Source organism: Setaria viridis, chromosome 7 (genome assembly GCF_005286985.2).
Source record: "Setaria viridis chromosome 7, Setaria_viridis_v4.0, whole genome shotgun sequence".
Classification (NCBI taxonomy): domain Eukaryota; kingdom Viridiplantae; phylum Streptophyta; class Magnoliopsida; order Poales; family Poaceae; genus Setaria; species Setaria viridis.
Genome location: NC_048269.2, coordinates 7,848,544 through 7,920,632, shown reverse-complemented (window position 1 = coordinate 7,920,632; position 72,089 = coordinate 7,848,544). Strand labels below are relative to the sequence as shown.

The following is a 72,089-nucleotide window of genomic DNA, read 5'->3' as shown; positions in this document are numbered from 1 at the left end:
GGTCCTCGAGGTGTTCCGGCACCGGTAGTGGTCTGGGAGGGCAATGGGCAGCTCGGGGACATGCACGGTGGGGCGGCGGAGCGATCGGCGGTGTCGACGAGGTGCGGGGCTGCATGGAGGTGGGGGCTCCACGGGAGACCCGAGCGGCGGCGCAAGGAAAATAGGGCAGCGGCAGTGCTAGAGGTGGCGGAGGGCGGTGTAGGCGGCGCCATAAGTCCTTTTATAGGGCTAGGGGGAGCGGAGGGTCGACACAGGGCTCTAGGCATGGGCGGATAAGATTAGAGGGGCGCTGTGGGCTGCGGGCTGGAGCTCCGGTGGTGGCGGCGCCATTGGTCGGGGTGCGGAGGTCGCGGGATAGGATCCCTCGATCATTGGCCTGGGGGGATTCGGAGCGTGCAAGCGTGGCTTTCCCGCGGCCGTGGGTTGGCGGAGCGAGGTGCTCGTGCGGTCACTGTCTAGGTGTCGATAGGCGAGCGGAGCTTGGCCGGTCCGAGGCGGCGGCGTGGCATCCTCCGATGGTTGGAGCTAGCTCGGAATGGGGCGAAGGGGATGCACGGCGTCAGGGAGCGGGATAAGCGCGCTCGCCTATTGGGCAGCCGGGCACGTGAGTTGTCATGTCGCAGCCGCCGGTTGGGCGACGGCAAGCTCGTCGGTGGTCGGCACCCACGCGGCGGGCAGCATGCGGGAATGCGCGTCGTGGCGCACTCCGGCCGAGGGCGTCGCGAGGCAGGTGAATGGATGGTAATCAGGGCCAGGTTTGGGCACGTTTAACTTCGTATTTTTGAAGTGCACTTCAAAATTTACCTTTATAAAACTTGTAGTCCTATTGCCCAAGTTCAAAACTTACAAAAGGTCTTTACTCAAAATCGAAGCAAATTTGAAAATACGAAGCTCCAAAAACTGGCAGAACGCCGGCCTCCTGGGACTTAGACAGATTTTGGTTTTGCCATTTTTCAGCATTTTGGCCAACTTTGGCTCAGATTTTGAGTAGCTTCCCATTTGAATCATGCCAAGATGTAATTGAAGGAATTGTTCTTCGATCTTAGGACTCCAACTCCTAGTAAGGACTTTACTTAGGTTCAGTTCAATTTTTAGGAAAATGGGCTTGCCGAGATGCGCGCTCTAGGTGTCCTTCCAGACTTAACGCAGAAAAGCATTTGTGCTGGTTTGACTATTTTGAGCGACTTTGACCAAGATTTTGAACAGGTTTGGTTGTGAATTAGACTTGGGTCAGTATAACAAAGTTGTAACACACTCATAGCACTACAACTTCTATTTGCGGTCTGATTCAAGTTTAGATATAGAATTGTGAGATAATAGGTTGCAAATTTGAGGAAAAACATGAATTCCAGGACTTAGGTAATTTGTAGGAATTTGATGTACTCCTGATTTGGTTCTTGTTTTTGACCTTCTCCCACTCCGAATTAGTCAAAGTCCTATTAATAAAAGTTGTTTTAAATTAAAAGTTTTACAACTCTTATTTGGTCAAAAATTCAAGTTTGTAGATAAAATCTCAAGTTTCCTATTCAACTCCAAAAAGAGCTTTTTAGGGGCATTTTGGACCTTTCACTACCTCTACTTAGTGACTAATGACTTTCTTAAGTTTAACTACACATAATTAAGGTAGAATTGTTACACTCGTTCACTATCTGAAGTACTCAAGGACATGCCAGGGAAATTCATCAACATTCAGAAGATGGCGAAGTTTGTCTCTAAGCAATTGTTGAGTTTCGTCAAGTCTTTCTATCCTCAAGCCGATCTGGCTCCTGTTGTGGAAGGTATAGCGGAGGACCCCAAGGAGTACATGCAGGAAATGGACCCCGTTGTAGAAGAATTAGCCAATCATCTAGTCCTTGAGGAGTTATGTATTGCTCGTACGGTAGATATAAGTGTCTGACCACAAGGCTTCTTTGATGAGCCTCATCAGGCGCTAGTTGTGAGTACTCTTGTTATGTGTTCCTTTGTTGCGGTGCACAAATACTCAATCTTCCTGGGCTGTAGACTTCTTTCAATAGAGGTCTCTTCAGGGTCTTATGTACAGAGCCTGTCTCCACATCCTCACTGGGCATGCTTTGATATTCTCTCAAAGATTCCTAGAATTCTACAAACTTGTTTTTACAAGCTGCGACTGGACAGATTTGTCCGATGAGTTAACTAACTCATGAAGTTTACTGCTGACTTGCTTTGCAAGCTACAATTGGACGATTTTGTCCAGTGAGTTGAATAACTCATTAGAATTTTGCAGACTTGGGCAATTTTGCCCTAGGAGCTGAATAGCTCATTCTAGTTGTGCAGACTTAATATTACAAGCTGTGATAAGGCAGAAATAAGTGGTCAAATTATAATGAAAATATGACTACTTTATTGAATTGTAAATCTACAGCTAGGTCCGATGGTTCATTTACATGAATATGCAAATCTAAATTAGGGATAAAATCAATAGAGTTGCTTGATGTTCCACGAGTTGTCGACGTCTTCACCTAAGGGGTGTTGTAATCAATATGATCTAGGTCCAGTGACCTTGGAGATGGTAAAAGGCCTCTTCCATGGTGAGTTCAGCTTGTGCAACCCTTCGGTGTCCTAGATACAGTGAAGGACCATGTCGCCTATGTTGAACGATCATTTTTTGACGTTTTAATCATGGTAGCGGTGAAGGCCTTCGAGGTATCTTGCGGACTGGATGAGTGCTGCACAGCGAGCTTCTTCGAGGCTGTCAATGTCTAGATGTCTTGTTTCCTCTGCTATGCCTTCCTCGTACTACTCAACTATTGGAGATTTCCACATGACGTCGGCAGGTAGAACAACTTTGGATCCGTAGACTAGGAAGTAGGGAAATTGCCCTGTAGGCTTGCTTGGCTAGGTATGGAGCCCCTAGAGGACATTGGGTAGTTCTTTGAGCCACTTGCCTCCTTTCATGTTTCTAATATCGTGCAGCCTTTTCTTGAGAGCTTCCAATACCATCTCATTGGCGCGCTCAACCTGGCCATTGGCCCGTGGATGAGCGACGGAGACATACCGGACATCGATCCCACTGTTCTTGCAGTATTCCCAGAACCCATGGTTGTTGAAGTTTGAACCCAAGTCTATGATTATGTGATTAGAGAAGCCGTAGCTATGAATAAGCTCATCGAGGAAGTCGAGTACTCTATCTGCTTTGGGGTAGGTAACTGGCTTCACCTCAATCCACTTGGTAAACTTGTCAATGGCCACCAGAACTCGGTTGAATCCTCCAGGCGCGGTGGGCAGTAGGCCAATCATGTCTAGCCCCCAGCACGCGATGGGCCAAGAGGGTGGTATGGTGATCAGCTTGTAGGCAGGGACATGCTGTTGCTTGGCAAAGAATTAGCACCATTTTCCTCAACATCAGTGAGAGTTGTAGGCCAATAGAACCCTGATCTAAAAGATTTACCCATGATTGTGCATGATCTGGTGTGGTAGGACCTCAATTAGTGGTTGTTGATGGTGCCAGCTCCGTTATGGATGGCTTGTGTAGCTCATGGACGAAAACCCCTGCTGGAACTTGAGCACGGGTAGATCCAAGCTTGGATAGGATGTCCGTGGCAACGTTGTTGTCATGAAGTACATGGTGGAACTCCATACCAGAGAATTTATTCTCTAGCTTGCGTACTTCTAGGCAATACGCATCCATGTTCTCCTTATGGCGGTCTCACTCGTTGTTGACTTGATTGATCACCACCAGTGATTTGCCGTAGACTAGCAATCACTTTATTCCTAGCGAGACTGCCAAGCAGAGCCCATGTAGAAGCGCCTCGTATTCAACTTTGTTGTTGGACACTTCCAAGAAGATTTGTGGGATGCACTTGAGTTGTTAGTCCTTGGGAGATATCAAGAGTACTCCTGCACTAGTGCCCTTGATCTTGAGTGATCCATCAAAATACATGACCTAGTGCTTTGGACGCTCTGCTGGTATTGGTCGTTGATTCTCCCACCACTCTGCCATCAAATCGACTAGGGCCTAGGATTTGATTGCAGTCCTTGATTTGAATTCCAGTGATAATGCTCTGAGTTCTACCGCCCACTTAGATATTCTTCTTGTTGCATCCCGATTGTGAAGAATTTCTCCTAGGGGGAAGTCAGTGATAACAGAGATCTTGTGCTCCTAGAAGTAATGTCGCAACTTGCATGAGGTGAGCAGTATCACGTATAGCAGCTTCTGGACCGGTGGATATTTGGTCTTAGAGTCTGACAGAACCTCACTTACAAAGTAGATGGCCTTTGTACTTTGAATACATGGCCTGGTTCCGGTCTATCAACCACAATCGACGTGCTTACAACGTGAGTAGTTGCGGCAATGTAGAGCAGCAAGTCTTCGTTGGGGTTTGGCGCCGTGAGGACCGGTGGCTTTGATAGGAAGTTCTTTAATTGCTGTAGGGCTTGATCTACCTCCTCGGTCCACTAAAACTTATCTTGCCACTTGAGTAGTTTGAAGAAGGGTAGGCCCCATTCTCCAAGCCTTGAGATGAATCTGTTGAGGGCCACCATGCATCGAGTCAGCTTCTGAACATCCTTGATGCCTGATGGGGTATGCATGTTGGTGATGGTGGAGATCTTCTTGGGGTTACCTTCAATGCTTCAGTGACTAATGTTGAACCCAAGTAGTTTCCCGGAGGGCATGCCGAAGATGCACTTTGTCAGATTGAGCTTCCACTGGAACACTCGCAAACTTGCAAAAGTTTCTCCTAGATTCGCAATCAGGTCGTCGGGATTTCTAGTCTTTACAACCACGTCATCCACGTACGCCTCCACGTTGCGGTGTAGCTGCTTCTTGAAGCACTCCTGGATTGCACGTTGATAAGTAGCTCCTTCGTTCTTCAACCCGAAAGATATTGTTGTAGCAGAAAGCTCCGTATGGGGTGATGAACACAGTCTTGATCTGGTCTTCCTCCTTGAGAGCTATCTAGTGATACCCCGAGTAGCAATCAAGGAAACAGAGGAGGGCGCATCCAGCAGTGGAGTCGATGACTTGATCGATCCTAAGGAACCCGAATGGATCCTTTGGATAGTGCTTGTTGAGGTCTGTGTAGTTCACACACATCCTCCACTCATTGTTATTTTTTCTTTCACACCATGATGCGATTGGCAAGCCACTCTGGATGATAGACTTCTTTTATGAAGCCCGCCGCAAGTAGTTTGGCCATCTCTTTCTTATTAGCTTCCCTTCTATCTTGGGCGAATAGTCGTAGGTGTTGCCTTTTTGGTGTAGGTTTTGGATTCACATTGAATGAGTGCTCGATCAACTCCCTAGGTACCCCCAGCATGTCCACTAGTTTCCACGCGATGATGTCTCAGTTGGCCTGGAAGAAACTGATGAGCGCGCTTTCCTATTTAGGATACAATCATCTTCCAATCAGGTCTATTTTGGAGCTATCACTAGTCTCAAGGTCAATGGCTTTGATGTCTACTTCACTTGCCGGCTTGACCTTGGTTCCCCCCAACTTCTTTTCTGGAATCTCGAGCTCTAACGGGGACAGCTTCTTGGGTGCGTCGGAGACTTGCATCATCGAGTTTGGTACTTGGGTAGTTGTTGCTAGCTCCACAGCTTTTATGTCGTAGTCATATGACCTCTTCAAGTCTCCACGTTGGGAGAGTACTCCCTTGGGTCCCAGCATCTTGAGTACTAAGTACACGTAGTGCGGGATGGCCATAAATCTGGCCAATGCTAGTCTTCCGAGGATGGTGTGGTACGATGTTTTGAAGTCCGCTACCTCGAACTACATGTATTCTATCTGGTAGTGTTCTTTGGTACCAAAGGTAACTGGCAAAACCACTTGTCTGAGGGGTCCAACCGCGTTGCCCGGGACGATTCGATAGAACGGAGAGTTCATTGGGGTGAGCATATCGGTGATGTCGAGGCCCATCTTCTTCAGTGTCTTGGCGAACAAGATGTTGAGATTGCTACCATTATCGATGAGTACTTTAGTAAGTCTAGAGCCAGCGACAACCGGGTTCAGGACAAGAGGATACCATCCTGGGTCTGAGAAACTAGTCCATTGGTCCTTTCTGGAGAAGGTAATTAGCACCATGGACCATTTGAGGAACATTTGTGATGCAGGTTCAATGGACATTATCTCTCGAAGAATGAGCTTTTGGGACCGCTTAGTAGCAGTACCCGGGGTTCCGCTGAAGATGACGTTGACAGTGTTGGATGGGTTCTGGAAGTTGCCACTGTCACCATCGTCTTCATCTTCCTTGGCCTTGCCCTTGTCTTGGGTGCCAAATAGCTCTGGTAGGTCCTTCATGATACTACGTAGACTGCAACAATCTATTGCAGAGTGCTTGTGGTTTGGGTGCCATGGGTACTATTTCTTCAAAAGCTCGTTGAATGACGGCATGTCTTGATTCTTGCTGAAACCTTTCTTGGACAACTGCAAAATTGCCGCTACAGTATTTTCTGACTTGCGCTTGCAGTTGTGAGCTCCCAAGTAGTTATTTCGGTTGTCATTGTTGGGGCGATCGTTGCGGTTCTTGTCATTGCATTGGCCATTGTTCTGATTGTTGTTTCTCTAGCCCTTGTTGCGATTCGACTCGAACCTTTCGATCTCCCTATCTTCTTCATCTGCCCATGTCTGTACAATCATCTTGCAAGATTTGACATCAGCGGGGCGTCTTTTGCCTAAGTTCCGGAAGCAGTTAATAACATCACGCTCTGTGACATCCATGATTATGGCCTTGTTGTCGAAGAAGCGATGTAAGTAGCTCCGTAGGGTCTCACCTTCTTGTTGTTTAACTTGAGACAAGTCGATCCTATTGCCAGTACACTTCATTGCCCTTGTGTAGTTGTTAGTGAATACTACCTTGAGGCCTTCCACGAGTTGATAGAGTTCTTATCCAACGATATGAGCCATGTGAGTGGCGCCGCCTCCATGCAAATGGGGAAGTAGATTACTTTGGTGTCATCATTTCCCCCAACTGCTTGTACTGATACTGAGTAGCACCGGAGCCATTGAATTGGGTCCAGCTTGCCATCGTACTTGGTGATATGTGGGGGTTTGAGCTTTTCGGGTAGAGTTATCCTCCTCACACGTCTTGAGAAGGCGGGGAACCTGTCAGTATCATCTCCTGGGTGTTTGAGTTCTTGATCGTGCTCGCACCGCCGTCCGTCGATGATGGTACGGGCATCGCGGCTGGCATTGATCTTGTTGCAGGGGTGTTCTACGGCCTCTCGAGGGTCCTACCCGACTATCTTCAGCTCTAGCTTGGCTTGGTGTGGCGCCTCCGTGTTGACTTGGTCTGGATGTAGGGCCTCTATGGCTGCTGCCATGTTGACTTTGCTGGGATGGGGAGCATTGGACTGACTGTATCCAATTCTGTTGCAAGTTGTTCGTACGCGAGTTTCGCCAGTTCAGCCAATTGTCTTGTGTACTTGTTCTGAGGCATCGCATGGGTGATGAGATCAATAGACACGACGGTAGCTAGGGGAGTACGATGGTGACGCGCTTGAACTACTTCAAAGTCATTATCCAGGTTGTGGATTGGTAGGTCCGCTGCAAGGCGTCGGTGGCGGTGCTCTGCTCTTGTGGTGTTTCTTGCTCATCGTCGAGTTCTTTGAGCTTCGGTCTCTTCTCCGACAACGTTGGCGGTGAGTTCATCCCATAAGACATCATCTAGGTGATGCTCATATCATGAGTTTCTGCCATGTTGCTCTTCTTCTTGTTGTTGATCACGTGGAACCCGCTCTTGACTAGTTTGTAGTTGAGACAAGAAGTTTTAGGTAGTCGCTGTTGTGTCGCCGAGCATTCTGGTGAGGCCAGCGTAGTCATGCATGCTGAAGTCCCACGAGCATTTCTTGAGTACGTGTAGCGAAGAGGAACAGATCTCCTGGTGGCCTTCCTAGTACGTGTATTGAAACTCCAAAAAGTAGCCTTGCACAAAGAGTACTCGAGCTGATAGTTTCCTCGATCCGTGCAGAAACAGTAGATGGAATATTGATTGGCCTTCATTTCTTTAGGCAACTGGAGGCAATTAGCTTAACATGCATCATCAGTGACTTCGACTCAGAGATGGAAAAATAATTATGCCGGTATTTTTCCTTCTCACATGCGTGGAGCAGTAACAGATCATCAGCCTTGAGCGACGCACGGAGCCACGGAGGATGATCAGCTATAGCAGTGCAACCAGTGCTGCAGCTTTTGGCATGCAGACAAGCTGACAACCGATTGATCTCCTGCAAGCTTTTCGTATCCACTTCGAATTGGAACTCGACGACTTCTTCTCGTCGAGTAGGTTGATTTTAAAGATGAGGTCCTTCAAGCTCGCCCAATGATCTCGATGATCACTCCTACCTAGCGCACCATACGTTGGTGCTTTATACTCGACAATTTACCGAGGGGTATCTTGAGGTAGTAGATTGGTTGGTGGGGAATCATCGGACCTGGAACTCGAAGGTAAATGCGATGACACAAGATATAGATTTATACAGGTTCGGGCCACCAGAGTATCGTAATACCCTACGTCTTGTTTGGCATGTTATATATTGTGCCCTACGCTTGGGTTTTATTTGGTATTGAAGATTTGGTCCTCTGTTGTGGTTCTATGAGGTTTTCGCCTACCGATGTAGAGACTCCTGCCCTCCTTTATATACTCCAAGGGGCAAGATTACTAGTCGGTTACAAGGTACGAGTCCAGCCAGATTACATGGTGTGAGTCCTAGTAGGATTACAGAGGAATCCTAATAGGAGACCGCCTTCTTCCTTCCTTGCGAGTACTGGGGATCTATCCCCGACAATGATGACCTCCGTGGTGCCGCCTTCCTCGTAGATGGGTGACAGAGGAGCTCCCTCCTGGTACGGGTGAGTGTCGAGATAGACGATAAGATGTGAATCGTCATCTTTGGCAAGAGCGGGTGGCTTCATGTTGGGCTAGTACACAAATCTGCCCTGGGGAGTTGATGTGATTACCAGGCCCTGCTGCGGACATGATAAAGGAGTCTCCTCGTTCAGATCTGTGTAGTAGTTGATGTTCTCGATCGTATCTATATCAGATTATGATCTAGACAGGGCAGCCTGATAAATAGTGGCTGCGTTGTGGAGTCCAAACGAGAATCAACTTAGGTGGTAGTCCGACTTGCATGATGGCTTATGTGTCGGCTTGTGAAACTCAATTCGATTGGCGGGAGAAGTCGAGTTGAACTCGGACTCGTAACCCAAGCCTCTGACTAGGTCATAAATTGAAAATTTGCCAAAATTATTGATGAGATCCTCCAGAGCTTGGCGCTGTAGCTTCGTGGTTTTCTGCTTCTTCTCTGGGGTCAATGCAATGTGGCGGTGGAAATTTCCAGCGCCGTCCGCGATGCAAACCCAGGAGCCAAAGACAAACATTGCGCTTGCTTCAAATGCGACGATTGGTTTGATGATGACTTGTGCCATCGAGTTCACCAGTGGATTCTCGGCGAGTGCTCCTACCTGACGTGCTAGCTGTCGGTGTTTAAACGCGGCAACCTACCGATAGGGGTTCCCGAGGTAGTGTTTTTGTTAGTGGGGCTTGTCAAAATCAGGAACTCGAAGGTAAATGTAGACACACAATTTAGATAGGTTCGGGCCACTAGATTGCATAATACCCTACGTCCTTTGTGTTGGTTGGATTGAATTGCTTTGGAGGGGTCCCTGCCTCGCCTTATATTATCGGGAGTAGGATTACAGGTCAGTTGGTTACAAGAATAGTAGTCGTATATGACTAGAGGAGTTCTACTCTTATTACAACGAGTACTTTCCTAATCCTCGACTAGTTCCTGTCTTTCCATGTAGACTACATCATCCTGCGCTATGGTCTTCATGTCAGATGTGTCTCAGTATTCGGCCCCATATTTAGGACTGTCCAAACCTTCTGGTGGGTCCATAGATGTATGTACGACCCCCCCCCCAAATTGTGTTATAGTCTGCGGAATCATAGTGACGCCTTCTTGTCCAGTTCTTGCAAAGAAGAGGAGTATTAGGGGTTCATGAGCATCTACTTCACCCCTTATTTACTTCAATTGGAATAGGTCCTAGGACATGTTTGGTTTGTGCCTCTGGTTGGCTAACCAAAAATTTGGCATGCTCGGATTTTTCAGTCCCTATTTGGTTGGAGATCAAAATTTGCCATGTGCGGATACAAGGAAGCCAGGGCAGCATGCGGGTGAGTGATTTGCTAGCCAGACTTTGGCTTGGCCGATTGCATTGGAGAAGGCATGCATGGTGGTGCTAGGTTACTAGTTGCACGCAATCTAATATTTTCTAGTTAACCAACTTCAAACAATGATATCTCTTAACCATGGCAATAAAGGTGGTAAAGCGAGTCGTGGCAACTCACTACCACCGTACCACTTGCATTGGGCGAGTGAAGTGTGAGGTGAGGTGATGAGATACCATGTAAGCAAATGCAAAATAGCAACATAGGAAGAGAAGGGAAAAGGAAAAGGAAAATGAGGAAGGAAGGAGTAAGAAGTGGGCTAGCCCAGCCCACCAGCTAGGCAGCCCATATGCCCCTCCCTTGCAAATACATTATGAAGACATGAATTAGATCAAGCCACCCAACTCCGCTAATGCTACCTCTCATGTATCTTCGTTGTCGAGCACCACCATCCCACCGCCTCTCCACCTCACGCCTCCCTCCTCGCTCCCTCTCTCTCCTTCACTAGATGCTACTTCCCTTCTCTAAACTCGCTGATCGAACCCACCCTAGTTTCAAATCGAGTGATTGACAAGCAGGAGATGGCAGAAAATCAAGTGTGCAGCAGTGGAGTCGAGCATGAGATGGTGGAATTGACCGAAATAGCAGCAGAATCGAGCAGGAGATGGTGGAATCGACCAGGCTGGCTGTGGAATCGGGCTCGGAGATGGTAGAATCAAGTGGGCAGCAACATGTGCGTAGGATGGCGAGGGGACATCTTGCCACTGTGGCGACTGTCGACCGCTCCGACACTTAAGTGATGCCTAAATAACCATGGTCTTAACTATGTATCCGAATTGCAAATAGTTTGCACCATGATATTCCTAAGATTTTGTCAACAAAGCAAGATTCAACAATCCAAACGTAATTTTTCTCTTTCTAGATATTGGCACTACCCATAGATTATTGGCATGGCCACAATCGGAACACCCCACTTTTCCTTTTCTTTTCTTTTTGCTTTGTGTTGGCTTTGCGCCCTTACCTAGATTTGTTGCTGCCAAATTTTCATTTGGCTCACTTGTGTCGCAGAAACCAAACCTGCCCTCCATAGAAACGGCAAGGAAGCAGATAATGCATGAGAATTGAAGACTTTTTCTGTGGTTGACTGGCTGAGGTAGGATTCCTATTTAATTTTTGTGCGCGATGATTTCATTGATTAGAATTTTGAATTACAAAACAGAAAATATTGTATTGTTGTTGTGTGACGTGTACGTTTGTCTCTCACGCTCGCTCACTCCCTTGAGTAGTATTGTTCAACCCAAAACGGGAAGGACAAAATAGCCTAACTCAGTTAGCTTAAAACAGGCCCAATCCCTTTAGTCAAAACAGGCTCAATCACAAATTGCACTTGATTCGAGTTTAAAAAGAGCATCCCACGAACAACACAAACGCGTGAATGACAAAGGAAAAAAATTGAAGTCACGTGAACAGCTCAAAACAGGCACAACTCATGTTTGGAAAATAGACAATTATACTATTCTTTTATACGTTTGTTTATTATAACTCACCGGCCTTCAGTAAGCAAACACGATACACGTTACTTCAAATTCCCAATGCGAAACAAATGGGAACACGATACATTGTGTAGTAATTATTAGGAGCCACAGGATCAAATCGCTTGGCACGACGAAAAGGGCACCATCCAGCAAATGGAGCTCTATCCTTTTGCTGCACGAAGAGGAGGGATGCTCTGCTCGTTCCGGAAGAAATCATCAGGATCCACCCTGCTCTTCACGCCCGCCAACCTCTCAAAATTACCCTTAAAATACTTCTCACCCCAAACTTTAGCATTGTCGTAGCTGGTCACGTTACCCTCCAATTCATTCGTCCCCAGGTCCAAGTCCCTGTAGTTCACGTACACAGCTCTTGGGTTCTTGGACACGTACGGCTCCAGCTCCTTATGCACTCCCCTGACCCAGCTGATCCGCTTCTCCAGTGCATCTGTCCCATTCTCGAACCAGAACGAGTAGATCTGCAGCTGGTAGAGGTAATCCCGGTGCGGGAACGGTGTCGCCGACGGCGAGATGCTTCCCATACGGCCGCCGTAGGGATCAAGCATGATCGGCGGCGTCCCGGGCTCATCGAGCCACTTCTCCCATAAGCTCTCCCACGCGTGCCTCGGGATTGGTTCTTGCACGTGGTCCGACTTGACCTTGAGGTAGTAGTCCGGCTTGTTGCTCCTGTCCAGGAGCACCTCCAGTGGCTTGTCGGTCGTGAAGAACTCGATGAAGATGGTGGACTGGACCCAGCTTATCTCCTGGCAGTCCGCCTGTGTCATCCCAAGCTCCGGGAAGCGACGTCGCATGATGTCGAAGAGGCGACCGCAACGGCCGAGGAACAGGGCAACGAAGTCCGCCTGCGGGTTCTGCACGAGGACGCGGAGGTACAGGTCCCTGGGCAGGAATGGCGCGATGTCCTGCCATTTGGTGACGAGGTCGATGGCGGATTGGTTCCTGAATCGCCGGATGCCGAACACGGTCACGGTCTCCGGCACGCGCACCAGCCGCACCTTCCAGGACACGACGACGCCGAAGCTCTCGCCGCCGCCGCCCCGGATGGCCCAGAAGAAGTCCTCCCCCATTGTGCTTCTGTTCAGCAGCCTCCCCTGCGCGTCCACGACGACGGCGTCGAGAACGTTGTCGGCGGAGAGGCCGTATTTGCGCGCCAGCGAGCCGAACCCGCCGCCGCTCAGGTGGCCACCGAAGCAGACGGTGGGGCAGGAGCCCGCCGGGAACGCCAGCGTGCGGTTCGCAGCGGCGACGGCGTAGTAGAGCTCGCCGAGGGAGGCGCCCGACCCGACCCAGGCCTCGGCTCTCGCGGCGTCGATGTGGATCGCGCGGAGCTCGGCGAGGTCGAGCACGGCGAACCGCTGGTGGGGGTCGAGGGAGGCGTAGGAGAGGCCCTCGTAGTCGTGGCCGCCGCTGCGCGTGCGGATGCGGACGCTGTGGCGGCGGCCACAGAGAACAGTGGTCTGGACATGGCCGGGCTCGGTGACGGCAACGATCACGAGCGGCCTCACGGTGCCCGGCAACACGTAGCGGAGGTTCCGGACGGAGGACAGCAGGAGCGCGGAGTAGTTGTTGGTTGATGGGGTGTGGACGAGGCGAGGTGGAATGTCCGCGTAGAGGCAGCCGAGGAATGCATCGACGTCGCTGGAAGCTGAAGACGACGTTCTTTTGCCGGAGAGGATGAAAAGGGTCAGGAGAAGGTGTAAGATTCTTGCTGTCGTTGCCATTATCATCGATCCGTGGCAACTATGCTGTAACACCGGATATGTATATATACAACATGCACACTTGTCTTGTAGTACCTAAGCTTCATTTGCTGCTCCGTCCATTTCAAAATGCAAAACACGATTTTACTCGCTATTGCCTATAATATTACACTTCGATTGCTAATTGTTGCTAAGTTGCATAGCTCGTCTTTGCATTTATTGTACTATCTCTGTTTTCAAAATTAAATGTAGGTTAGTTTAGTTTTTTCTAAGTAAAAATTCTCTAACTTTAATCAAATTTATAAAAAAATATATCAATATATACAATACCAAATAAATGCACTATAAAGATAGATTTAGTGGAACAAGTTACATCAGATAAGTACACTGGTACTTTTTCCAAGACATGTTTCAAGTGCTGACAGATACACATTTAGATTAGTCTATAAAAACACAACCTTATCCCCATGAATGTACTACTCATTCCTGATAGACATATCTCGCATACCTCTCAAAAATAATTAGCCATAAGTGCAAACACGATTCGAATCGAACCTAGATCAATTTTACAATCAATTAAAATACCGTCTACTGCAACAAATGCCCATGGGCATTTGCTAAGCTTAAAAGGATCATGGTGTGCAAGCCAACTTTATATATATGCAGCAGTTCACATCTGTTGCGCAAATTAGCTAGACTTTGAATCGGGTAATATTTAAACTTCTGATACCGACCACTAGCGACGGACAAGTCTATGTGTGTGTTTAGCATCTTTCACGGTACCCAAAGTGCAATGGTAGTTATCCAAACACCTTGAAAGTGCATTTGGCCTTAGAGTTTTGCGTAATTAAAGTACTAATAATTTTATCAAGAATTGACAGGTTCAAATCAATAGAAATGCAAATGTGTAAGAAAGGACCTCTAAGTAATTGTAGAAAGGTGTTCAACATAAAGGAAAATTGATTTATTATTTTCTATTTTTGAATTTGAATATAGGAACACCGTACTATAAATAGGGACGTGGCTAGTTGGCTTCAAGATGTCAAAGTGCTTACTTGAGATGCTAACTACCTATGAGACATACCTTAATCACACACTTGCACATTTTATTTCTCACAATTTTCTGTGAGTGTTCGAAGTTCCGACACCTGTTAGATATTTCAAAAACTTCCGACAAGGAGTGCTCAACAGATTTCATTTAATTGTGTCGGAAGTTCCGTCCCTGTGTCAGAAGTTCCGACAGATACATTAACAGCACAACAACGGCTAGTTTTGGGGCTCGGGTATTTATACCCCCTCAGCACCCTCTTCATTTGCCGCTGACCTAACCCGAGACAAATACCTCCAAGAACATTCAATACTCCTCCCCACTCCCTCCTTGAGTTAAATCTTTGAGAGTTTTCAGCTAGGGCTTGGGTGAGAGAAGGATTTGAGGTGTGTGACTCTAGCTTTGAGTGTGAGGTCAACCAAGTTCATCTCAAGAGCACTTCAAGTGTCTTCGATATTTGATTCGCGTTTGTTACTCTTGAAGCTTGCTTTTAGACGGTTAGACGTCGCCCATTTGAGCGCTCTCTTTGTGTGGTGCGCCCAGGAATGTCTGTATTACCTCATCCTTAGTGGATTCATAGTAAGTATTTCAATCCTCCTTTGTGGTTGATTGGAAGAGGTAAAGGGTTAGTGAGGACCCGGCTCTTTATGAGCTCCTCAACGGAGATGTAGCTTCCTTAGTGTGAGTGAACTTGGGTAAACAAATTCTTGGTCTCGTGTGCTTATTGTTTTCATATTTCTAGTTGTCCTAGAGCTTATTTTGTGTTGATCTATTATCTCATGAAGTTCCTTCTATAAAGTTCACATGCAGTAGTCTCTAGACATCTTTCCCAAACTTTTGATTCAAATAGATTCTGCAGAAACCTATTTAAATTTGAATTTCATAGAGTACTTTTTACTCTGTTGGAAGTTCCAACCCTGTCGGAAGTTCCGATCCTGTGTCGGAAGTTTCTCTGCGAAGAATGTTCAAGTGTTCAGATCGAGCCTATTCACCCCCCTCTAGGCATCGCACAATCCTTTCACACCTAGGAGCAGTTATCAGCGGTAAGTCAGTATCATTGATACTTTGTTTTTCTCAGCTAGTTCCACACTAAGGCAGCGGATAAGAAGCAAAAATATAAGAATTCTTCTCAGTAAATCAAACAGTACTACTTCCTAGAACTATCAGATCGATTTTGACTCTTAAGATAACAGAACAAATTTAATGAACCAACAAGGTGCACAGAAGTGATATTGGCGGCAAATAACAACGTAGCTTTCCAAAAAAAAATCAATGAGCTAGTGATAGTTGAGATCGACCAGCAACCTGAAAGAGCACACATGCCCTGGAAAAAGGCGATCGGAAATTAGTGGAGTATATTATCAAGCGGAAAACACTAACCACTCCCTCCGTTCCAAATTGTAGGTCGTTTTGACTTTTCTAGGTTCATAGATATTATTATGCATCTAGACATAACTAGATTCGTAATAATATCTATGAACCTAGAAAAGTCAAAACGACCTATCACTAGTAGAGAAACGACTTTCCATCCGCCCCCTTTTGTCCCGGTTTAAAGTTGGCCCGGGACAAAAGGTTCACCAACCGGGACTAAAACTCGGTCACTGGTGGGGAGCTCACCAACCGGGACCTTTTATCCCGGTTGCAAAGGCTAGTGGGAAAAAAAGACTCTGAGAGGCATTTTATCCCGGTTTGAAACACCAACCGGGATAAAAGACCCCCCCTTTTATCCCGGTTGGTAACACCAACCGAGATAAAAGGGTCAAGAGCCTTTTATCCCGGTTGGAAACACCAACCGGGATAAAAGACCCCCTTTTATCCCGGTTGGTGTTTCAAACCGGGATAAAAGGGTCCCCCAACGAGCTCACTGGAAGGTGGCTGGGAGGGGATTAAATCCTCGGACCCTTTTATCCCGGTTGGAAACACCAACCGGGATAAAAGGGGGTCTTTTATCCCGGTTGGTGTTTCCAACCGGGATAAAAGGGTCCCCACGAGTTAATACAAAAGGATAGTATCCCCTACATAGTCAGATGTGGTGTGTAGGTGGGATGGCAAGGAAGCTACGCGCGAGGCTGGAGGTTGTGGGTTCGAATCCCACGAACCGCGCACGCGCATATTTCGCGTGAAAAATCGCGTGACTTGTGACTTGTGACGTCTTTTGTCCCGGTTGAGTGACCCGGGACTAAAGACCCCCCCCCCTTTTGTCCCGGTTGGTTTATCCCGGATGGATATCCGAGAGATATGCACCCTACCAACCGGGACTAAAGGTCAATTCTCTACCAGTGTATAATTTGGAATGGAGGGAGTACTACAGAATGGGTCATCTGCTATGATTTGAAACGTCACAATTTTGTAGTCATGAGAGAATTTCTATCATTAACCTATTTTTCTACCATAGATAATCAAACAGACATGACATAAAATCAATATCAACCACACAGCTCAAAACTCAAACCATGCATGAGTGACAAAAGTTTTCAAAAGTCAGCATCTGGAGTTCTGAACACCTATACTTTCATTGACTCAAACTTTATTTGGGCATCCAAATAACTTTCAAATTAAAAGGTTGTCAGACCACAAAGCTCTAGGCCATGCCTGGCGATTCTGAGGCGATTTAGCAACCATATGAATGTGCCAAAGCGAAATCGCTCCACCCGCTCTGGCAATTATGAGACGATTTAGCCTTGGAACTGGAGAACTACCACCGCCCCTGCCGTCTGACGGCGACACCCACGCACATCCGCCTCTGATCACCGGATCACTTTGTCCATCGCCTACTGCCGTGTGTCCCCTCGACATCGGCGTCCCCTAAACCCTCTACCCCCTAGGGTCTGATCTAGCGACGCTTTCAGACCCTAGCCGTAGGAGCACTATTTTTGTGGGTGATCTTTGCGTCGCTCCACATCTGGTAGTTCCTGCACTCGTGCTGCTACAATAGGGCGACGTCTGTAGGCTGTTCTTCTTGGCGGCGATCGGTACCACCGACGGGAATGACTGGGTGTTAGACATGGAGAAGCTCCACTTGACGACTGAGGAACCAGCGGTGGCAGCATTCAGTGATGATGAGGATGAACAAGGAGGCCCACCATCAGAGTGGGCAGTTATCGGTAAGGTGTTCTCGCCCTCGATCCTTCATATTTCGATCATCATGGGGGGCAATGAAACTAGCATGGGGAAATCCAATTAGTTTGAAGGCACGATCAGTTAGTGAGAAGGTGGATAATATGTTTATAGCCAAATTTGGCTCTGAAGCAGATAAGAGTAGGGCTTTGGAGGGCTCACCATGGATGGTGGGTAAGCATGCTATTATCCTCAAGGAGTAAGATGAGAAACTGAAGCCGTCTGAATTCTCTTTCGAGCACATGGCCATCTGGGTCCATATTCTCAATCTCCTGTTCGGCTGGATGAATGGCAAACGTGGCTGCCGGGTAGCAGATCTAATCGGTAAGACAATCAAGCTGGATGTTGATGCTAATGACAAGGAAAGTGGGCCGTTCTTACGAGTTAGGGTTGATATTGAGATCAATCGTCCTCTCCGTCCTGGTGTTATGTTGCAAACAAAGAAGGATGGTGCTCCAGAATGGTTTCATATCCAATTTGAAAAATTACCCTTTTACTATTTCTCCTGTGGCCTGATTGGCCACTCAGAGCTGGTCTATCATAATCCTGCTGAAAGGAATGCACTAGGAAAGCTTCCATATGAAATTAAATTATGTGCCCAAGATGATAAATGAAAGAAACTATAGAGTTTTTCTCAAGTTGCAGCAAGTTTGTTTGCATGTGAATCATCCTCCAATTCATGTCCTGGTCGCTTCTCAACTAACAGATCGGGTGACAAACCCAATTTGACGGCCAGCAATCAAGCACAAGCTGCCTGTGGCAATGATGGAGTGAACTCACCACTCAAACAAGCGCTAGTGAAGGAGAATGTACCCACTGGATCGAATCCAAAAAAACAGTTGTTCCCACAAGACTTGACTCCTCTGCAGCATAGCTAGCAGCGCAAGAGAAAGGCAATCAAATTGACAGGAAAGGGTTCATCATCAACAAACGACCATATTGACCACACAAGGCACACCGAGGCGGTAGTTTCACATGGTCTTGTACAGATCATAGTACAGGAATTGCACGGGATCAGAGATGCTACTGAAACTGGCAACTTGGAGCTTCAAAAGAAATAGAAGATTGCTTCTTCAAAGTCTGTAGGATCGGCGGTGGCTATGGGATGCAGCCCCGACCGGATGCCATGAAACTCTTATGTATGAACTGCCAAGGCCTGGGGCGGCCCGAGGCAGTTCAAGAGCTTAGTAGCTTTGTCAAGCTACATTGTCCCTCGCTAGTCTTTCTGTCTAACACTAGACTGTACGATGATAGAGTCAACTCACTGAAATGCTCTTTGGGATTTTCAAACAGAATTGGGGTTGGATCGTATGGAAGGGGAGGTGGTCCCACTCTCTTAGGGCCACTTTGGAAACTCAAATCCTGGGGGGATCCCCACGCTTTCCTTGGGCTAGAAGCCCATGCAACCCTCCGGCCACGAGCCAATCTAACCTGCCTTTTGGAAGCCCATTTGCCAGGGGAGCTCTACCCTATCCCTTTCTTTTCCGCGGGTCGTCTCCTCCCCACCTCCAGGGTCTGGGCGGCTATTCCCCAGTGCTCATGACTGCATCGTGCCACTATCCCCTGCACCACTCGTGAGCACCGTCGCGGCGGCGCCCGTGCGCCTCCCCCATCCCTGCGCCTCCCTTCGCTGCTCCTCGTTGCCTCCCCATCCCCGCACCGGCTCGATCTCCACTGCTCCGTGACTACCCCCACTAGCTGCCTTGCCTTGTCCCAAGATCCGGTGAGCCCTTCCTCTCTTCTCCTTTCCCCTTTGCTTACAATTCATTCTTTGAACACATGCTCATGTGCTATCCTAGATCCGCCAGGAGAGCCTTCCTGCTATGTTCTAATTCCAAGATCAATTATCTTGTTGTACATGGTTTGAGATGTTTATAAATTGTTTACATGTCCCATGTGGAATGTTTTGATCTGCACCTCCGGATCTTGTGTTTGGAGGTTTTCCACTGTTCATGTTCGATTGAGCCAAAATGGTACTAGTAGTGACTGAAAAACCTGCCAAGATATTAATGGTGAATAACCATGCAGGCTAGTTGATGACGAATTGGTGCCACACCTCCGGCTTAGCTTTTCTAGACTGTAAAATATGGTGTTGAACCAGCCCCATATGCCTGTAACAAAGCACTACTGCTTGGTACTGCTTGATAGCAGTGTTAGTGTCTCAGTATGGAAGTCTGTGATGTCAGGTTGATCAGTCAGACTTCACAGTTGCTCCAATTCTTGGAGATATGTCTGGGTCTGTTTGAAGCTTTGAGGGCTGAAACTTTATGCTTGGTGAAGATGTCGTGTTAAGACTGAATCTGTAGAAACTTTAAGTTTGGGACCTACATTATGCTATAACGTCCGTTGTTGCAGTTGATATGTGGCTTGTAGTTTAGGTAGTGTGTCTGTTTATGCTTAGGTGACTCATGGTGTTCGTTCTGCACATTTCAGCCATTCAGAATTGGGACCCTAAGCACTACTGCTTGGTACTACTTGATAGCAGTGTCAGTGTCTCAATATGGAAGTCTGCCCCCATATCACCTTCTTGTATTTTACTTCCTGAAAAGTTTGTTTGAAGAATGAATTGTAAGCTATCATATGCTGTTATATACTGTTACAAAGTCGGTGCTTTGAATTTCCTTTAGTAATATCTAGCTCATCAGGAACTATTGTGCATGCATGCGTTGGAACTGAAGTTGAAGTGACAATAGGCAAACTGGATCATGAGTTTCTTCATGGTCTTTTAAATCCTAAATCTATTAACTAATATTGTGCATGTAGTTTGGCACTTTGTATACACTCTTCTAGTAAGCCACTAAGCCAATTATAGCTTAAATCTGCTAGAGGCAACCTGCTTTCACTAGTTTGTTCCCTGGCTATGAAATGGTTACAAGAATATTTTTCCGTACCAAATCTATCCTCCTTTGGCTTGTTTATTATTTCTTGCCTAGCATATTTGATGTTGATTTCATTTTTTCACTGCTCCTTTGTTAACCCATGGGCTACTGCTGAATCGTAACTTGGCTAAATAATAACTGGCTGAATAGTGATTACTAGAAGTGCTCAGTCTGAATAGTACCTTGGTCTTTCAGTTCCATGCAGATCTGCTTTAACTTGGTCTTTCAGTTAGCCAGTTATTTTTCTAATGGTTGAACTTGGCTGAATAATAACTGGCTGAATAGTGATTATATTATATGTTACATGTTACATGTTTTTGATACTAATATCACTGATGTTACATGTTTTTGTGCTGCAGCTGTCTGCCTCAAATGCTACTACAACTACAACTAAACATCAAGAAGCCCCTTGTGCCCACTTCACATGAGGGATGAGGGAAGAGAGGAAGAACTTATCTGCTTATTAACGAAGGTCCAGGTGCAATCTGATTTGGATCTTTAGCTGATTCTTTGATTGTGGAAATATAGGGATGAGGGAAGTAAGGAAGAACTGTATTAGAAGTTGACATACGGGTTCAATGCATAACTTTATTTTATGGATAACTCATCATAGTCATTGAGGAGCATTTCGCATTTGCATATGTGATCTGTGTAGTCCAAATTCATGCATGCATTTTTTTATATCATCCTGATTTACCTACAAAGTTCTTGACATGGGATTTGAGACTGAGGCCGGCCTCTGCGGCTTGCGGCTTGTAGGACAAAGATGGGTGCAACAGTATAGTTGGGAGATGATATTAAGACTTGTGTAGCTAGTGAATGCAAAGTACTTTCATAAATTAAACTTAATTGATTTCATCCTTGAGATATATGTGTTTGTATAAAGAATTTTTCCGGAGCCTTTCATGGTACTTGATGCTGACAATGATCCCTTATGAGTTTGTTATAGTATTTTTTTAATTTTTTCTCATTTTTTCCTGCTTTTTTTGAAATGTTTTTTTCCTTGGATATTCCCCTCCTGAGCTCCCAAACAGCGACAGGGAAGGGATACCCTGTGGGGGAGAGCTAACCAGGGAAATGAGTTGACTAATTAAACCTCGCTAGGCCCCCCTTCCCTGGTTATCTTGCCCTTGGCTTCCAAATTAGCCCTTATGGTCACATGCTGTCAATGTGACACTCCAATCACTTGACAAGCTTCACATTGATGTCTCTGTGTATTGTGATGAAACCGGTGACCAAGAGTGGCGCTTTACAGGATTTTATGGTGAATCAAGGCGTGAACTTCGGTACAGAAACTGGGACCTCCTCAAGCTGCTTCATACTAGGAACAATATCCCTTGGCTATGCGCCGTAGATTTTAATGAAGTCCTTGACGCAGGTGAGCAGTTTGGAGGGGTGGGGAGATCGGAATCACAAATGAATGGGTTCCGGGATGCGTTGAATTATGTGGTTTTATGGACTTGGGATTTATTGGTCTCCCGTACACTTGGGATAATAGGCAGGAAGGGGACAACAATATTCGGGTTATACTGGACCGTGGCTTAGCAACAGCTTCTTTTTTGGACCTGTTCCAAGATTCTACGGTTTAGCATGTTCAGTCAACCGAGTCAGATCATTGTTGCCTTGTTTTGCAATGTGACCGAGTCAAATAGTTGAAGCAAGGTCATGTAAAGAGATTCAGATACGAGAATATGTGGTCTAGGGATGACTCCTATTTTGGTGTAGTATCAAATTCTTAGGGTACAGGAGATACCATTGGCAACATGCATCAATTTCAATCATCTTTAGGGAATTTGCAAGGATCACTGGATAAATGGAGTCGCTCTTCCTTTGGCGCTGTCAAGAAGACTTTGGCAAATCTACGAAAAAAGATAGAGAGAATCAGAGGCAGGTCGATAGGCTCAGGCCCTTCACAGAGTGAACGTAATCTGATGTCACGAATATCTTAATTATTGATGCGTGAAGAGATGATGGAAAAACAACGGTCTCGTGTCAATTTGCTGAAGGAAGGAGATAGGAATACAGAGTTTTTTCATGCTAAGGCAAAGGAAAGGGCAAGGCAAAATAAAATCATCAGCCTGAAGGACGAGTCTGGTACCATCTTTAGTAAGCAAGAGGATTTGGAACATCTTGCCTCGGACTTCTATTCCAATCTGTTTAAGGCACAAGACCAACTAGACCCCGAATTAGTACTACAACATGTTGCTCCTAAGCTAACAGACGACATGAACAAAGATCTGATTAAACCTTTCACAGCAGATGAAGTTGATCGGGCACTTGCTTCAATGAAGCCAAATAAATCTCCAGGCATAGACGGGTTCACAGCTGGTTTCTTCCAAAAGCACTGGCGCAGTATTGGTCCGGGGGTGACTAGACCACTCTTGGACTTTCTAAATGGTGGGGACTTACCAGAGTGTATCAATCAAACGATTCTGGTATTAACCCCAAAAGTCAAGAATCCTCAGGAACTAAAACAATTTCGGCCAATATCCTTATGCAATGTGATCTACAAGCTTTGTTCCAAAGTTATTGCCAATCGACTTAGACCTCTCCTGAATGACATTATTTCTGAAGAACAGAGTGCTTTTGTTCCTGGACGGCTTATTACTGACGATGTCCTGATTGCCTATGAGTGTACTCACTATCTGAAACGAAAGAAAGGGAAACAAGGAGCATATGCAGTAAAACTTGACACGGAGAAAGCTTATGATAGAGTGGAATGGGACTATTTGAAAGGTATGATGGTAAAACTGGGTTTTGCTGAAAGTTTTGTTAACCTGATCATGAGTTGTGTCACCTCAATCTCCTTTTCTGTTCGCGTTAATGGACACTACTCTGAGTTGTTTAAACCAACAAGAGGGATTAGACAGGGGGATCCAATATCTGTTCCTAATTTGTGCTGAAGGTTTTTCTAGCTTGTTGAGATCGGTGAGTCCGGTGTATCTCTCCAAAGGAGTGCGTGTAGCATTCACTCTCCCTGGATTTTGCACCTGCTTTTTGCGGATGATAGCATTGTTTTCACTGAAGCATCGCAAAGAGGGGCTAACCAGACACCTACACCCTTGGCTCGGGTCAACTTGTGAACAAAGATAAATCTGCTGTGTTCTTTAGTAATAATTGCTCAGAAACTGAAGAATGAAGTACTAAGTGGTCTTGGGATTCATAATGAAGCTCTCGCTGAAAAATACTTGGGTTTACCGACAGCTTTGGGGAGATCGACCACTGAAGTTTTCCGGTACATGCCTTCTCGGATTAAAGGGCTTGTTGGTGGCTGCAGTGGAAAAAATATGAGTTGTGCTGCCAAAGAGGTTCTTCTCAAATCAGTGGCTCAAGCAGTCCCGACCTACCCTATGAGTTGCTTTCTCTTGCCAATTGAGACTTGCAAAAAGATGAATACTACGATTGCTAACTACTGGTGGGGCTCATCAGCGGACAATAGACATATGCACTGGTAGAAATGGGAACACTTAACTAGATCGAAACTCAGGGGAGGCATGGGTTTTCGTGATATACGTCCTTTCAACCTGGCAATGCTTGGGAAGCAAGGATGGCGCTTGACAACAAACACAGATTCTCTCTGTGCAAAAGTTTTGAAAGGGCGATATTTTCCTCACTCTGATTTCATGGAGGCAACTAGAAAGAAACATGCCAGTGCAACATGGAGAGCCATCCTTGCTGGCTGAGAAGTGCTTACTCAAGGTCTCATCAGAAGAGTAGGGAATGGTGCCACAACAAGTATATGGGAACATAAATGGTTGCCGAACCACTTTCAAGGAAAACCGATCACACCTCGTACCGACCAAATAGTTCAACATGTGAATGAGCTAATAACTCCGAGTGGACATTGGAATGTGGATCTTATTGAAGAAATATTCTTGCCAATAGATGCAGATTCTATTCTTCGGATTCCTTAAACACAGGTATGGATGACTTTTGGGAATGATCCAAGGAAAGGCATGGAAATTACTCAGTTAAATCAGCTTACAGAATACTGTCTGCAAACCGGCAACAACAGAATGAGCTACAGTCCCCAAGTACTTCTTTATCAGCTGAGTGGAAATTGGTGTGGAAACTGGAGGTGCCACCAAAAGTCCGTGTATTCTGGTGACGTGTTTTGCATGAGTTCTTACCAGCAAGGCATATCCTTCATAATTGACACATTGAAAAGATTGCAAATTGTGAGGTTTGTGGGGCTGACAGGGGAACCATTTACCATGTTTTGGTTGACTGTTCGGTAGCAAGGACTTTCTGGAATTTCGCACAAAAGATTACAGGAATCAAATTACCTCATTTGCATCCTCTTACTTGGGCGTCTGACCTGCTGAACATTCATTTTTGCCCCAGGGAGCATTCAGCGATGATTATATGTGGTACGTGAATGCTGTGGATGGCAAGAAACAAGCGAAGGCATGGTGAGCAAATGATGTCTATGCGACAAGCAATATTTTAGGCTCGGGACACAGCGTTTGATCTCTGGCAAATGCTTCATACTCCAAGAAAATAGGTGATTCCCAAACTGAACCCTCAGTGGAAACCTCCTACGACAGGGTGGGTGAAATGTAACACTGATGCGGCCTTCTACGTCGATGATCATAATGGTGCGTCGGGAGCAGTTCTAAGGGATCCTACTGGAGCTTTTGGTGGTGCACATGCTAGATGGTATGGAACTTCTCTCAGTGCACTAGCAATGGAGGCCCATGCATGTAAGGATGGCATGATATTTGCACAGAGTCAAGGTGTGACCCATTTGATGCTGGAGACTGACTATGGCATGACCTACAAACTCAACGCTCAGAAATTGCAGGGATTCTCCAGGAGCTTAAATCTCTTAGTCTTGTATTTACTTCCTTTGTAATTTTGTTTCTCTAGTTGTTCTTGTAATAGGGCGGTGCATGAATGTGCTAAACTGGTTAATTGTACTCGGACTCTGGGTGAGTGGCTATATAGAGCACCCAAGCAAGTACAAGAATGCCTGAACCTGAATGTAATGCTTTGCCTGTTTTAGGCCATATGATACATGAAACCGACGCCTGAGACAAAGGGCGGCGTTCCTCGCCAAAGAAAAAAAAAACCTCTAGGCATCATGAGCTAATATACATTTTTTTCATATAAATAAAAAAATCTTCATCCAATACCCAAGTACGAATTTTTTGAATATGTCAATTCAAACTCACACATGCATAATTATTTTAGTTGCTTTATTATACCAAGTTAATCATTCCATACATTATCATTTCGCCATGTAACTTACTTTTTTCAAGGAAAATGTAACTACTACTTTTACGGTTAATCTTTTCTCAAACATATATATTATCATTTCACTCTGTCATTGTTACCAGTAGAGTTGATAGTACTTGCACCACTTCATATGACTTACTATACATTTGCCTAGCATTAGAGTAAAAGACTACACAATCAATCATATATCACCATTTATTACGTTCTTACTGTAGTTAGGCTTAGATTCTACTTAACTCACTACAGGAAAGCTTAAAATTGCCGAGTGCCAGGGGCACTTGGCGAAGGGTAAAAAACACTCGGCGAACCGTTGGCCGAGTGTAACACCCGGCAAACGGCACACGGTAAAAATTCAGTCGGCAAACACTGATTTGCTGAGTGTTTTGTATCGGGCACTCGGCAAAGTCTTTGCCGAGCGCCAAGAAAACACTCGGCATCCAATTTTTGAAAAAAAAATATCCTGCTCCGCCGCCGCCGCCGCCACCACCGCCAGCTATGCCAGCACCACCACCACAGCACCACCTCCCATGCCGCCACCACCGCCTGCTCCGCCAGCACCACCACCACAGCACCACCTCCCATGCCGCCACCACCACCGCCTGCTCCGCCAGCAGCACACCCCCACAGCCCCACGCTGCCGCTGATCTGGAGACCTTCCCCAACCTGGCGCACACGCAGCACCTCCAGGCATACATGGACCTGGAGTTCGTGCGCAGCCTCGACGCCGCCATCGACAAGCTCCCGTTCCTGCGTCGCACCCTGTCCATGGTTGAGCGAGAGGGCCCCAGCGCCGCAGGATCCTATGAGGGGAGGGCCGGCACCGCCGGATCCACTGGAGAGGGGGGGAGGGGCAGGGGTGCGCCGCCGTCGGGCCCCCTCCCCTCGATCCACGGCCGCCGCCAGGCCCCTCCCCTCGAGCTGCCCAGATCTAACCGGTGGTGGAGGGAGGGAGGAGGCCGCCCCGGCCGCCCGGATCTGCCCGGCGGCGGAGGGAGGGAGGGAGGTGACCACCCCGGCCGACGGTGAGGGGTCGGGAGGGGGCGCCGCCCGCCGGAGAGGGAGGGGAAGGGGCGCGCCGGATCCGGCCTCGAGGGGCGGCGCGGCGGAGGAGAGGGAGAGGAGGGGCCCGCCGGAGGAGAGGGAGGGGAGGGGGCCGGGGGGGCGGGCTGCAGAGGAGAAGGAGGGGCGCGCGGGGGGCGGTCTCGGGCGCGGGGAGAGGGGGTGGGGTTAAGTAGTTGATATTTTGTTTGCTGAAGGTCCGAACGTGGACACCCGGCAAAAATTTTGATTTGCCGGTGCAATAAATAAAACCCTCGGCAAATTTTTTTTCTCATTTTTGTTCGTTTTATAACACTTTTTTCTTTATTTATTTCGATATATTTTAAAATACTCCATCAAATTACCTCAACAATATATATTTGATTGTTCTACTCATATTATTTCATTATTTTATGCGGTTATAGTTCAAATTCAATTTATATCAATTAAAATTATATAATTGCACTTAATACATTAAAATTATCTAACGGTTCCAAAAAATTACAAAAATTTCACATGAAACAATATATGTTCTCTACTATCTATACAAAAAGTTTTTTTAGTCAAAACAAAACTCAATTAAAATTCTATAATTGCACTTAATACATTAAAATTATGTACCGGTTCCAAAAAATTACAAAAATTTCACATGAAACAATATATGTTCTCTACTGCCTATACAAAAAGTTTTGTAGTCAAAATAATACTCCATAGTCACTCTAACTCCAATTCTTATCGAATCCTTCTCAATGCTACTATTCTTCTTTTGAGATGCTTTGGTTTGTAAACAATGTACGTGACGAAATGTGCGAAATCTTCTCAATTTTTTTTCACAGCCTCCACGTATGATATCATCACATCATGACAAATCTCATGATTTTCAGACTTCGCTTGCTTTTTTTACAATTTAAAAATCATTCGGCCATACGTTCATGGTCATGTTTCCTGAATAAAATGTTTAAAATTTCTTTTCATTTCGTGGGTCATGTCTCAAATTTGGCTAAATAATATGAATATAATTTTTCTACTCATTTTATTCTATAATTTGAATCACTTGCAGTTCAAATTTGACTTATACCAAAATTTTCCTTGAAATACAATTAATTAAATAAATATAGCAAATAAATTCAAAAATATACCAAATTTTAACATGGAGTACCACATGTTGTATGTGGGGAGTAGAAAAAATTTCAAGGTGAAAAGAGGGAAAGACTAATTTTTTTTGCCGAGTGTCAAAAAAAACACTCGGCAAACCCCTCTTTGGCGAGTGTCTTTTTTGACACTCGGCAAAGTCCCCTCTTTGCCGATTGTTTTTTTTAACACTCGGCAAAGAGGAGGGTTTGCCGAGTGTTTTTTATTTGACACTCGGCAAAGCCCCGATTTGCTGAGTGTTTTTTCTTTGCCGAGTGTTTTTAGCTTGGCACTCGGCAAAGAGCTTGTTTGCCGAGTGCTCGAAAAAAAACACTCGGCAAAGGAAAAAACACTCGGCAATTTTTAGCTTTCCCGTAGTGACTACTTCATATATATCATCTTTTTGTTATTTCTTACTATGTATTTAAAGTTATATCTTACTCAACCATGATCTGAACATTATGGTTTTGCTATGCTAAATAGTCCATTGAAATTATTTTTCTAAAATAAATAAGATTACCTAGTTGAAATTATTTTTCTTTGGAAGTTATCGATTTGTTTAAAAAATTGGACAACATAACATCTCCCACACTATTATTATTATTTTTGGACAAACAATTAAAAATTGGAGTATTATGTTGTGGTCTATTACTGATATAGAAAGACCCACCACTGATGGTGAAGGCTCATTACTGGGCCCCGACCCGAGGTCACATAATTTAAGTGGTTGAAAACTTGTCACTAAAGGATATTTACTGACGAGTGTTGTTATCCGGTGTATTCATTATTTTGTCTGTTTTTAAGTAGTGACTATGTTCACAAGAAACCGTTAGCACTTCCTTTGACTCCCGACTAATCTGGATGATAGCGCACAGCTATTCATCCATGATTTTTTGTCAATTCTTTTGTGCACTTTAAAAAGTGTATTTGATGGCTGTTACATGGTAACACTCAAGTGGTAACACTGGATGTTCACTACGGGAAACAGAAACATTGCCGAGTGCCCCTGGCACTCGGCGAAGGGCTAAAAACACTCGGCGAACCGTTTGCCGAGTGTAACACTCTGCAAACGGCACACGGCAAATTCTGAGTCGGCAAACACGGATTTGCCGAGTGTTTTGTGTCGCGCACTCGGCAAAGACTTTGCCGAGTGGCCAGAAAACACTCGGCAACATTTTTTGCGAAAAATTAAAAAAAAAAACAACCTCCGGCCAGCCACCACCACCGGCCGGCCGCTACGCACCGCCGCCGCCTCGACCCGCCGTCGCCGCCGCCGCCGCCCCGCAGCCGGGGAAGAAAGGAGGGCGCCAGATCTGTCGCGGCATACCTGGGGCACGGACTTGCGGACGGGGGCGTGGAAGAGGCAGGCGTGGATGAGGTGGCCCGTGACGGAGGTGACGAGCATGCGGCAGGCGCGTCCGTTGATGGCGTAGTTGAACTCGAAGACGTGGTCGCTGCCGCCCCGCGGCCAGATCCACCGCCGCTGCCTCGGTCGCCACGACCCGCCGCCGGGAGGGCGCCAGATCTGGCTGGGGAAGAAAGGGAAGCTAGGGGCGCCAAATCCGGCCGGGGGAGGGAGAGGGGAGGGGAGGGGAGGGAAGGGAAGGGGAGGAGGAGTGGAGGATGTGTGCCGGGGGAGGGAGGGCCGCCGGGGGAGGGAGCTAGGGGAGGAGGAGGGGGCGGCGTGAGGGGAGGCCAGGGGGAGGAGGGGGGCGGTCCGGAGGCACGGGTGGGGGGGCGGGGGCGGCGTGAGGAAGAAGGCGGGGGGGAGGGGGGGGGGGGGGGGGGGCGGGTTTGTGGGCCGGGCTCCGGCCGGCCGGTAGGGTTAAAAAAGGGTCGCCGAGTGTCCTAGGTGGGCACTCGGTAAAGTTTTTCTTTGCCGAGTGTCTACCTAGGACACTCGGCAAAGTTTTTTTAAAAAAAAATTAAAAATATCCAACAGTTTCAAAAAAATACCAAATTTTCACACGAAATAAGATATGTTCTCTACTGACTATACAAAAAGTTTTGTAGTCAAACCGAAGTCGACCGTCACTTCGACTCTAAATTTTATCAAATCCTTCTCAAAGTTACTATTTTTCTTCTGAGATGCTTCGGTTTGTAATCATCGTACATGATGAAATGTGCAAAACCTTCCCAATTTTTTTCCACAGCTTCCACGTATTATATCATCACATAATTACAAATCTCATGATTTTCAGACTTTGCTTGTTTTTTTTACAATTTAAAAATACTACCGCCACACGTTCATTGTCGTGTTTCCTGAACAAGATGTTCGAAATTTCTTTTCATTTCATGGGTCAGGTCTCAAATTGAGCCAAATAACATGAATATCATTTTTCTACTCAAATTTAACTTATACCAAAAATTTCCTTGAAATGCAATTAATTAAATAAATATAGCAAATAAATCCAAAAATATACCAAATTTTAACATGGAGTACCACGTGTTGTATGTGGGGAGTAGAAAAAATTTCAAGGTGAAAAGAGGAAAAAAAAATTATTTTTTTGCCAAGTGTCAAAAAAACACTCGGCAAACCCCCTCTTTGCCGAGTGTCTTTTTTGACACTCGGCAAACTACCCTCTTTTGTATGTGGGGAGTAGAAAAAATTTCAAGGTGAAAAGAGAAAAAAAAATTATTTTTTTGCCAAGTGTCAAAAAGACACTCGGCAAAGAGGGTAGTTTGCCGAGTATTTTTTACTTGACACTCGGCAAAGCCCCGATTTGCCGAGTGTATTTCTTTTGCCGAGTGTTTTTGGCTTGGCACTCGGCGAAGAGCTTATTTGCCGAGTGCTCAAAAAAAAACACTCGGCAAAAAAAATACACTCGGCAATTTTTAGCTTTCCCGTAGTGATTCGCCACGTCAGAGAAGGTAGCAGCATATCATTTCTTATCAATTTGTTTTCTGGAGAAGCTCCAAAACTTTTCTTGTGCAAGTGCAGCACATTGCGTCCTTCTTTGTAGGAAGGAAGCGTGGCAACTTCTTGTCAAGGTGAGTACTGGTCATTTCCAAGAAATAATCATCGATAGCTTTGGTTCTTTTTCTTTGGAACTACGCATGCAGACGAAGTGAGTACTGGTCATTTCCAAGAAATAAGGTAAATACGTTGTGAAGGCTGCCAATGGTAAGATTTGATGGTTTCACGATGTTGTCAAACCAAGTGGTACCTTCATTTTTTTTTTAAAAACACCTTACTATATAGGCCGCCACTAATCTGAAACTACTAAATAATAATCTATTGCTCATTATGTTGTCTTCTACTTTCAGCTCAGCTTGCAGATGCCGCATATCCATCTCCTCCCCCCTCCACCCCTCTCCTTCATTCTCTCTCACTATCTCATTGTTTCAAATTGCTCGCCTTCGCACCAGCGTGAGTCCAGTGTCAAATAATTCACATACACTACTGCACTAATAACTTGATGCTACCACCCGGTTCCCATGCCCACCACAACCACTAGGATGGTCTACCTCACCAAGGCCGATTCACACATATCCACTACATTACTAGCATATTGCTGTCACTCGGCTCTCACATGTATCTGCCACTACCTCTAGGCCATCCTACTTCCCATTGCCCTTCTTCCTCTATTGTGGGCAACCATGGACAACCCCTAAATTCACCCCAAAGACCTTTTGGAGTGGTTTGAGATGATGCTCGATTTTACACACCCGGGGATGTTTATAAAGAGAAAAAAAAAGGCCTCCAAGTTAATCAACTTCAGCAAATATCTAATTTCGCAGTGACTTGTGCATCAAGGACCTATTAAACCGTGTTGGATAGATGGTCCTTGAGATGATATGGAATACTTTCTACGCCAGCTGCAGAACCGGTTCTGGTTCAGGCTGCTCTGTTCTTGGGGTTGTATAATAGTGAAACCTCCCTTACCAGTAATGCTACAACTGTTCTACATTTTGGACAATATTAACATTCCAACAGAAAGTTGTCCATGCAACCAGACTTCATACAATGTGAAGGGAAAAAACATAGTACTACGCAACGAGCTTCCTCGCGGATTCTGTTACGCCTCCCAGGCCTATCACCGTGAAGAAATTAATGGCGAACCGCGTGTTCCTGGCGCAGTCTCTGGGGAAGAGGGCGTCTCGTACCTCAGTGTCCTCGTCGTTCACCTTCTCGCTAAGCTTCCGTATACCGAGCTGCTCCCCGAGGTCCTGGAACAGCACCTTGATGAAAATGCGCAACGACGACGTGGTGTCCTCCTCCGTCACCCTCACGCGCCCCAGCGCGCCGCGCCACGGGACCGCGTCGGCCGCCAGCAGGTCCGCGAAGAATCTGGCCGTGGCGCGCAGCTCGTCGCTCGTCATGCGGTGCGCCGCCGAGTAGTGCCCGGCGAGGCAGGCCTCGAAGCCGCCCTGGTACGCGCGGCCCATGGCGCACAGCCGCCGCCCGATCCGGCTGTAGTAGCTCGTGTACGCCTTCTCCTTCCTGCTGCACTCGACGAGCATGGCGCAGAGCTCCGCCTCCTGGCCGGGCCGCACGACGGACAGGAGCTTGTGCCCCGCCTCGTCGGAGTCGGCGCTCGACATGACCTTCAGGTATATGGTTCTCCGCAGAGTGGTCAGGTCGGTGTCAGTCCCATCGTGGATGGTTGCCTCCTCGTCGGACTCGTGATCGCTGCTCTCCTCGTCGTCGTCGGTGGAAGATTGTTGGGTCTTCTCGTCCTCGTTCTCGTCGTCTCCGAGCATGGCTCTCTTGAGTTCCTGGTACGCGACCTCGTCTTGCGCGAAGGTCGGGCTCGGCGTGAACACGTCAAGATGGTCCTCAGGATCGAGCTTGTCTTCGTCAAGGGAGAGCTCAATCTGATGCGTCACCTGGTCGTGGTGCTCGACGAGGTCCAGCTCCGGCCGGACCGGTGGGTGACCGCGGAACTGCGATTTCCGGACGGCGAAGAGATCTTCGATCATGAACTGGGTGCGCTTCTCGATGTCCCCGTCGTGCAGGATGCTCCTGAGGCTGCCAAAGACTGCGTCGAGCCCCCGCGGGCACGACTCGTGGAGCGCGGCGCCGCACTCGGTGACGAACCCGACGGCGACCTCCACGGCGCCGTCCGTCGGTCGGTTGAGCAGCAGCGCGAGGAGCTCCAGCGCGAGCAGCTAGTGCGCGACGCCCTGGTTCACCAGGGGGGCGACGAACCTCGCCGCGGCCGCCAGCACGTGCCTTTCGCCGGCGGCGTGGGCGCGCCTGACGCGGATCACGAGGCGGACGAGGAGGTGGCGGCCGACGGCGGGGAGCACGGCGTTGGCCACCGCCGCGAGCGCCGCGAAGTGTCAGGATCCAAGCAATCGAGACAGAAATCCAAGAGAGAAAAGGGGAGAAAATAACAGCAACAAGCAACAGATCGAACAAGTGCAGTACTAGCAGTAGTATTAACGATGGACAGGGCTCAGATACAGGAAGAGGCCATGACGGCGCCCGTGGACTACTGCTAAACTAGAGTTCGATCTAGGGTTCAGATAACCAGCATATCCTCTCCCAGGGAAGGTGTCCTGCTATTACAAGCCATCCGACAGCAAAGCAAAAGTAACGATACAGAGTTACTATTATCGGTCTGTTAACCAGGTGAAAAGCTACAGCTATTACAGAAACAATAGGAGCCGTCCGATGCGTCATCGACACTTCAAAAGAATCCCGCTGAAATGACCACTTCAGCTGCCGACTTCACTTGGACGCTTGAAATGTTATCTGAATGGCACATTCAGAGCTTGCTGCATACAGAGTCCTGACAATGCTCCCCCCTTAACATCCTTATCCTTAAGGATGGAAGGAAGGAAATACCCGACGGATGAAAGCAGCATCCTCCCATGTAGCTTTTGATTGAGGAAGATTGGTCCACTGAATTAACCACTGCACAACCGGCTCATTGTTCCTTGGAATCATTCTTCTTTCCAGTATCACTTCTGGGGCAACTTTGATAATCCCATCAGCATCAACCAGTGGAAGATCAGGGGTGGGCACTGCACTTGGACCAATGTGCTTTTTCAATTGGCTCACATGAAACACAGGATGTAAAGTACATTGATCTGGTAAAAGTAGCTTATAAGCTGATCTGCCAATCTTTTCAAGGATTTTGAAAGGGCCATAATATATGGAATGCAATTTTAGAGAATTATGCAGGCTGAGAGAGGTGTGTCGATATGGTTGAATTTTGAGGTAGACCATAGAGCCAAGTTCAATCTCCCTTTCAGTCCTATGCTTATCAGCTTGGTGTTTCATTCTTCCCTGAGCCTTAAGCAAATTGTCTTTAATCAGCTGATTGGCCAATTGCCTATTTTGCATAATCTCTCGTGCACTATCATTGGGGCAATCTGGCAAGACCACTTCAGCAATCATAGGAGGAGGAAAGCCATATAATGCTTGAAAAGGAGTCATGTTCAAAGAAGTATGAAAAGATGTATTATACCACCACTCAGCTGAGGATAGCCAATAGGACCATCTCCTGGGAGCTGTAAAGCACATGCACCTTAGATAGTTTTCCAAACATTGATTGACTCGTTCTGTTTGTCCATTTGTCTGCGGATGGTAAGCTGAACTCAAATGTAAATTAATGCCTAATGCTTTGAAAAGAGATTGCCAAAGAGTACTTGTGAAAATTCTATCTCTATCTGTGACAATCACCTGTGGTGGTACATGTAACTTGAAAATATGATCAAGCAATAAAGGGATAACCTCATTTACAATAAATGGGTGGCTTAATGTAAGGAAGTGAGAGTACTTTGTAAATCTATCAACAACTACCAAAATGACATCTTTTCCATTTGATTTGGGTAACCCCTCAATAAAATCCATTGAAATATGTGACCAAGCCTTGTCAGGAACAGGTAATGGTTCCAAAAGCCCAGGATAGGGAATATTCTCACTTTTGTTCTTTTGACAGACAGGACAAACCTTCACATAATCTTTAACATTTTTGTGTAGTTTTGGCCAATAGAAAACCAACTTCAGCCTTTGATAAGTTGCTCGCTCTCCTGAATGGCCACCAAGAGCAGATTTATGGAAATTTGCCAAAAGCTGGGTCCTCAAAGATGTGTCTTGGCCAATAAGAATTTTGCCTTTGTACCTCAAAATGCCACTAGCTAGTGAATAAGAAGGCACAACATTACTGTTCAATCCAAGCTGGTACTATTACTGAAATAGCATATATAGAGGAGTTGAGATCAACTCTAGAAAGAGCATCAGCCACTTTATTCTCCTTTCCTTTTTTGTACTCAATTTTATAATTATAACCCAACAGTTCGACAAGTAACTTGTGCTGGATACCTTCCACCAACCTCTGTTCCTGAATATACTTCAAACTTTGCTGGTCTGTTCTAATTATGACCGAAATGCTTGCAAGGTAATGTTTCCATTTCTTTAGTGCTTCCAAAATTGCCATTGCTTCCTTCTCATAGGTGGAGCATGCTGCTGCCTTGGGACCCAATGTCTTGCTGAGAAAAGATATAGGTCGGCCATTTTGCATTAAGACAGCTCCAATACCTGTGCCACTAGCATCAGCTTCCAAAACAAATGGTTGAGAGAAATCTGGGAGAGCCAACACTGGAGGATTGGACATAATCTGCTTAAGTGCTTGAAAGGCTTGCATTTGCTTTGATGTCCACTCAAATCCATCCTTTTTCAATGCATCAAATAAAGGTCAGCAGATAATACCATAATTCTGTATGAATCTTCTATAATAACCAGTTAAACCCAAAAAATGCTCTTAAGTCAGTTACCGATTTAGGTTGAGGCCAATGCTGAATGATAGTAATTTTGGAAGGGTCTGTAGCTACTCCATTCTTGCTTATGACATGACCCAAATACTCAATTTCAGGTTGTGCAAATGTACACTTTGATAATTTGGCAAATAGCTTGTTCTCTCTAAGCACTGCCAAGACTGAATGTAAGTGGGATATATGATCTTTCAGGGAAGTACTATAGATGAGAATATCATCAAAAAACACCAAGGCAAATTTCCTCAGAAAAGAAGCCAATACATTGTTCATCAATGTTTGAAATGTGGCTGGGGCATTTGTCAATCCAAATGGCATCACCAAATACTTAAAATGGCCCACATGAGTGGTAAATGCAGTCTTCTGTATATCAGCTTCACTCATTCTAATTTGATGATAGCCTGACCTCAAATCAATTTTGGAGAAGACTTTAGCACCAAATAGCTCATCCAAAAGATCTTCAATAATGGGTATGGGGTACTTATTCTTAATTGTATTGGAATTGAGCTGCCTAAAATCCACACATAGTCTCCAAGTACCATCTTTCTTTTTCACCAAAATCACAGGAGATGAATAGGGGCTAACACTTGGCCTAATCATTTGAGCATTCAGTAGTTGCTGAATTAAATTCTCCATAGTATTTTTTTGATGATGTGGCAATCTGTAAGGCCTTTGATTGATGGGTTTAGATTCTTCAACAAGGGGAATAGAATGATCAATAGATCTATGTGGAGGGAGTTCAGTTGGTCCAGTGAAAATATCTTGAAATTCATCCAACATAGTTTGTACTTCTGTTGGAATTTCCATTTTTGATTGAAGAGGAGGTTGCTGAGTGTTGTTGAGGACTATGACAGCTCCAACTATTTTGTTTTTCAACAAGTGACAAAGCTTCTTGGTGCTGATCAACTGGCAGCCTTCTGGAATAGTTTCATCAGAAAATGTGACAATGTGTTTCCCATCTTTACTGATGGAAAATTCCCTCATTTTGAGATCCAAACCAACTGGGCTATGTTGATAGATCCAGTCTGCCCCCAGGACAATATCAAAACCTTGAACCTCAATTAATCTAAAATCAGAACTGAATTGGTGGTTTTGAATAGAATAAGGACAAGCCAAACAGGCTGTTGAACTGTGTATCTCTGTACCATTTGCAGCTGCCACCTTAACTTCCTCCACTTGTGAGATTTGCAATTTATTTTTCATGGCAAATTTATCATTGATAAAAGAAACATCACTACCACTGTCCACAAGTGCTGTTCCCGAATGGTGGCCAAGTTGAACGTTCAAAGTAAAGGTTCTAGCTGAAGAAGAAATATCTGTCAGAGCATGCAAAGAAATTTGAACTGTTGGAATTTGCTCAGCATCATGATATTCACCCTCCTCACTTGAATTCTCATCTTCCACCAGTTCTACCTTCTCTTGCCCTTCCTTTTCCAGCAATACAACTGAAAATAATTTTTTTCCTTTGCACACTTTAGCATGACCAGGGACCCATGGTTCCTTGCAAGTAAAACATTTACCAGCAGCTTTGAGCTCAGCTATATTATTTTGAATTTGCTCTTTTTCTTTGGAATCTTTCTGCCACACTTTCTGTGGTCTATACGATTGAATTGTGGAAACCTTTTTGGTGGTGGGTGAGCTTGTTCCAGCCTTCTAGCATACCAAAAGGCAGAATTGAGGCTTGCAGGCTGGTGACATTGAAGATGGTGTTGTATAGGTTCTTGTAACCCAGAGATAAAACTGCTAATGAAATAGGAATCATGCAAAGATGGATTATCTCTTTTGACTAAACCCATTAACTCTTCAAATTTTGTGATGTACTCTTGGACAGGTCCATTTTGCTTAAGGCCATGGAATCTGGCAATGACCTCATAAAGAGATTCCTCAATGAATCTATCACCTATCATTTTACAGAATTGGTGCCAAGGGACAGTAGAGGCATTACCACCAGTGCTTCTCCACCAGAACTCAGCTTTCCCCACAATATACATTACTGCAATTTGAACTCTGCTTTCATTTGGAACTCCAACCAATTCAAAATATTTCTCAGCTTTCCTAATCCAACCATCAGGATCTGAACCATCAAATGCAGGAAATGATAATTTTGGCCCTTTAGCTATCAGTTTCTGCTGGTGGTGCAATTGTTGATGAAAGTCCAAGTTGTTGTGATATGGTTGGTGGGCCATTGTGGGATTTGGATGAATTACATGTTGGTTGAGGTGATGATATTGGTTAGCTTGTTGCTTTGCCAAAAATGCCTCATAAGCTAATTGAGTTTGATCTGGATCAGAAGTGGTATTAGCTTTAGCATAGAATTTTTCTAGCTCCTTTGCTGTCCAAGGCAATCTTCTTCTATAGCAGCTGGGACCTTCACAGACCAAGGGGAGAGATCTCTGTGATGAACCTGCACTGGAATTTCAGGAGGTGGAGTATCGGTGTACTGATGAGGCCCTTTGGAAGCTGATCCCTTATCTTCAGAAGCTGCAGAAGTAGTAAGGTTGTTTAGGCTTGAGAGAATTTTGTCCAATGATGACTCCAGCACTCTGTTTTGGTCTTCTTGCTTAGCTATAAAAGCATCCAAAGCAGACCTAATTTTCTCCATCTCCTCAGCTGAAGCATAGCTGGAAGTAGCATTAGATTCCTTAGTCACCATCTTCTTTGGCTTTAGAAGTTCGGTTTGAGCCAGGCTCGCCCCAGAAAGACTTCCAAAGTGATCTACCGCCGCCTGAGTTGTGGATGTGACGCCGGAATTTTACACAAGGACACAGCCTTGCAACCCTTGTCACAGAACAACTCACCTCCGTCACCTCCTCGAGCAAATCAGTGAAAGCTTTTGGAATTTTACACAGGAACACGTCCTGCAACCCTCACTTTCACCAATCCACTGAAAATTTGGGGAAAATAGGAAGTAGCTCACGGAATTGGGTGGGAAGGGTGGGATTTTGCACGGGTGAGCCGAAACCACCAATCCACCGCGCCAATCGGACTAATTCCGGAGCTCTGGCTGTGGACGCAAACAAATCTCGCCAAGGACCCCTAGCTCTGGATATCAATTGTCAGGATCCAAGCAATCGAGATAGAAATCCAAGAGAGAAAAGGGGAGAAAACAACAGCAACAAGCAACAGATCGAACAAGTGCAGTACTAGCAGTAGTATTAATGATGGACAGGGCTCAGATACAAGCAACAGATCGAACAAGTGCAGTACTAGCAGTAGTATTAACGATGGACAGGGCTCAGATACAGGAAGAGGCCATGACGGCGCCCGTGGACTACTGCTAAACTAGAGTTCGATCTAGGGTTCAGATAACCAGCATATCCTCTCCCAAGGAAGGTGTCCTGCTATTACAAGCCATCCGACAGCAAAGCAAAATTAACGATACAGAGTTACAATTACCGGTCTGTTAACCAGGTGAAAAGCTACAGCTATTACAGAAACAATAGGAGCCGTCCGATGCGTCATCGACACTTCAAAAGAATCCCGCTGAAAACGACCACTTCAGCTGCCGACTTCACTTGGACGCCTGAAACGTTATCTGAATGGCACATTCAGAGCTTGCTGCATACAGAGTCCTGACACGAAGATGGCGGTGAAGGCGGGGCAGGCCGCCTGGGACCGGAGGAGCGCGCGGCAGAGCAGGCCGCGCACGCGCATGAGGTTCTCCGCCAGCAGCTCCGGCGCCACGTGGCGGATGTTGGTGGGGGTCGCCTTGTTGACCAGCCCGGTGATGCTCTTCCGCAGCGCGTCCCAGTTGCGGCGCTGGTACCCATCGCCGCCGGACTCGTTGCCGCCGGCGCCATCAGCGGTGGCGCGATGTGGAGGGATGTAGATGCCTCCGCTTCCACCGCCGCGCTTGCTGCGTTCCTCCTCGGCCGGCGCCGTCCTCGGTCGCTTGCGGGTCGCGTCGTCGCTTGTGCCCTGCATCATGATCTGCCCCGACTGGTTCGTTCCGTGGAGATGGAGATGAGATCGCTGCTTGCTCTCCGATAAAGCCGCGGTTGCGGGAGGGATTCGGAGAAGATTCCGGCCAACTCGGTCACGAATCCTACGGCGTTGCAAACTTGCAATGCACGCTCGGATATAAATTCCGGACGGCAGGACCGACTTGGCATGCAAGCCGTAATTAATGCCTTTGATTTGATACCCACCGCCGTCTGAGCCTGGATGACCTTCCCCATTGGCCATTGGCTACCGCGCCGCCGTCACCTGTGATCCACCCCGAGCCACAGCCGCGCTGCTCTCTCCACTTTATCTCCGCCGGAGGTCGAGAACAGGGCTCGCACTGCCACGGCAAGATCTAACGCCGCTCCGCCGCGCCCAAGGCCCCGAGATCAACAACGGTGAGGCTGTCTTCTCGCATGGAATGCATGGCTCTCAATGCTTTCATTATCTCTGCAGTATCTATTCAATCCATTATGTCGCTAAGTGTTAATTAATCTTAACACAAATTCTAGTGGCTACTTGCTTTCGCCTATCTATTTTGTATCTGTAAGATAATCCAATCCTCGTGAAGGGATTAACCGAATAGGCCCCTATTAAATTCCGTCCAAAAATTTGAATGCTCCTGCTGGTAAAAGTTGCTAGCTCTTTTCCAACCTTAAGCTCGCCTTATGTGCATGATGTATACTTTAGGGCAAGTACATTGGTGTTGTCTAATAGTCGGTCTCATGCATTGACACGTAATCATGAGATGGCTTAACAAATAACTTTATTTTTTTTATCTATTCTCTTAATTTGTGCATAGAAAAAAAAAAGAAATAGTATGAGGTGCATGCAACCACAACTCGTACAATGGTAGAGTAGCCGTATCGTAGTCCTAAAATTCTAGCTTATGAGGCGGTTGTTTCATGAAACAACGACCTCTTTTTCTCTCATCACCCTCTCTCCTTCACATCAGCAAAAATTCGATGTGACATTGCATGAGACGACCTATGAGACTGCTGAGGTGTAGCAATGTACTTGCTCATATGATTCTCAAAAAATCTCAGTTGCAGACATTGCAACCAGTTGACCAACACCATTCTCGATCGTGTCCTGCTTTCTTTTATACTAATCTTGTTTCGCACCGGAATCATCCCAAATGTTTAACATAACCATTTCATTCTTGTCCCCAGGTCCCATGGCAATGGGTTTATTTAGGCGCAGCGTCATGTTCATGCTGGGAATTGGTTGTGGCATCTATGCAGAGCAGAACTACAACATGCCTAATGTGAAGAAGCTAGTCGAGACCTATGTTTTCTTGACTAGGTATCTTGCTGAAACCTACCGCAAGCCGAAGAAAGATGACGAGTGATCATTTGCATAGGTCAGGTTTTGAGATATGCTTCAGGTATCTTGGTCAGTTGTGGAATTCGTCGCATGCAACAGCTTTTGGGAATGTTAGGCCGTCTAGTTCTCTCAGAATCACTCGAAATCAGATCTATACCATACAGATTGATTTGACCCGATTTAAAATCCGACCTAACACACAAAATAACCGTTCGGTTCGGACCGAAGTAGAACCAGCATTATTCTATTCTAGCTCGTTTTGGTTATCCTAACCTCTTAGTGACCCAGAATCAATCCTCATGTCTTGACCTCCACAACGAAACCCTCCAGGATCGAGTGACACAACCGAATCATCATTCCCCTCCGAATCCGTTCCATAATTCAATCCGGAACAACCAAACGAGGTCTGAATGTGCTAGTGGCAATGGATTGTTTTTCATCGAGATGAATGCAGCTATGCCGCGTTTACAGAGCCAATGAATGTTTCATCAGGCGTATCAGAAACTTTTTTTTGTCCAAACACGAATTTATCCTTCTCACAAAATGAAAATCCGGTCACTCTTTCTTATGTAAAACATGCAAAAAAAAAAACAAGAAGAAGAAAAACTTCAGCCTACCATCAGGAGAACGTACTGAGTCTTCTCCAAAAAGAACTCATTGCTTACAGTTATCAGATGCGATATAGGCATGCAAAATTATTTGTTCTTTTTTATACCCATAAGTAAGAAGCTTAATTTCTAGAATAGCAGAATGCCAAAGCATATAGAAACTGTGTGGATATATGCAGCTCCCCCAACGAGCTCCTGACCACTTGTTTGCAGTTTAAAGTAACATTTCATTAACATCCAACAAAAACTAAAATTATTTAAGCAACCTTATTTTACTTCCGACACCACAATTCATTCCTCTGATCGCCAAAAAGAGATAATAGTCTCATTCCTAGAGGGTAAAGCCCACAGCTGTGGTTCTGAGATAATGGGAGTTGTATCATCTTGTGTTCCATACAACGAATGAACTATGTTCCATACTAACTTGCATTATAACATAGAAAAACTGAACTCGAAGCATTCAGAATATCTGAATCACAGAACTTCATGATGCCGAAGCAGTCACTGTCCCAATGGTGTGGTCAAAAATCTCAATCCAGTAGCCATCAGGATCTTTGATAAATGCGATGCCTTTGATTTTCCCTGCAGCCAAACAACACCCATTACATATCATCACGTTATGCATTACAAAGATAAAGAGTGTGAAGGTGTTTCATGATTTGATTGGAGGTTATGTAGGTAGCATTATCAAACATAAGGCTGAGAGCATCTTGATCACTGCTCTTCATAATTTTAAGTAAACTTTCAATGTTTCATTAGCAAAATTTCTTTACACAATACCAATGTAAACTGCTGAATGGGCCAATCTTCTGAAAAAAAAAAGGATGGGGGGTTACAGGAAACACATAAGTTCGGAGTGACTAACAAACAGATCAATCTAGTCTCAAACTTATCTGTTAGGCTTATGTCACATGCCACGTTCGCGTGGTAGTCAGCAATGAGTACCATAAGGTGAGTAAATAAACAAAAAAAAAAATCACCCCCTGGTTTCTTCTTTACTTTCAATGTATTCATTATGGTTCAATGGTCAGGATGAATGCACAAATAAACAATATGATGATCAGGCTTCTATTTATGGATAGAAGATCCTCAATCACTCATTTTCACTATGCTATTGAATTCTGGGGCAATCTAGAACTAAAATTCAAATGGATGCTCAACTTGGTAGCATGCCTAGAACATTGCACCCACTTGTGGCTGACTTGGCATGCCAAGTAGGCCCAAATAAAGCGTTTGGACTAAACCAGCCAATTCAATAACTAAGGGACACATTCAGCCTTTTATAAATATTTTTGTAACAAAAAGTAATAGTCAAAGTTGTACTTCAGGAATCATGTTGATGTCAAAAACATCACTTATTTGTTACTGAAGGGAGTACTAAAGTAAAATACTGAATTGACCACTTCTCCAAAAGAAAGGGAGGTAAAAACTTTAGACAAAGTTGGTAATGACTCTCAGGGATGTTGGTAATCACTATCAGGACGACTCTGTAGATGCACAAGGGCGAATACAAGAAAAGATCAAGGCAATGACTCAAATATTACAGGTTACTGTTTTGGATTACTACAATACACATAACGTTAGTCCTATATTTAATTGTACCACAACCCTACCGATCTTACAGAAAGAAGCATTTAACTACTATGTTTCTTGTTTGAATCAACATTCCAGCATCAAGGCTGTACAATCAACACCAGATGAGTAACAATACAAGGCAAATTAGCGTACCATCATCGGGTTTCTTCACAAAGTCAACCCCAAGACGTTCAAAGCGTTCACATGCCTTGTAGACGTCATCCACGGTTACTCCTATATGACCTGAATGAACAAAAATAAACAAACAAGTGAGACGGCACCTACGATATTCACAATTATTCTTGTCTGAACTAGTTCTACGATTTCAGAAATGGCAACAGTCATTTCAATTGCATATGAATCTTAAGCACATACCAAAACCACGTGGGTCTGAGTTTCCATTATGGTAACATTTGAATTCAGGGTCATTTTCTGTGCCCCAGTTGCTGCAGTATTACCAAGAGTTAATCAATTTGCTTGTGAGCATTCAAACTAATGAGGAAAATGAACAGCGTTTCCACAACGGTAAAGGGTAACAAGACGCACTGGGTGAGTTCGAGGGTAGCTTTTTGCCTGAAAGTCCATTCAGTCCGTTTGATATGATCAGCAGGAGCTGATGTCACATCCTAAAAACTCAAAGCAGAGTCAATTGACATAAGAACTTAAGAAGCAATATAAAAAAACTCGACCTGCGGGGGGTAAGACAGCCCCTGGGCATTTTGTTAAGAACAAGACCTTCTCACACAGGTCGAGAAAACCCCTGCCCACCCTTACATAGCGGCACCATAGCCCATGTAAGATGACCAACGACCTGGGCTGGGCCTTAGACCTATGCTTTGGCATGGGACAGACGAGGGGATTTTTTTAACCTCAGCCTGAAATTCGCTCCCACGGGGAGTCGAACCCATGACCTGAGGAGTGCTACTAGAGCCACCTAACCAACTCAGCTAGAGGCCCGTTCGCACTTAAGAAGCAATATCATGTAAATTATATTTTAAGGCAATCATGGTTCCACCAGTCTATGAAACTTTTACCTCATAACCGAGAAAATACAAGCTGAACTTCAACTCTTCAAAATCTAATCTTTTCAGCAACCTGTAAGAAGAAGAAAGTGCTACAAATCATAAACTAATAAGATATAGATATACATGCAAGATACCTAAAAATCCTTTTGATCTAGAACACAAAACCATGATCAAATCAATTGTCTCAGTCTGTAGCAATGGTATCACGAGGAATTTAGAGCCACAAAAAATTATGTTCTCAAATTTGTTCATATCAAAAGCAGTGGTACTAGTCCAGTTTAATTGCTTGACTAACTGTACACAAACGTACAGCTTGCAGCTGTTTACAGAGCTGGATGTAATTATGTAGAGTTACTGCAGGTTTCTCTTTCAGTTCCTTTTTCCTCAACGAACTTTTTGAATTATTTTCCATCAGTCAACACATAAATGCAAAAATCCAATCAGACTGAGGCTCCATGGCCATGAAAGAGCAGTGCTCCACTACTCTGCAGATTAGCTGACATTGTTTTGGTCCAGACTTAAAAATTTTCACCAGAATCGACCAGTCCGATCGTAGGGCCCATTCGGAAGCGAATGCTCTAAAAACATTTAGGATTTAGACCAAATTCAAATAAAATCGGATTTGAATGTATAAGGAACCCATATCCAAGTGACCCTTGTGGCATTTTTGGGTTACTGATGCATCATGGATTTGATCTAATTTCCTTGATCGTTAAGGAAATGAATTCACTATTCTGTCCAACCCAAGGGATGAACCTAAACTCTTACCCATCCCTCCCCACTCTTCCCAATCCAAAGTTTTGGTGATAAATATGAATACCAATCAAGACATCTCAAGTTTGCATTTTTCTTGTCTAGGATTGTAATCAAGATACAGAACCAGTTAAACACGCCATGCCAGAAAAGTAATGACTCATGCAATGTACTGGTGTCCAATTATCCAACATAAAATGGTGTGCTATTGTCAATATAATCTACTGAAAAACCTTGCATAACTCGAAAAAGGCAATAACCACCGTACCCTCCATGAGGTCATATTAGAATGCCGGGGGGAGGGGGGTTCGAAATCAAATTCTGATCATGGGGTCTGCCCTGAAAAGCCAAAGCTTTGGGAAACTGTATGCCATTATCAGAATACAAAGCTACCACTATGTAGATTTTAAATAGATGATGTTCTAATGTTTTGATGTAATAAAATTAGTGATAGAGCTTTCCCAAAGCCAAATTCAGATTTTGGAAACAAACAGAGCCTTAGTACTATGAAGCTCCCACAATGGCAACCACAAGAGCAATACTCAAATGTCCAGTGGTCCAACTCCAACCTACATTACTCAACATAACCTTAGTGTTATATTTGTAGAACCAAATTTGGTACCTGGGGATGGGAGTATGATATTTGTTCACCATTGTTCATGCTCAGGCTTCAAATGATGATAGCATGCAAAACTTTATTAAAGACTGGAATGCTTTCCAGACACTGTAGCATTTTACTAAAACCGCAAACAGTGCAGCTAGCCACCTACACACAATATAGTTTGTCCAATACTAATCTGTCACTATGAGAGTGGCAAGGATCAGCTACACGAGTTCCAGATGAGATCATTAATGTTTACGTAAAAACCATTGATGAAATTACTTTCTATGTGTAGAGAACTGCAACTGCCAGCATCATATACCTATGAGGCTATGACTTCAACCATTATCTAAGCTAACACTACCAAAAGAAAAATCATAGTGATTACAAATGTATATGCAATTCCCATGCTTCAGACCATGACTTCATTATCCATCCTGTTCGAAATATATTGTCAAGTGGTAGTTAAATTGTTTTAAAATGGCAATTGGAAACCTGTGGAGAGTATTTTGTTAGCAGAGTTATTTCACCTTTAGGCCCTCAACGTACAGATTAAAAATGTCCCCAATCCCCCATTATCACTCTACCAGGAAAAAAACACTCCAATGCTTGACTTTTTCTTCCCAACCATCAATACATCTAAAGAACATAGATAACACCAAGAACAGAGATAAGCTATGAATGCTTTTCATCTGTCATGCATGGATACATTATCTGTAGGAACTAGGAAGAGGAAGAAGAGAACTCACGACATGCCCATCACACGGGAGTAGAAGTCAAGGCTCACTTTTGGGTCCTTCACACGTAACATCTGAAAAAAAAAGCAACCCAAATTATCAAAATCCTATAGCGACCAGAGCAACAGAAGAAACATTCATGGTAAGAAGTTTGGTCCACCTGTGGCTAATTGCAAAACCATGAAACAATGTTGGTTTAAGATGAGGCAACTGAAATAACTCCATACATGTCATTCAGTCAATTGTAAAGCATCCAAACACCCTGATAGCAATACAAGCCCATCAAACATTTTGGATCAAACTCTGATATTCAAGTAATGGGACGTGCTTGGAGGATCTGGTCCATAATTGATAGTAGCTGCAAATCAGCGACAGATGAACTATCCTGTTAAATCCAACAGATCCCCCCCCCCCCCCCCCCCCCCCCCCCCCGCATTTCACGAAACACAGAATGACAGAAGCAGAACACCTTATTATACGCTGACCCTGCTACAAGCCTACAACAACTACCATTTGTCCATTTGGATCATCTCAACTTCAGCAGCGGCTCGACCCCATATGTCAAATCCACGCATCGAACACCAAAAGGGGAATGCCGAGGCGAATAGCACACATCCGTGCTTGAATCTTGATGAACACCTGGTTGAAACAGACAGGGGTAAAAGTTGAGCTTACCGTTTGCTGCAAGAAGTAGCCCTTGGTGGCCGGGTCGATCTCGGTGTGGAGACCGGGGTTGTTTCCCGGCGCCTCCTTTGGCCCCGACGACGTCGACATGGCGGCCGGCGAGAACCGGCGAACCCGGTCGAACCCCTGCGAAACCAAAGAAACGATCCCCAGGGGAAATGGTGAGTGAAACCCGCTCGAGGACTCGAGAATCTACATCAATCGAAAGCTTGGGACACGGGGATCCGGGACCTTGATGCGAGCGGAGCGGGAGAGGTGCGGCGCGGCGGGGAGGCGGCGGAGCAAGGCGCACGCGGGGGACAGGAGCGAGGCGGCGGCCATGGCCTGTTGTACCAGGGTTTATTTATAGGATAAGGAGAAAATGTTACGAGTCGGTGTGTACGGCTTCTGGGTTCTTCGGTCGGACTGTTGTTTGTTGTTGGGTTTAGGGGCTCGTTTACTTCCCTCCAAACTCCCAACTTTGACACTATGCAAAAGAAGATTCCCCATCATATCAAACTTGCGGTACATGCATGGAGTACTAAATGTAGATGAATCAAAAACTAATTGCACAGTTTTGTTGTACTTTGTGAGACGAATCTTTTGAGCCTAATTAGTCAATATTTGGACAATAATTCACAAATACAAACGAAACGCTACAGTGTCGCATTTATGGCAAAATGCCAATTTTGCAACTCCTAACTTGGGAAGTAAACAAGATCCAGTAGGACGGCATCTCGGCAATTCTACCCGCGGACATGAGGATATGGATACCGCAAGTTTCGTACCCGTTGAGTGAGGTTATGGGTACGGATTCTTACATGTGGGTGAGGGTACGGGTATGAATTCTCATCATGGTAGGATGCGGGTAAACAATCTTACTCGGGACACCTATCAGGTACCTAAGATACAAGTAATGTGGCTTGGTGAACTCGTACCTTTGTAATGATTATGTCTTATTTTCATGTAATTATGTGAACTATAAGAGCTTATTTTGATCCCTTGAATTGGAACTCATTCTAGAAATAATATTCTAACATTAGATTCCATCAGAAATGAATTACTCCAAATTTGACTCAATTCAATTCTTTTTATGTTGATGGAATTCTTTTCCACGGATCAAATTCCATATCCTGTTTGGATACCTAAATATGGAATCTTTTTAAGTACAGAATAAACACATATCCAGGTTGCAAAATAACCTTCTCTCTTCAAACAATAAATACATGAGCTTATCTCTCATCTATCTACAATGTAGAGTGCCACAGGTTGAAAAAAAATTGTAAAATACCACAATACATACAGAGAGAGATTTGTGTAGTAGATTTAACTAGTAAGTCCTAGATACTATTTCTTACACACATAGGTACTCGATCGGATGCATATAACATTCATATAGTACCACCAGTTTTTACAAAACATATCCAAGATCATTAAACACCCATCAATTACTTATCATACAAAACAGTTCAATTCACTTCTTGAGCTATTTCAGCAGCCATCTGTTTCCAAATATTACTGAAGTGCTAATAAGGACTCGTACTAGCGCATCACCAGTTAAGATATCAAATAGGTCTGGCAAGGTGTCTTCATCTAACCCCTCTATCTCGTTCAGTTTGTTGAGAATTTCCTCTTGACGTCGACCCTTTTGGTGCTTCATCCTTGATTGCTTCGGTGAAATTGTCCAATTTCTCGACCATCATGGAGGTGAAGGAATCACCAAACCGCTGCCTCTTTAAGTTTCCTGAAGTTGCCGATGAAGTATTCTCTTTGTTGTTACCTTTTTCCTTACTCATCTCTTTTGCGCCATCAACTGGGGTCTTTGCCCCTTCACCAGTGGCATGATCTTTGCCAAACACCAAGCTAATTGAGTCCCAGTACAAGACAGTCTTGTACCTGTACCCAATAGCTTCTTCCTACACTTCTCTCTCATTTCCCCCACACTTGTTCTAACCAATTATACGTTATCGTCAGGCATCTATAGCAATATGCAAAGGAAATGCTTAATTTAGCATCAAGAAATCAGGAAATCAAACAGTGACACGTGTATATATCAAACAAAAATATCTCAGGCTAAGGGGGCGTTTTCTTCCCGTGTCTTATTTTTAGCACGTGTCACATCGAATGTTTAGATACTAATTAGGAGTAGTAAACGTAGACTATTTACAAAACCAATTACATAAGTGGAATCTAAACGGCGAGACGAATCTATTAAGCCTAATTAAGCCTAATTAATCCATCATTAGCAAATATTTACTGTAGCAACACATTGTCAAATCATGGACTAATTAGGCTTAATAGATTCGTCTCGCCGTTTAGATTCGTCTTATGTAATGGGTTTTGTAAATAGTCTACGTTTAATACTCCTAATTAGTATCTAAACATTCGATGTGACGGGTGCTAAAGTTTAGCAAGTGGAAGAAAACAGGCCCTAAGAAACCTTGACACTACATGATAAACAGTTCTAGCAGTCTGCAATCATATACTGAAAAGATAGCTTTCCAAGGCTGGATCAATGGGGAGCCAAATAAGCTCAATAATCAGTGGCAAGACACTTCAATAGCAAAACGACTCCAATTTCCCATTATTCCGGTGTTAATTTCTGTATTCCTAATAAAGCTTCCCATTAAGCCAATTAAATAATGAGCCTAGGCGAGTATTTTCTTGCAGTATTTACCAAATAAAATGCATGAGAAAGGAATACATCGAAGCACCATCAAAACATATTACCTAATTCTATAAATATATTTAAGTTGTTGGATGATCCTATGCTCCATGCATGGAACATCAAATTTGACTAGTACCTCAGAAGGCACAATTTCAGTGCTTACTAGCAAGCAAGGTTAGCTCAGTAAAACTACATGACCAATCAACTGCAGCGTATGCAATACATAAAATCCAATCGAAGGATAGTGGAGGAATGGATGTACCTTTCCCTCGACCTCCAACAGTAGGCTGTTCTTGATCTCGTTACTTGATCTCGTTTCACAGGAACAAATTCGAGAGGAGCTCGCTGTCTACAACAAAAAGACCGGCACACAAATCAAATTCATGCGCAGATCCTTCACACAACAACAACGGATGGGCTTGGGAGGAAGGGAAAGAGGGCCACGGCTGGGAAACTCACCAGCGGTGGCGGTAGATCTTGCAGCTAGCGGCTAGGGTTCTGTCGACCGTGGCCACACGTCGTCCTTTGCCCTGGCACCTGCGGCTTGTTGTCACCACCTCATACACAGCCACCCACGCGCCCGTCGTCGCCTCGCCACCACATGCTCGCTCCTCGCCACCGCGCTCGAAACCTGCGAGCCAGCTACCTTCCCCCACAACCGACGCGACCTGATAACTGAGGGCTCAGGCTAGGAGGATGTGGGAGATGGAGGCGCCGACACTAGGGAACCCTAGTCACAATGGCGTCTAGGGAGGGAAGAGTCGAGGGATCGGGATGGGAAGGTGAGAGGTGAGAGGAGATGGCTCGGGGTGGGAAGGAAAGTTGGGAGGGAGACGATGAGCGCGACAGAATCGGTTTCCTTTTTTTTGGCCATGAATCTGACTTGGGCTAACATTCCAGGCTGCGGAATGTTGTGGAATGACACTTTCCAATTCCTAGTGCGGCCAAAAAGGTCAGCCCAAGAAAGTGTTTCCAATTCGGTCTGATTCTGATCATCCAAATGGGCTCTAATTGTCGTACATACGTCTATGGACCCACTAGAAAGTTTGGACAGTCCTAAATATGGGGCTGGACACCGAGACGCATCTGATATGGAGACCATGGCGTAGGATGGTGCAGTATACATGGAAAGATAGGAACTAGTCGAGGATTAGGAAAGTACTCATTGCAATAAGAGCAGAACTCCTCTAGTTATATCCGAGTAGTATTCTTGTAACCAACCGACCTGTAACCCTGCCCCCGGCATTATAAGGCGAGGCAGGGACCCCCTCCAAAGCGATTCAATCCAACTAACACACAGGACGTAGGGTATTACATAATCTAGCGGCTGGAACCTATCTAAATCGTGTGTTTGCATTTACCTTCAAGTTCCTGATCTCGACAAACCCCACTAACCAAAACACTACCTCGGGCACCCCCCTCGATAGGTTGCCGGGTCTAAACACCGACAGCTGGTGTGCCAGGTAGGGGCAGTCGCCGAGAATCCACTAGCGAACTTGATGACACAAGTCATCATCAAGCCAATCATCGCATTCGAAGCAAGCGCGACGTTTGTCTTCGGCTCTTGGGTTTGGATTGTAGACGGTGCTGCAAATTTCCGGCACCACATTGTGTTGACCCTGGAGAAGAAGCAACAAACCATGAAGCTCTAGCGCCAAGCTTTAGAGGATCTCATCGAGAATTTCAGCAAATTTTCAATTTTTGACCTAGTCAGAGGCTGGGGGTATAAGCTCGAGTTCAACTCAACTTCTCCCACTAGTCAGATTGACTTTCACGAGCCGACACATAAGCTATCGTGTGAGTCGGACTACCACTCGAGTCGGTTCCCATTCGGACTCCGCAATGTGGCCACTATTTATCAGGCTGCCGTGTCCAGATCACAATTCGATACGGATACGATCGAGAACCTCGACTACTACTTAATCTGGATGAGGAGACTCCTTTATCGGGTCCGCAGCAGGGCTTCGTAATCACATCTACTAGTCCAACATGAAGCCACCCGCTCTTGCCAAAGACGATGATTCGCATCTCATCGCCTACCTCAACACTCTCCCGTACCAGGAGGGACCTTCTCTACCACCCATGTACGAGGAAGGAGGCACCATGGAGGTTATCACTTCAAGCTCGGGAAGCCACTCTCTAGAGTGAGAACTCTTCGCCATCATTACTGGACAAGACGACGAAGAAGAAGAGCAACAGGACAGAAACCCACGATATGAGCATCACCCGGATGACGTCTGACAGAATGAACTCACCGCCAGCATTGTCGGAGAAGAGACTGAAGCTCAAACAACTCGACGACGAGCAAGAAATACCGCATGAGCAGAGCGCCGCCGCCACCTTGCAGCGGACCTACCAATCCAGAACCTGGATAACGCCTTTGAAGCAGTTCAAACGCGTCACCATCGTACTCCCTAGCTACTGTCGCATCTATTGATCTCATCACCTGCGCGATACCTCAAAACAAGTACACAAGATAGTTGGCTGAAATGGTGGAACTCGTGTACGAACAACTTGATTAGCAGAATCCGATACAGTTAGTCCAACGCTCCCCATCCCAGCGAAGTCAACATGGAGGCACCAGACAAAGTCAACTTGGAGGCACCAGACCAAGCCAAGCTGGAGCTGAAGGTAGTCGGACAGAACCCTTGGGTGGTCATGGCCACTGTGAGGCTAACCCAGAGCCTAAAGACCCAGTAGAAGACCTCCGCAACAAGATCAACGCCAACCACGACACCCGTACATCATCGACAGATGGTGCCGCGAGCACGAGCAAGAAGTCGAACACCAAGGAGATGATACTAATGGATTCCTGCCTTCTCAAAACATGTGAGGAGGACAACTCTACCCGAAAAGTTCAAACCCCTGGGTATCACCAAGTACAATGGCAAGTAGGACCCAGCCTAATGGCTTCGATGCTACACGCTGTCAGGACAAGCAGCTGGGGGAAACGACGACACTAAAGTCATCTACTTCCCCATTTGCATGGAGGCGGCTCCACTCACATGGCTCCGATCGTTGGATAAGAACTCCATCGACTCATGGAAGGACCTCAAGGTAGGGTTCACCAACAACTACGTAGGGGCAATGCAGTGTACTAGCAATAGGATCGACTTTTCTCAAGTTAAACAACAAGAAGATGAGACCCTGCGGAGCTATTTACATTGCTTCTTTGACAAGAAGGCCACAATCGTAGATGTCACAGAGCGCGACATTATTGACTGCTTCTAGAACGGCCTCCACGACCACCGGATGTTCCAGGACTTCGGTAAAAGACGCCCCGCTGATGTCAAATCTCTCAAGATCATGGTACAGACATGGGCAGATAAAAAAGACAAGGAGATCGAAAGGTTCGAGACCAATCACAACAAAGGCCAGAACAACAACAATTAGAACAATGGCCAATGCAATGACAAGAACCGTAACGATTGCTCCAACAACGACAACTGAAATAACTACTCGGGAGGTCACAACCGCAAGTGCAAGCCAGAAAATACTGTTGAGGCAATTTCGCAATTGTCCAAGAAAGGTGGCGGCAAGAATAAAGATAGCCCTCATTCAACCAGCTCCTAAAGAAACAGTGCCCATGTCACCCATACCACAAGGACTCTGCGATAGATTGTTTCAGTCTACGAAGAATCATGAAAGACCTGCCAGAGCCATTTGGCACCAAAGACAAGGGCAAGGCATAGGAAGACGAAAAAGATGGTGACAATGGCAAGTTCTAGAACCCATCCAACACCGTCAATGTCATCTTCAGCGGAACCCCGGGTACTGCTACTAAGGGTCCCAGAAGCTCACTCTTCGAGAGATAAGGTCCATTGTGTTGGAGGTATGCCCTAGAGGCAATCATAGAGATGATGATATTCCATTTGTATCCATGATTTATATTGTGTTCCTTGAATATCCATTAAAGGCTACTTGAATTGATTTGCAATTATGTGAATTGTGTGTGAAACTCTTTACTTGTATGGTTATTCTAAAGTTGTCCCTAGTCGGAGTTCATGTGAGGACATACATGAATATTAGACTAGCACATGTATTAGTTGATGACTATGTTTCACAAGTCATGGACATGGAGATGTTGAACTAATAATGTGGGCACATGTGGAGACATGTGCTAGGACTGACCCAACACGAGAAGTAGTTCTCTCTTTAAACAACATATACGCTTTGTCCTTAGACCTGAGATTGTCGCATGTATTCAAGATGTGGATCGACCTAGGGGCTATCAAATGCTACGCCGTAACAGGGTAGTTATAAAGGTAGCTTTCGGGATTCCATGGCTCTATGGGAAAAATTCCTTTTCATCTAAGTGGAAGGATCCAGTATTTTTTTTTACTAGGAATTCCGCTCCCTCGAAAAGTTTTTCTTTGGGGAAAACCAAAATAAAAAGATATCTCAAAGTGGAAAACCAATTATACGTTAGCTAGCACGAACTAGAACCGCCCCTCGATTTTAGTATCTGACCTTCAATTCCAAGAAAAGGTAGTAAATAGGTAAATCGGTTAAAGCTCTTGTTTGGGAAATGGGTTGAGTTGAATTCATATTAATCTTGCCAAGAACAGAACAAGAAAAAAAACATAATTGGCTAAGGCACTTTCCTACCGGTTAAGATTTCCAGTATTCTAACAATCATCACAAGCTAAATGGATAGCCTTGCTTTGAAGTAAAAAGATAGATTGAACTTATCTTTCATTTGTCAAATCTCTAAACATCAATTCAATGGAATTGATTCTGTTGAAGAAAATCGATAAACTGAAATCAAATGGAATCAGAAAAAACAAATCAAATGTCATTCCATCAATTGACGACAAAAGATAGGAATATGCATTAGATGGACAAATTTTCACACACTCATGTCAAAATGCAAGTAATCTTAAACTTTCAGATCATCAAGGCTCCGAAACGAAGAACTTCTTGGAGTACGTGTACTTCCTTTCCCATAAAAACGTTCTAAATTCCTCTGTCTGAGAGATGGGCACTTAAGAGCTAGAAGACCCACATAACGAGTACCCATGAGGGAGGCGGGCTACAGTGCTCATGCAAGGCATAAACTTTCAAGAAAGACAAATTCTACAAGCAGAAGAAGTATCCTAGGCAAGAAGAGGAATATCCTAGCAAAGAAGGTGAAATAAGCGGTTAAGAGAAGCTGACCAAGCAAGCTTCGAAGACGATCGACCAGTACACTCCAAAAAAGACAACCAAGATTGAGTGACACGCCACTAAGAGAAGAGAACCTTTTGAATACATAGAAAGCTTCCTGTCGCTACTCGGCTGTTTCGACCGTTACCCGGTAGACAGAGGCCCCGGTTCCAATATACTAGGCGCGGTACTCCCCACGAATTGGTTATGACTACGATAGAGAAATGCCATCGCTAGAGGGACGAGCGCTAGATACGCTAGAGGAACTTCACTCCTCCTTAGTAAAAGTGAGACTAGGTAGAGGAGGTAGAAAATAAGGCCTACCGTCTATATGGGACTAGTCATCAAAAAAGCAACCTATATCGACGTAAAGAGAGCTAGGGTGAAGTGGACTATTAGATCCCCGGCTTACCATTAGAAAGAAAGCTTAGCCTTAGACGTCAATGTGTTAAGCATATAGGAAGCCTTCTAAGAAAGTCAGTAAGAAGTAGACTTCATTCTGAAACTCCAGCATTTAGGCCCGTATAGAATGGGTCCTCAAGCTTAGAATCATTTGGCCTAACCTTTAATACTCGTCAGCATCTTTTCATCCAGGTCGTACTAAAGGCAGGTAGACCGAACACATGGCACCTGTCCCAATGATTGGTACACTGACGGTGGCTTATTGGCTCCTTCCTCCCTTCCATCCTCAAGTCTTACTTTCCTTGATGCCTTAGTTTACTTGATGCCCGATTCATTCCTCCCTATATTCAATCTCTTGAGCCATATTCTAGAGTCAGGTTTGACTTGCCTTTCCTTACTTTCTTTACTTCACTAGCCTTACTGGACATACCATACATACTGGACTGACTGGGCTTAGCAACTAGTTATGTCCCTATTGGACAAATCTCCCCTACACCGTAACCGTAACCGGATTACATTCATTCAAGTTGGCAATCCCCTGATCTTTGCTTTGCTTCCGGTGTGCGATCCGAATTTACATATAATGACCGTAGTTAGCAGGCAATGGCCAAGGTCAGTGCATCTCGAACTAGTGGGTCACTATATCTAAACTATCTAATACAACTATTGAATGCGCTTTCTATCTATCTATACCGGTACCATGAAAAAGCAGAATAAGCAGTTGAGCACCAATAAATTCCCGTTTCAAGTAAGTAGGAAGGGGGCAAGAGAGACTGTCATAATATTACTCTGGGAGACGGATCCTGTTAAGTCAGTACGAATGTGATACGAAAAATCCTCTTCCATTCTTACCGGCTGGGCTAATCCCTGATGTGGTCACATATATAATATGCAAATCTCTGGATGCTGCTTCGGCTTCCGTTTCTAGCTCTGCTTGAGCAGCTTCGTCTGTTTCTCTTGATGTGGATGTCGGTGAGTCAGATCTCTTCTCTCACTTTCGGAGCACAGTTGGTCCTCAATTTGAAAACTGAGAAAGGTGAGTTCTTCCTTATTCACGCCTTGATGCACCTTTTTTTCGTGTTCAATCTCGCCTGAGAGCAGTGCATCGATACCATTCGTCTTGAAGAGCCTATATAAGCCCTGACCGAAGAGAATCCTTTGATATCCGTCTTGCCTTCTCAGTCCTCCTTAGAATCTCATCCCATAGGTCTCAGGGTCCCCTCCACCGACCCTTGTACTATCGGTTTCCGGGCGTGAGCCAAACCTAGGGCTTGGATCGAAATATAGCTTTACTTCCTTTATTCCTTTGATTCTGATATTTTTATTTTTTTAACTGCTGAAATGTTATATAACTTTGTATCTCAAAAAGTCTTTTAAGTATGCAATGACGTCATTCTCATTTTGACTAAAACAATATAGAGCTAGATATGTCTGTATCTTAGGGAGAAGTACTTCCTCAAGGTTGAGCATTTTCTTTTGTCATTTTTTTTCTATTTTGTTTTTAAGGCATTCTGAGGAATTTATTCATGGGTGCCTTCATAAGTCCGTCTGAGTGAATTGAGACAAGTACTCCTAATATAATATAGTTATAGCAGGGTTTACTGACTTCGCGAATGAGTTCCAAGCTTTTTTAAAAGAGTTTGAGCTCGGCCAAAGACTCTTTCAACATCTGTTGGAAGCTTTGGCTTACTCTTTCAGACTCTGGCCCCTTCTTAATAGCAAATACAAAGTTATCTGCATATATAACAAAAAGAAATTCCTTCTTTTGACTCAAAATATGAATCAACATGATATGTTTCTGTAAGAAGATATTCTTAAGAATTGGAGATAAGGGGCTTACCCGCTGTATTCCTTTAAAAATGAATGCATAACTTTTTCGATTCTGATCTTTGATATCACTAGCTTCAATCAGATTACAGAAGGCATCATTACCTTGCCCAATATGCGCGCTTAATGTTGAAATGAAAATCATAATATTAATATTATTAAAATAACCTACTATATCTGCTTGAATGAGTCTATCAACCTTTCCAAATTTTTGAACATGAGCGAAAAAGGGGATGACTCCTCTCCCTTTTCGAAACCCATGGGAGTACGTTAGAAAGATGTCTTCAAAAACGATAAAGCCGTATCCATGACAATGATGTCTGCCTTATGAGGCTGTCTAATGGAGCGCATCTCCCCCGGCTAATGTGGTTTAGGAATGCATGATCGATACATCGAAGAGAACTAAAAGGAAGAATTCTTTAATGACCTCTTAATCTCCTCCACTTGGGACTTGTCAAGAACTTAAAAAGTAGAAAACTTTTCCCAAAGCCAAAGGTAGTAAATAACACATAATAACATCAACAAATAATCTATAAATTATCTTATCCTCCTTTTAAAAAAGAATAAGTCTTTCAGACCTTTTTTTTACATTATGAAACTCATGTTCATGGTCTTTTCCCAATTGTTTTGTTGCCCGTGTGAAAAGAAAGAAGAGAAATTGGGCCATGTTTCCCGAGAGAGACTGCCTTCTCTCAGGCCAGCAGTCTTATACTTATAGTCGACTGCTCTATGACGATCTGACCTCTTTCCTGGGCTCTGCTCGCTCGTCTACGCTCCGACCAATTCAGTCAAAATCGAAAAAATGATGTTTCCTTGAAAAAGTCTAAGAAATAGTAGTAGTCAAAAAGTGCACTTTTTCCATATATTTCGATTTATAGGGATCCCTATCTTTATCTCTATCCACAGAGATACCTATCTATATAGAGAGAGATTTTTCTAAAAATTGATCTAGACTATCCTCTATCCGGATAGATATGTCCCTATGAGCGACTAGGCCGATCTTTTTTTATATGTTTTGGCCACGTCCGTTTCCGCTCCGAAGAGGAAGGTTTGGATCTTTCAATCTTATGTCATGAGGGATGTGACCTATGTTAGGTCCATAAGATACCACAGCTTTTAGTGTTCTATGATTCACCTCCGAATAATGAGTAGGTAGTTCGATCCTTTTGATTCTTATCTTCCTAGTAAACGGGGATCCGGAGCAATAGGTCGAATTTCTATATAAAGAAGACTTGTAAACAAAAGGACTTATTGCTCTTTTTCGGTTTTCCTCTTCCTCCTTCCTTCTTTTCAATAAGAAGAAGTATTTGAAATGAAACAAATTCCTCTTCATTCTGTTGTGCTCAGCGAAGGAACTGCCTAAGCATACTTTTGCGGATCCAAACTTCTTTGTTCTTTCTAAGTCTTCTTCTTGCATATAAGAACGCAACTCTTGCAAAAACCCGGATTTGAGTAGTAAGCGGCATCCCCTCTGAGTTGTGAGTAAGCGGAACCATTCCGTTTTTGTTCTTCTCCAGATTCTGACCGGTAGGAATTTGCCTATGATTTTTCCAACTGATATGTCGATATAGAAAGATCTCCTTATTTCTTCACCTCGGGTTCTCGCGTCATTTTCTTTAAAAGATATTAGATCACCGTGGGAAACTTTCAAATGAGTAATGGTTACCAGTCCATTATTCAAACAAACCCTTCGATGACTTATCGGCTGCCTTGCTTGAGGAAGAGTGTCACTAAAACGGAGACGAACCGGAATCACGTCCGATCTTGTTTCTTGATTGAGTAAAAAAGGGATATATGAAGTTCGTTTTCTTCCTCTGTGCATCTCCCTTATGGGTAAATCCCCATAATAAAGGGACAACTTTCGTGTAGTTTGTGATTTGATGTTACTGTTTAGATTTTCTCTCTGAGAAAGATTTCTTTTAATGGATCTCCTCTTGTTCCTCAATCTTCGGAGAATGCGGCGTTGGATTAGAGAAAGTTCTCTGTTTCGAACATTTCCTGGAAGTAGACGACACGTTTTAAATCTTAATGCAGGCATGGCATATTTCGTTGAATCAGTCTTTTTCGCCACATCGCGTATAAAGGGAATCGAACCCAACTCTTCCACGAACCCCCCACGAATGGTCCTCCCTTAACTCAATGAACTTTGAGAATTCCTTTGCCTAGTTTTTTTCTTTTCAGTTCTCATAAATCCTTGACTAGCAGAAAATCAATACTTGACCGACTGCGTCACAGTGCTCAGGTAAAGTGGCAGTGGTTGAAAGCGAGCGGAAACGTCAGTGTTTTCTGTGCGTTACGATAGTAGTGGTGAAAGAAAATCCAATTCAAATATCTCAACGTAAAAGGAAAATCGTTTCACTTTGAAAGGAAAGACTCCAGCTAGCTATATGAGATCGAACTTCTTCCATCACTCTATCTACGATATTCATTGCACCATGATTGAAGGCCTACGCATCTTCTTTCAGGTATTTCTTATTGGTTGAAGGCTCGCCATCACTGAACATACGAACAATCAACCTTTCGTCATTACTCCTTCGTATCTCTCTTTTCTGTTCGCCGGAAGGGATTCCAGGAAACTCCACTAAAGCTTTATCATAGTTCCTTCTCTCACCCGTAGTTCCGTCTTTTTGGTGGATCTTGCTAGTTACTCTAAAGGGCCTAGAAGGGCAAGCATGGACCGAATAATACACATACTCTGTCTAGATAGACGATTTCTTCTTTCATTTCAACTCAAATAAAAGCACTTTCTTTCAAGCTTATTTGCTTAAGCTGTAAAGAAAAGAGCAAAGCAATTCCAACATAAACTGACACTATAGGATCCTCTAAGCCTTTCTATAGAACCCCTAAGTAGGGAAGGTACTAAAAAGAAACTCAAAACTAGCACTACTAACACAGGCTGAAGAGGATGACCTCAAAAAGAATACAATTAAAGATGTGGCCTTCCCTCCAAGCACATATATGGATATGGAGCACTCTTTTCAACCTGCACTTTGAAAGCCAAAGCCAAGAAAGACCATATCAACGACTCTCCTAATTTTAGGATAAGTAAAAGAATTCACATCCAAGACAGAAAGAGAAGGCAATTCAAACCTAATGGCCAAACATTACGAATCCAAGACAGAAAGACTTATAGCCATAAAAAAATAACAAGAGAACGAAAACAACTCCATATTCTACTGGCCTGCCTCTCTGATCTACTATCCGCCTGCCAAGGAAGCACCACTGAAGACTGGCTTCTCCGACCTTCCACCCGATCCTGGGCGATCCCGGATCAACAAGCCGACGGTGTGGATTCCCTATATATGGATGGTAGGAACGCTTCAACTGCAGAGCCCTGAATGCGTCAGTGAGGTTCTCTCTATGAGAGAAAGAGAGGTTGCTAATCTTGGATCAGACGGCGTGTTGGTATTATTGATAAGGCTTGGATTAGCAAATTAGCACTGCTTGAGTTTAGGTATTCGAAATAGCGAAATACATAAATTATCTATCTAAAGTACGTCTCCAACTTATCTTGAGCCATCAGTCAGATTGAATGCAGCGCCCTGCCGACAGCTCCTGACCTCTGTTCCTATGGGGGAAAGAAGGTGTGGCTTTGGACACCAAACTCTTCCATGACGCCCTTCTTCTTATAGCGTAGGTAAGTGATCAATACAGACAAAAATCACACCCATTGGATCCATCCTGATATGATTGGGTGATTTGCACGTTCCCTTAAGAACAAGCACACACACTAAATCCTTAAAAGAAAGATAGATGCTCATCTTCACACTGATAGCTGAATTCAAAAGGCTAACGAAGAGATATCCTGAAAGCTTGGAGAATGAAATGCTTTACTTAGAATACTAAGACAACCAGGCACTTTACTTCAGGCTTTGATCTGCCACTTACAGAACTGTTTTGCTCTCTTTGGTGAAAGGCTCCTGGAAGAAAGGCTCCTGCTTGTGTGCTTCAAGAGGAGAATGGAAAAAATCCATAGTAAATGGAACTTCACCCATTTCAATGACCTCGGGAACTTATCTATTCCTATTTTCACTCAGATTTTCATTTGCTGCTACGCGAAAGCAATTCATCTAACTAACTGCACCTTCTCTTCTAATTGAAATCCGTTGTGCATGCCCATCCTCCTTCTGTTTATCGCTTTGTGGGCGACCCTCGTGCTTCTTGTTCGCAAGGTGATCCTCCCTTGACCACTCCCGATCAGTAAGCGGTACTCCCAAAAGGAAAGGGGGAACGGTTCTCTCCTCGGGCTCCTCCACGCCAATACGAATTCAAGCAACGGCCCCCTCTATCCTTGAGAACCTTCTTTGCCTAGCTCATCTACAGGAAAGATCTCTCGAGTGAGCTTGTCTCTCTTGTAGTCGACAGGCAGGTCAACCCATCATGAGGTATACTTCTTCATTTCCAGTTGAACTTAAAGCATCGGATGTAGTGTACGATGGGAAGAATTCAAGCCTTTTGGCGAAGAAATGTGGAGACAGCAATCGAATCTAGAAGAGGCAGTACATGAAAAACAACATTGATGTGTTTTGGTGTCTCGTGCAGTCTTCTTGGACAATTGAGTACAATTACGACACATAAATGACTGGTACAAGCAGCTGACACTTTGACTATCTACTATGTAGTAGAGGTGGGTGTATAACTAAGAGTTGAAGTTGTTCTCTGATATATCAAGTTCCTTCAAACTTTTGAGACCACCAATTGACCAAGGGATGGTGCCTGTGAACTTGCATCCGGGGAGTTGAAGAACTTTTATTTAGCTGCTTCAGGTTACCAATCTCTTCTGGAATGCTTCCACTAAGACCATTCTGTCTCTAAATTAGCAATTCCTTATTTTCCAGTTGACCAATCTCCCTAGGTATTGGCCCCACCAAACTGTTTGATGAGAGATCAAGTGTCAACTAGTTCACCAACGTTGTTATTCCCGGGAATATTGATCCAGTGAGCTGGCTTGCATCAAGGTGCTAGACCCGAGACTGGTTACCAAAAGCAGCTGGTATCGACCCGTTGAATGTGTTCATGTGAAGGTCCTGGATCTCCTCGAGGTTGAAGGCCAGATCACGCCCAATTCGATCCTTGAAAGACCCATTGCACTACAGCGGCAGCTCGGGCTCGAGCAACGGCGGGAGATAAGTCTTCTCTTCATTCAGCATTCAGTCTATCTTCGGAAAGCAGCAATAATTGATGCACGCAAGACGATGTGAAATGCTTTCTTGATTTACTAATAGGTTAGGTGGTGTCTAGACACTAGGAAAAAGTGAGGATTATAGCTTCTGCCCCATAGACCATTCGGAAAGGAGTCTGTCCCTTCGGTCTTATATGTTAGTCTAGGTTGGTTCTTCCGAATGCACATAAGACCACTGGTCACCCTCAATCCTTAGCATTGAACTTTACTGATTTGGCTAAGATCTGGTGAACTAGAGCAGTCCAGAGATAACTACACAAGGCAGGAGAGGCAATAGCGAAGCGAAGCCCTAGTTCAATCGAGGATGGATTCATTGAGTGGGCGAGGAAGATGATTGGTATGGGAAGATTGGTCTTTTACTAATGGAGCATCTCCGCCCTAGCCTTGAAGTTGAACATCCGGGGATATAAAAATATTAAACCAGTGATTCAAAAGAATGGCAAGTCAGCGGTTATGTGTTGACTTCAGAAACTTGAATCTTGCCACTCCAAAGGACGAGTATCCAATGCCGATAGCTGACCTACTGGTAGATTCGGCTGCTTGTAACTCTGTATTGAGCCTCTTGGATTGGATGCCCACTCAGGATATAACCAGGTGCCAATCGCCGAAGAAGATATTAACAAGACTGCATTTAGATGCCCTGGTCCTGTTGGTGCCTATGAGTGGAGAGTAATGCGGTCTCAAGAATGCAGGAGCCACATACCGGAGGACTCAGAATAGCATATTCCAGGGTATGGTGGGCTGAGAATTGGAGGTGTACATTGATGATATTGTTATTATGGCTCAATCCGAGGAACAACATCTCCTTCATCTGAGGAAAGCGTTCGAGAGAATGAGGCAGTATAAGTTTCAAATTCATCCTTTGAAATGCGCCTTTGGTGTCTCGGCTGGGAAGGAATTAGGATTTCATTCATTTTGACAAAAGAACTTGCTTAACAAACTCCAACTTTCTAAACTCATGCTTTCAATGGAAAGACTCCCTTCCCTCTTGCTTCCTTGCCCCTAACCTTTTCATATAGCCCGCCCCTGCCTGATCGATATCCCCTTACAACTAACTTATAGTTAAAGCCTTAGGAATAGGAAGAGAAGGTAGGGATTGCTTGGAACCTCTAAGACATGGCACCCCTGCCCTAGCCGCCTTTTCTTATGATGTCTCGAAAGCGGAATCTCACCATTCGAGAAGCTATGGAATCGTCGACCCCCTTACCAAGTAGACTATGAAGTCACTTTCGTTTTTTTGGTTGTGTATGCTATGTGTTTGTGCCCAGTCATCTACGAAGTAAATTCGACAAGAAAGCTATCCGATGTATATTCGTTGGATATGATAATGAGCGAAAAGGGTGGAAGTGTTGTGACCCGAATACCAACCCTTGCTATACATCCCGAGTGTGGTCTTCGATGAAGCATCATCTTGGTGGTCATCCCAAGCTGTAGTATTGCCAGATTCTGGAAACTTAGAAACTAGCTTGCAAGAAAAGCTAGAAAAGGAATTGCGGCCGTAGACATCAGCTAACCCACTTTAGTCGACTTTCCCCTTCCCGTAAAGTGGATCTGCCTTCCCCCGCTCAATAACACAGCTATTATCGTATCGCAAGCAGCAAGCGCTAAAAGAGAAGTGCCCAGCACTAACGCTATAAGAAGACCTTATCACGGGGATGAGTCTACTTCTTAGCTGCTCTTAAAGTTAGCGCTTTATGCTATTCAAGAAGGACTATAACACGAGTACTGCTCTCTTGCTCTTTCCTACCCTATAGAGTCAGACTAGACTTCCTTAGAGGTGATCAAAGGATCTCCCCTACTGTCTCTAGTCCCGTACTGACATAGTATATACAGTAGTCTATTGATCCACCCAGGCTCAAATCAAACCTGATTTAGGGTATGGAAAGGGAAAGGCACGTACACTTATTACTCGCCTGTCAGAAAATAAAGGTCAAAGCATGATAATAAATCAGGATGTCGACTTCTTCCTTTCTTTTATGATTGTCTTTCGTTCCCTTGGCAAGGAAGTTCTGATCATTGCATTGGCATTCCATGTTTGCAGGAAGTTCTTGTTGAGCCGGAGAAAGCTACTTTACCCCGAAATGCAAGCACTAGGTAGGCCCTTTCTAGCTTTCGGAAGAAAAAAACGATGATGACATAGTTGTCAGATACGCTTCTGTGGATGAAATAGTCGAGGTGGAATGATTTGGTGCTGTACAAAGAAATGCTTAAAAATCGTTTGGTTTAGGACTAGGCGTATTTAATAGTAAAAAGCATGAGCTAGGGCTAGTTCATCGACTGAGAAGTAGAGATAGAAGTAAGGACTAGGTGTTTTAGCAGCACTGGTTTATGCATAATAGCTAGGTAAGAAAGCACGGTATTCGAGGGTAAGTAACTAGAACTAATAGAAGAGATGGGATAGCAGATATTCACCACGGATAGGAATAGCTAATCTAATAAGCAAGCACCGGTCAAGTAGAAGCAGAAGCAAGGTATTCACGTATAGTAGAGTAAGCAGCTACTAATAGGTATAATAGGCATGCACGGGGGACTAAGTAGTTTCTAAAACTAGGTAAAAAACGCAAAGAGCAATCCAATAAGTGCAAGTGCGAGAGAAAAAGTCGACGTTCTCCCTGGCTCATCTACTGGAAAGAGTCTGTCTTCTTTTTTTAGCCTCCACCAGGCGGAAAAGAACCCATCCGGAACAGCGATAGCGATGACTACTTCTGGTACGGTTCCTACGATTATATAATACGAATAGGAATAGGCCCACGAATACGAAACATACGCAATCCTACGCAAGGTAAATCCATCTTCTTCCTGACTCGGCAAAGGGGAAAGGGATAATTCGGATGAGGATGATCGTCTAATCGGACCCGCCCCTTCCTTTTTCTTTGTCGCTATTGCGAATCCGAGGATAGAACCTTTTTATCTAAGTAGAGATGGGGCGCAATCGAAGTTGCCGTTGAAAACCTTACCGTTGTAGGATCTACTGCCGTCTACTACTATACGTATACGAGAATTTCAATCATTTCTATTGGAATAGCCGAGAAAGCAACAACTACTACTATTGACTTATCAAAACCTTTGTCCCGAGCCTTACCTCCAGTAGGAAATTGAACCGTACTTCCGAACTTCGCTTCGTTGACTTCCGCATTGCCGTGCTCTTCTCGGCCCTTGTCTGCTTTGCTTTGCCGAGGGCGAGGATAGGAAAACCGTACCCACCTTTTCTTTTAACGGAAGCCGATGCTTGTCTCCGCCTACAACTAGATAATTTCTCGGATGACAATACAATACTACAAGCAGGATGTGTGGGGATACAAATCCTTTAGATTTCGCTAGTGCAACGCTCGTATTGACCTTTAGCTCGTGGGAATCAATCGTAGGTTTTATTTAATATCGTACGTAGGACTACGAATCGTACGTAGTATTTGCGTGGGCCTCGCTCGTATGCAAGGAATAGGTTTAGGAATAGGGCTAGCGAAGGAAGGGACCAAGGAAGGAATTCGTAGCCCAGAACCTTAAGCAGGAGCTCATAACTACTACGAATGGAAAGATTCCAGCTATTGAAGCTTAAAAGAACAGAAGAAAAAGATAGAGAGGTTCAAGTTGATGGAATCCAAATCTTATGCTGATTCCAGTGATGTTGACATATTTTCACATATATCATATTCCACTTGATCGATATACCAATTCCTGAAAAAGAAGAAGATAGTGTTAACCAGTTGGAATGTCATGAAAGCACTTACTTCCGAGACAGCCTGTCCTCGGCTATTTCATTATCAAAAGCAAGTATTGGTTTTAGCCGAAACATGTGCATATTCACTTTGAGCACAGCCACCCGAAGAGGATTCGAAGAACAATTGCTATTTCATTCCTTTGGCTAGGAATCGTAGGTATTGGCGTACGTATATTCGCTCGTGTCTCGTAGGAAAGTCTATCGATGAACGGAAGCACCCCCGCGTAAACCCCCTTGAGGTGATGTCTGGTAGTTTAATGTCAAGAGTAGTATACCAACCTATTTGAAAAACAATACAAGCCTTTCGAGACAGTAACCAGGTCAACTCTGCTGCTGCAGTGCCAAGGATTGCAATTTAGCTCTTTGCTTTTCAGTTGAGGAGCGAAGCCCTGTAGTAAATACCTCCGGAAAGTAAAAATCTCATATCCTAAATGCCTTCTTTCTTTTACATAAAGGGAGAAGGATCTGATAAAAGGCGAAGATAAAAGGCGGATTCTATTGATTTTCCCAGCATTTCCTCAACCAGTGGTGTTCCCATGTGGTGGTATACCAATATTGAATTTGTTTCATTCGCTATCGCTATCCCGGGCCGTGCCTTGTAGGAAAGGATCGCTCGCTACAGGTAACCCGTTAATTCGTAAAACGTATGTTTCGTACGATATTATGTTTCGTATGTTTCGTAGGAAGCCGAATCCCGGTATTCGTATAGGAATAGGTGTCTTCGGCCGATCAATTGGAGCCGAATCCCGTAGAGGAATCCGTTTTCGTAGCAAGGAAGGAGCCCTAAGCTAGGTAGCTGTTCTTGGGATTTCCGTTCTTGGGATTACCGGTGCCCAGAAAAGAATGGATGAAGCAATGCCGGTACTAAATTGATCAAACATGATGGTGATCTGCTACCCACCTACTCTAATAGAAGCACTACAGGGGTATCAACTATTGAAACAAATGCTCAAACCAACTATTCAAATAGCAGGCTTTATCTTTTAAAACAAGCAGGATTCCAGGAATTGGGAAGAAGAGAAGGTGCACAAGAAGAGAGGGAATCTAGATCAAAGAGAAAGTAGGGAAGTATTGCTCGGCACGCTTTACCAAACAAGTAGTGGAGTCCGCCCCTATTCAGAAAGCCGGGTAAGAAAGGTGGTGTATCAAGGAGTTACGGTTGGAAAGCAAGAACTGAAAACAGTTCAATCCAGTTCTTCTGATGATAGGAATCTTCCCTTTATTAGGTGGCTATAGCATAACGAAACAAGTAGGTTGAGTAGTTTTCAAGAATAGGTTTGAAAGTAGTATTTGGGAATAGGTCAAGTTGGCTTGTTAGGAATAGGTTAAGTATATCAGTTACGGTCAAAAAGTATAGATGCACCGAAGTTGTCTAGTTGTTGGAAAGGGATAGCTGGAATTCCCTGTAGTCAACATTCAAATAGTATCCAAGGGATAACCGAGATAGAAAGAAGTAACCGCTAAACTAGTTTTTTGACAAGAGGTATGCGTATTGAATAAGAAGTATAGGCTTTTTCTTGCTAGTAGAAAGATTTACACCGGTGGTAAGCGAATAGGGGTGTAGACCTTTGTGAGTATGTATTTACGAGAGGACAGGTAAGTCACAAGGTATTCCTTGAAAAGCAAATAATAGAAATGAACGAGAGTGTGGAGAAGATACTAGGTTAAGTGCATGAAGGGGTAGCCGGGGCGGCCCGTATAGCATGGTCTAGGGTTGTGAGAGACAGAAAGAAGAGATCGGTCATCAAGAAAAGGCATAGGACTAGAAAGAAGTCATAGGCAACTCACAGATACGCACGAATAGCTAGTAAAGAACGCGGAGCTCCTATTCTATTCAGGCAACCTTGGTAGCTTTGCAAGCTCTTCGCAACAGGCTCCAGGGATGCAATAATGGTGATGGTGGCACTCCATGGATTCATGAAGAGAAGCTGACAGACCCAGTAATTGATGCTTTCCAAGCTGATGAAGAACGAGGCGTAGGAATGCTATGAAAATTTCCAACCAACGGCTCCAACCGAACATGAAATTTTATCCACGCACTCTTATTCTTATCCAGGTTTTATTCTTATGGTTGGATTCTGACAAAATGACTACTTACAACTCTCAGACCTATTGTTGAATGAATGACAAACCAACGCTCATAACATTATTATGGTTTCTTCTACTCCAGTGCAATTATACCATCTATTATTGGGGCTTCTTGTAGTTATCGGACATTTCCTTTTCGATCCTTACTTACTACCATGTCCTGCAGTTTGAACACGAAACCATTCCTGACTTGATCCAGGCGATTTTGGGAAGGACTCCGCATTCTCCCACAAAAGGCCAGGCCTTGAGTTTCTAGCCGACTCATATAAGTGAGGGTGTAAATTGAGTTTAGGTGACGTATCTTTCTCTCTGATGTTCTCTGTGGTCTCAAAGGATGATCAGTCGGATAGTGACATTGGTAAATAAAAAGAAGAAGTTTACACGCCGGGTGCATACTTCAGTGCCACTAATTAGCGACTTTTTATTGGCCCTTTACCTACACCATGTAGACCGTAGGATTACACAGAATCCCATTGGCGAGGACAGCAGGTATAGCTTTAATAAAACCTATGGCAACTCTCCTCAAGTAAACATTGCCGAACCGGTTCCAATGCCTTGTGAAGGAGGGTTTATTGACTCGGGTGCTTCGTCTCACATTACCCCCGATCTCAATGCCTTGTCTAGTCATGCTCTGTATCAGGGTTCTGAGGAGGTGAAAGTAGGTAATGGTGCAGGTTTGTGTATCTCCGGGTGCTACCCAAAATTCTCGTGCTCTAAATTTTTCAAATGTGTTACATGTCCCTTCTATGACTAAGAATCTTGATAGTATCTCTCGCTTGACCAAGGATAATAATGTTATTGCGGGTTTGAATTCATATTCTTTATTTATTCAGGATGCTACCACCAACGAGCTTGAGGGTAGCCCACATAATGGTCTTTATCACTTACCTCCGCCTGTTTCCTTGCTTAGTGAAGCCACTTGTGGATCTTTTTAGCTTGGACACACTTCGAATTCTATTTTACATCATGTTTTCCAAAAAGGACACATTGTAGGGACTTGTAAGAATTAAATAAATTGTGATGCTTGCCTTCGAATCTCATAAGCTTTCTTTTGATTTGTCTATCTTTTGCTGGGTTTATTTTTGCTGGGTTTATCCTCAATCACCAATTTATTCTATTTTTTAGAAATTTCAGAGTATTTACTAAAATCTTCTCTATACAAAAATAAAGCATTTTCAATGCGATGGTGGTACCGAGTACAAGCCCATTATGCGTTGTTTTCCTGAGATTGCCTTTTTTTTGTGTCTCGTGTCCATACACTCCTGAACAAAACGGTCTAGCCGAGCGCAAGCAGCGGCATATTATGGAGCTTACTCTTGCCACAAAGTCTCATGCGTCCATTCCACACGAGTATTGGGATGATATTGTTCAGAGCATTGTCTTCCTCATCATTACCTAGGGCATCTTCCATTTCCTCTCCCTCCTTTTCCTCCACTCTCCCTGTAGTCAAGACGTAGGGAGTATTATGACCTGTTTCACTGACATCAGCTTTCGTCTCTCGTCCTTCGCCCGCTATGCTTCCTAGTAGGTATGATGCCCAGCAACAGGCGCACAAGCAGGACTAGCTTATTGGTCCACTGGTTGTAGCAAGAGGAGCTGGATCAACCAATGACGCTTCGGGCTTCGAAAGAAAAGAAGGAATTTTAGACCAAGCTTCCGATAAACTAAGATTTTCGGCTAGCCCATCGCTAACTCTGCGATATATTTATTGCGGAAAGTATCCCGGATCCCACTGATAACGAGTAAGACAAAATAAAATAATTCGTTTGGTGTAGTTGAAATAACGGAATTGGAACTTGTTTGGTCAAGTAACGGAAACTCAATCAAACTCATAATTGTGTCAATGGAATCTTTTCCTTCTTTTTTTTTGTTTGAATATTCACTTAAGACCATTCCAAGGCTCCTTTTCGCCATGCATAAACTAAACCAACAACTAGGATAAGCACAAAAATGAAAGCTTCGATAAAAACGGATACACCCAATACGTCGAAACTCATTGCCCAAGGGTAGAGAAAGACCGTTTCCACATCAAAAACAACAAAAACTAGTGCAAACATGTAATAGCGTATTCGGAATTGTAACCAAGCCCCCCCATGGGTTCTATACCCGATTCATAACTAGAAAGCTTTTCTGGTCCTTCACTAACCGGGGCTAAAAGTCCTGAAATCCAAAATACCAAAATAGGAATTCTAAAAATAAAGTACTAAAGCTTCAAACTCCTTGCTAACAGCCCTACCGATAAAAGGAATAATGCTTCAAGGACTATATGACTAGCTCTTATACGAGTTCCTGGTAAACCACTACTTGCGTAAAGTACTCCGCTCGCTCCCCTGCTCGTTCAAAGTATTCCACTCGCTAGGATCTTAGTAAATAAGCTTGCTCTGACCTTACCTTTCCTTCCTAGCTTTGAGAGCAATACTACCTGTAATAACACAATGAACTTATCCAACTTAGGGAACAGGCTGGCATAAAGGCATTCCACCATAGGACCGAAAGAAGATGATGAAGATTTTCATTCATATCCCGGGAACATTTCCACACCCATCCTTTACGGCATGCGATCTAGGGTTTTATAGCTAAAGGATGAAGTGAAAAGAGCGATTCCCCTATCGACAAAAGTGAGAAATTACAATTTACCTACCGCTTGCCTTCTACAGGATGGGTCCCCTCCCTCCGTAGGCTTACGGCAACAAGACCAATCCGCTCGATCCACTAATAAAATAAGTTGGAGACTACTAATCTGCCAAATCTGCTGTAGCTTTCCCAACGCCTGGGGGCTTAGTTACGTATCATAGGTAAATCTCTCCAAAGTCGTTAGCCTATCGTCATACTATGTTATAGCCCGCCCTTGCCTAGTTGACAGCTTTTGCTTTTGATATCTGCTTTTATGACTCTATTGACCGTAGGCCAACGTTTGACTTCCTGGAAAAGAGTGATAGCGCCCCGTCTCGGCCGAAATCCATGCGAATGCACAGAAAATAGAGGATCAAATAACAGGTTCAATAAGTGGGCTAGTCCTAGCCCTCCATTACGATCCTATCTCTCTCCGCAGGTTGAGTTATAGGTCGAAACATTCCCGGTTTGTTCGCTTTTGGTATGAACGACCGAAACATTGCCGAGAAGCGAAAGGTTGATGTCAACAACTCACACTGAATTTCCTCCAGTTCCTCCCTTTGTGGCAGAGCGAGCGCCTTGACTAAGATAGATTGACTCTTTCATTCTTGCAGCCTATTCTGGTTCCAATCGCGTTTGAGGAAAACCCCCTTTGGCATCAATGAAACTCTGTGATATAGGAGTTCACTCATTTCGTTTGAGAGATAGTGGAATTTCTTCTTTCAACACGTACATCGACGAGGGTGTCGATGACTTGAGTGAGGGTGAGGAATGGTCATGTGCTAGAGGCCGTACCGTTGGAGTAAGACCTCAACAAGGGGGTGTGCAGTTTAAATGTAAATGACGAGCATGGAGAGGCCAAGGTCATTTGTAATTAGGTGTGGCTGATGCAAGAAGACTGGCGAGCTGTCCATGGTGAGACTCGTTGTGATGCTACTGCAGGAGGCATCCTGGTGTAGTTGAGGGCGCAGAACTTCTGTGCGGGTACAACTGGCACTTAAAAGACCTTCCGTGTAGATGAGTTCTCTTGAGTGAGACTAATCGAGTTACGAAGAAACCTTTGCGATGGTGCTGTGCAGTTGGGTTCTCTATGGAGGAACTTCGTTGTGGGGACCAAGGGGTCTTCTTAAGAAGAGTTGCTTTGATGAAAAGAGTGTAGCCATGATGGCAAGTCAAGGTGGGGCCCTGTGAAGGCAAGCCTTGTGTATGTTGGCGTGATGACGAGAGAAAGGAAATGACCTTGAACAATAGCTGTCTGTAGCACACCCTGCAATGACTTCGACCAGCGGACCAGCCTATCCTACGCCATGCTTGATGGCTTGGCCTGTGGCTTTGTTGACCAGTGCAAAGGCCCGACAACCGTTCTGAGAGTCGCTGGAGATGGCCAATAAGCAGGATTCCCTCCTTGCTTTACTTACTTTTTTTCCAGCGACTGCTACTGATTCCTTTATTTCCCACGTAACCTTTACTTCTATCTGGAGAAGATCCATTACCTAGCTCTTATTCCGGCATGATCAAATCGATACCAACATTCAAGAGCGGATAAGGCTAAAAAGAGAAAAAGCAGGGCTTAGGGGGAGGAATCCATTTCTTATTTATTTATTAGCCTTAGCCTAGGCCCAACTATGTACAGAAATCTATCTATTATTGCCTGCATCG

The 72,089-nt window shown here is 44.6% G+C and overlaps 3 protein-coding genes across 3 annotated transcripts; all 3 read right to left on the bottom strand.

Annotated features, from left to right (window-relative positions):
* Positions 1-11,781: 11,781 nt before the first annotated feature.
* On the bottom strand, positions 11,782-13,402 carry LOC117864557 (berberine bridge enzyme-like Cyn d 4). Its single transcript, XM_034748690.2, has one exon. It carries the CDS (start codon positions 13,400-13,402, stop codon positions 11,825-11,827), a length of 1,578 nt encoding a protein of 525 aa, XP_034604581.1. The 3' UTR covers positions 11,782-11,824.
* An 18,420-nt stretch (positions 13,403-31,822) lies between these two features.
* Positions 31,823-39,484, bottom strand: LOC117864558 (pre-mRNA-splicing factor cwc22). The gene is made up of 3 exons (XM_034748691.1): positions 39,124-39,484; positions 37,962-38,038; positions 31,823-32,944 (listed from the first exon to the last, which is right to left on the bottom strand). Exons 1-3 carry the CDS (start codon positions 39,482-39,484, stop codon positions 31,823-31,825), a joined length of 1,560 nt encoding a protein of 519 aa, XP_034604582.1.
* Positions 39,485-41,733: 2,249 nt separating this feature from the next.
* LOC117865062 (lactoylglutathione lyase) lies at positions 41,734-47,199 on the bottom strand. The gene is made up of 8 exons (XM_034749140.2): positions 47,040-47,199; positions 46,800-46,934; positions 46,137-46,198; positions 44,043-44,103; positions 43,555-43,634; positions 43,384-43,454; positions 43,162-43,251; positions 41,734-42,015 (listed from the first exon to the last, which is right to left on the bottom strand). Exons 1-8 carry the CDS (start codon positions 47,127-47,129, stop codon positions 41,918-41,920), a joined length of 687 nt encoding a protein of 228 aa, XP_034605031.1. The 5' UTR covers positions 47,130-47,199; the 3' UTR covers positions 41,734-41,917.
* Positions 47,200-72,089: the final 24,890 nt, after the last annotated feature.

Coding starts and splice junctions, on each gene's coding strand:
- LOC117864557 (XM_034748690.2), bottom strand. CDS start 13,402: ATGGCAACGACAGCAAGAATCTTACACCTTCTCCTGACCCTTTTCATC.
- LOC117864558 (XM_034748691.1), bottom strand. CDS start 39,484: ATGATGCAGGGCACAAGCGACGACGCGACCCGCAAGCGACCGAGGACG. Junction 38,039..39,123: donor CATCTTCGTGTCAGGACTCT/GTATGCAGCAAG, acceptor CTACTTCTGCAG/CTTCTGAAGATAAGGGATCA. Junction 32,945..37,961: donor CTCCTGAAATTCCAGTGCAG/GTTCATCACAGA, acceptor GTCGCGCACTAG/CTGCTCGCGCTGGAGCTCCT.
- LOC117865062 (XM_034749140.2), bottom strand. CDS start 47,129: ATGGCCGCCGCCTCGCTCCTGTCCCCCGCGTGCGCCTTGCTCCGCCGC. Junction 43,635..44,042: donor TGTATTTTCTCGGTTATGAG/GTAAAAGTTTCA, acceptor TTGAGTTTTTAG/GATGTGACATCAGCTCCTGC. Junction 43,455..43,554: donor GCTACCCTCGAACTCACCCA/GTGCGTCTTGTT, acceptor GTAATACTGCAG/CAACTGGGGCACAGAAAATG.